The sequence below is a fragment of the Trichosurus vulpecula genome, chromosome 1 (assembly GCF_011100635.1).
Source record: "Trichosurus vulpecula isolate mTriVul1 chromosome 1, mTriVul1.pri, whole genome shotgun sequence".
Lineage (NCBI taxonomy): Eukaryota > Metazoa > Chordata > Mammalia > Diprotodontia > Phalangeridae > Trichosurus > Trichosurus vulpecula.
This window is the reverse complement of record NC_050573.1, coordinates 388334488-388406576: the sequence shown is the minus strand read 5'-3', so window position 1 is coordinate 388406576 and position 72089 is coordinate 388334488. Positions and strand designations below refer to the sequence as shown.

The 72089-nt window shown below is 39.2% G+C and overlaps 1 protein-coding gene across 1 annotated transcript; it reads right to left on the bottom strand.

The window, feature by feature from the left end:
* Positions 1-44528: 44528 nt before the first annotated feature.
* Positions 44529-63069, bottom strand: LOC118843158. Its single transcript, XM_036750609.1, has 9 exons — positions 62986-63069; positions 58242-58472; positions 55293-55499; positions 51481-51714; positions 50320-50473; positions 48838-48947; positions 48362-48475; positions 46257-46403; positions 44529-44663 (listed from the first exon to the last, which is right to left on the bottom strand). The coding sequence occupies exons 1-9, from the start codon at positions 63067-63069 to the stop codon at positions 44529-44531; spliced, it is 1416 nt and encodes a 471-aa protein (XP_036606504.1).
* Positions 63070-72089: the final 9020 nt, after the last annotated feature.

The following is a 72089-nucleotide window of genomic DNA, read 5'->3' as shown; positions in this document are numbered from 1 at the left end:
AATTTAATAACTTCAATAAGGGCCAGAGCCTGAACTAATCAACCACAAGAAAAGCCTGGACCTAACAGCTTCTTTGTTCTCTGAGTAAACTCAGAGAATACCTCTTCTTATGTCAATAAGCCCAGATGGGGCTGACTTAAGAGCATTCTTTCCTCTGTCTACGGATATTAAGGATGAGACCCTTAATCCAAGACACTATTTTGAATAATGGGACTTTTTATTTTAATATTTTATAGACCTATACTATGTTATGGTATGTTAATGATAAAGAAAATACAGATGCCCTGGATCGTAATTTCAACTGACATTTTGTCAACTCTCTTATTGTATTTACAACCTATCCAGTTAAGAAATTCCTTTCTTATACATGATTAAATCATTAGATCATAACTTTTTAGTGAGACAGACATGCCAAGTTGGGAATGTTCTAAAAATATATTTAAGCCTTCTCATTCTTTTGGTCAGACAGTCAGATTTCATCTGGCTCCATACATGTGTGTATGCTGCTAGCTTCAAGGGAATAAACAATATGAATTTACAAATCACCTAGCTTGTTTGCCTCCTTTAACCAAACTTTTAGGTCAACACTATGAATTAAGTTTCCCTCCTCAGTATTAAGTTAGTTATTATTGTTGCTGAGTCATTTTTTCAGTTGTGTCCAACTCTTTATAACCCCATCTGGAGTTTTCCTGGCAAAAATCCTGGAGTGGTTTACATTTAACTTCTCCAGTTCATTTTACAGATAAGGAAACTGAGGCAAACAGAGTTAAGTGACTTGCCCAGGGTGACACAGCTAGGAAGTATCTAAGGCTGGATTTGAACTCAGGAAGATGAGTCTTCCTGACTTCAGGCCCAGCACTACGCACTGTGCCACCTAGCTGTTGTTTGCTTTTTCTATTTTGTCTTGTGGTACTGGAAAAATCAGTTATTGCTAAGGAGAACCCTGCCCCCAGCCCCTAACTAAAACCCCAGCGTTCATAACAAAGAATGGACTCAGACCTTTTTTGGTTTAGCAAATGTCCCTGGGGCTTCGTGACTACTCCAAGGAATGTCAGTAGATAAGATTATCCCACTTAACAATAACCAGTCAGAATCTGTGATCTATCAGGACCTTTGTTCCCGTACCCCCAGACCACCCTTTGACCTGGCATGTAAATTTCAAGAGATAATTAACCACTGCACCCTGTATTTTCTATATAAACTACTTCTTCTTCACCCCAATTTGGGGCCATTTTGATTTGGGTGAAACCCTGAATAATAAATAAATAAATTTTCTAATAAATTCTAATTTATTAATAATAAATTCTCCATTTAAAACTTAATACTCTGTGGCGTGTCTCACTCGCTCTTGGTATAACAGTCTAACTATCCAATTACATACTATTTTATGTGCATTTTCTTATTCATCTGTACTGCTATGACTCTGTGTCATGGATCTAGTACTAAACAAACTGCAATGGCTGAACTGACTTTTTCTTGTTACAGTAAGTACCTGTTCCTCCATGGGGAACATGTACAGGGGTTTTGAATGCCATTCAGTTCCTCTAGTGTGGCAAAGTGCCTGGTACTGGTGCAATTCTATTTTATTCCAGCTGAGATTTATAAGGCATGCGAAAGCTGACTGAAATTTTCTGGCATATATAGCAAGAAGAGGTTATTCCCGAGGAGTTCAAGGATGCCTCCATTGTCCATCTCTATAAAGGTAAAGGAAATAGGTTATCCTGTGACAATCATGGGGGGGGAGGGTTGTCTCTGTCAGTCATTGTTGGCAGCATTCTTGCCAGAGTCCTTCTTAATAGGCTAATCCAAGGATGGGGAACCTTCAGTCTTGAGGCCACATGTCGCCCCCTAGATCTTTCAGTGCGGTCCTTTGACTGAATCCAAACTTCACAGAATAAATTCCCTTAATAAAAGAATTTGTTCTTAGATTCACTCAAAAGGCTGCACCCAAGGACCCAGAAGGCTACATGTGGCCTCAAGGCCGCAGGTTACCCACCCCTGGGCTAATCCTTCACCTGGAAGATAGTCTTCTACCCAAGAATCAGTGTGGCTTCAGAAAGAGCCAAGGAACAGTCAATATGGTATGTGCTGCCCAATAACTCCAGGAGAAGAGCCAGGAGCAGAACAGTGGTTGGTACACAATGTGCATCGATCTGACCACGGCCTTTGATGCTATTAGTCATGAGGGCTTGTGGAAGATCATGACAAAGAGTGGTTGTCTGGAGAAGTTTCATGACATCATGCTTGTCTGAGTTCTGGATAATGGACAATGCTCTCACTCTCTCCCAGTCACCAGTGGAGTGAAGCAAGGCTGTGTGCTTGTTGCCATGCTTTTCAGCATGATGTTTTCAGCAATGTTGGTGGACACTTTAATGAGGACAAAAATGGCTTCAAGGTCAGCTACCATACTGACAGTAGATTATTTAACTCGAAAAGGCTACAAGCCAAGACTAAGGTGGAGGGAGAGTTGGTGCTAGACGTTTTCTTCACAGATGGTTGTGCACTTGCTGCAACCTCTGAGGCTGAGCTGCAACAAAGTATGGATTGATTCTCTGCCGCTTGTGCTTATTTTGGCCTAGCAATTAACACCAAGAAAACACAGGTTCTTTACTAGCCAGCACTACACCCTCCACACATGAAACTATCGGTTACAACAAATAGAGAAATTTTGAATGCTGTGGATAAGTTCACTAACCTTGGCTGTATACTTTCCAGGAATATACACATAGATGATGAGGTTGACACATGCATTACCAGAACTATCTCTATATATGGGACGCTCTGCAGGAAAGTGTGGGAGAGAAGAGGTATTAGATTAACTTTAGACTGACTATCAAACTGGAGGTCTACAGAGCCATTGTACTGTTGTATGCTTGTGAAACCTGGACAGTATATCAGAGACATGGGAGACACTGGCTCAGGACCACTGAGCATGGTGTGCCCCCATCAAAGAAGGCTCTGTGCTGTATGAGCTAAGCAGAATTGCAGTAGCACAAAGGAATGTGAGATGAGCAAATGTAGAGACATCTCCACTCCAAATGTTCAAATGGACTATTTGTGCCTGACCTGTGGGAGAGCCTTCTGACCTCATGTTGGTCAATCAGCCACAGTTGGACACACTCTATCTTTACCCCAAAATAGTGATATCATTTTGGTCCTCTAGGAGAACAAAAAATGACAACCATTCTTCCATGAACATAGAGGTAGAATTGAGAATTGTAAGGGACCTACAATGACGTGTTGCTATGTGTTTCTATAGATAAACTACCTCCTTCATGATTTTTTATGTTTGTTTGTTTTTTACCAGACTTGTGAGTTCATAGGTGTTGGGAACTCCTAAGAAAGAACTGCTTTTACCAAGGCAGATGGGCATTTTCTCTGAGATTTTATGCATAGAGAAACATTCTTTAGTGTAGCCCATGGGCCCTAGAGGTCCGCAAGACTCTTTCACGAGGTCCGTGAGGTCAAAATTATTTTCGCAATAAGACTAAGCATTTTTTGCCTTTTATATTGCTCTTCCCTTTTCTAACCACATATCAATAGGAGATCAGATTTTCTTTATATAGTTCAACCAAAACAACATATTACAATAGATTGAATGCAGTCGCAGGCATAAGAATCCAGCTGTCTTCTATTAAGCCAGACATTAAAGAGATATGCAAAAATGTGTAAAATAATGTCATACTTTTAGCATGTTATAATTATGTTATAGTTAGTTTAGTATTTAGTATTATTGTTTATTGTATTATATATTTGCATTATATATGTTATATAAGAATATAGTATATATAAAATATATTATATATTTACCGTATTATTATTTTAGTATTTAGTGGTTAGTATGTTATAGTTATAGTTATATATGTTATATAGCATGTTAACATGTAATAAATTTATTATTGCTATTTTAAATTAATTAATACTTTAACATATATAAGTTTTAATTTCTTATGTGATAAATGTCGATAGATATAATTCACATAAACAAAAGCTCTTTGAGGTCCTCAGTAATTTTTAAAGAATATAAAGATGTCCTAAGACCAAATAAAGACCCCCAAAATGGAGCACTCAGGCTATCTGTTGTATCTTATTTACAATATATACAGTTCTTCAGTAATATCCCTTGCACTATATCTTGAGCATAGGTAATTATTGGAAACATCCAGTATTCATGCCTTTCTTGAGTAACTTGTTTGCCTATTCGATCCACACAACTTTAATTCTGTGACAACTGTGGTACTCTAAGATCTGCAACTATACGGTATAATTAAAAGGTCTTTTGTATTTTTTAAAAAGTAAATCTTTGCACAAGGCAGCAGTTTAATATTGTTAAAAGCACTGTACAATTTCTCAAATACAAAACTAGTTATAAAAATTATTTTATAAGGCTCTGTGTAGTTCTAAGGGCAGCTAGTTGGAACAGTGGATTGAGCACCCATCCTGAAGTCAGGAAGATTCATCTTCCTAAATTCAAATCTGACCTCAGACACATAATAGCTGTGTGACCCTGGGCAAGTCATTTAACCCTGTTTGCCTCAGTTTCTTCATCTGTAAAATGAGTTGGAGAAGGAAATTGCAAATCACTCCAGTATCTTTGCCAAGAAAACAACAAATGGGATAACAAAAAGTTGAAAATGACTGAACAATAAATTTTTACAGAGGTTATTTCTTTCCTTTGGAAAACCATACAGTCTTCTATGTGAAACTCTTCTCTATTTTATAGAAATATTCCACTTATATTGTTGCCAAAATTTGTTTCTCATAGTTATTGTTTCTAGTAAAAGAGAAATGTTTTCAAGACATATGGTAGTGGAGCAAGACTAACTGTGTGCTTTATTATAGAAAGTCCCTTATCCTAGAATAATTTCTAATCAACTTTTTTGTCATTGTAAAGTTGTGGGGAAAAACCTATGACCATGTTTTTGCATTATTTTGTTTGTTTTTCTAAGTGACATTAACTGTTTAGAAAGGGGAAAACGTTAGTATGATTAAGAACCAAGGAAAGGGATGTAGCAGCTTGAAAAGCTGCAGGGCTTGGAGAGATAGCATGGTGGGATGAGAAGAGTACGCTCTTTATTTGGAGTCAGAGGACTTGGATTCAGATCTTTCCCATACTACTTACTGTATGATCTTGGGTGAGCTCTTACTGAGCACCCACAATCCTAGAGTGAAGAAAGCAGAATGCAAAGTTCGACATGCACAATGACTACAGCTACATAATTAAATACATCGTTAGATAGCAATAGCAACAGTCAACTACAATGAATGATGTTATTTATTAAAGTTAGAGCACCAGCCCTTCTCATTTAGCTCCTGGTAAACTACAGAAGTGTAATATTATCATCATTGTTTTTTATACAGTTTTGCTTAGCTGTACTGTGAATTTAGATTTGTTTGTATCAAAAGTTGGGTTTTTTAAGCTATCCTGTTATACGATTTTATTGCATGTTAAATGACCTATTTAGTTCAAAAGGAAGAGAGAAATACAAGAAAGGAAAGATATGTACTTACATTTGTAAATTAGCCACACAAGAACCCTAGGCTTTTTGGGAAGGAAATCATCATTTCTTAGATGAAATCATGGTCCCCTTAGATATAATGAACCAATATCACTTTGGGTGCTCCTTCCACTAAAGTAGATCTTAACCATCTATCTGTCCCATAGAGTATGGTTTTCATGAGATGCCAGCAGCAAACATTTTCATCACCTAGGATTCTCTTTTTAGAGATGCCATATCAACCACCTCCAAACCCAGCTCTGATAGTACTTAGACAATAGACACAGTCTGTCACTGGGATAAAAAAAAATCTAAAACCTTTATAGTTTTGTTTGATCTGTCCGGACATGAGAAAAAGGCAAGTAAGCATTTTACCTGAAACCGGGTACTTAGAAATTGCAGGAGATGAGAAGAATGACTGGGACTGGACTGATATTCCTAATTCTCACCCTTTTCTTGGAAGCCTGACAGAGTGAAGGCCTAGTACTAGTAGCTGCCCTTTGTCTGCTAGTTGAGATTTTAGAGTATAGTAAGAAGACTGGATTGTAGGGTTATGTAAGGTCAACCTATACTGTAGGTTGATAGCTTAAAAAATAGAAAAAGGCCTATGGGAGGAGGGGAGAGGGCAGGTGAGGGGGGAATGAGTGAAGGGTGTTCTCATCAGATTTGGCCTGAGGGGGAATACCATACATACTCAGTTGGGTATCTCACCCCACAGGAAAGAAGAGGGAGGAAGATAAAAAAAAAATAAAAGGCGGGGGATGATGGAGGGGAGGGCAGATGGGGGTGGAGGTAATCAAAACAAACACTTTGGAAAGGGGACAGGGTCAAGGGAGAAAATTCAATAAAGCGGGATGGGTTGGGAAGGAGCAAAATGTAGTTAGCCTTTCACAACATGAGTATTGTGGAAGGGTTATACATAATGATACATGTGTGGCCTAGGTTGAATTGCTCGACTTCTTAGGGAGGGGGGGTGGGAAGGGAAGAGGAGAGAGAATTTGGAACTCAAAGTTTTAAAATCAGATGTTCAAAAACAAAAAAAGTTTATGCATGCAACTAAAAAATAAGATACACAGGCAATGGGGTGTAGAAATTTATCTTGCCCTACAAGAAAGGAAGGGAAACGGGGATGAGAGGGGAGGGGGGGTGATAGAGGGGAGGGCTGACTGGGGAATAGGGCAACCAGAATATAAGCCATCTTGGAGTGGGGGGGAGGGTAGAAATCGGGAGAAAATTTGTAATTCAAACTGTTGTGAAAATCAATGCTGAAAACCAAATATGTTAAATAAATAAATTTAAGTATAAAAAAAAATAGAAAAAGGCTGTAGCAATCACTCATAACCAGGCATGGCTTCATTAAGACAGGTCATACCAAACTAAACTCATTTCATTTTTAATAGGGTTACTAGATCAGTGGATAGGAGGTATCCTGTAGATATAGCTTATCTAGATTTCAACAAAGCATTTAAAAGTTTCATACTATCCTTGTGGGTGAGATGAAAAGATGTCAGTATAAGATAATACAGTGAACTGGATTAAGAATTGATTGAATGACCAAATACAGTGAGTAGTTATTCACAGCTCAGTCAGTTTAGAAGGAAATCTCTAAGTCAGTGCCTTAGGGATTTGTCCTTGGTCTTAGTCTGTTCAACATTTTTGTCATTAACTTGGATGAAAACATGCTTATGAAACTTTCAGATAACACAAAGTTAGGAGCAATAGCTAATATATTGCATGATAGAATTGGGATCCAAAAATATCTTGAAAGCTAGGAGCATGACTAGAATCTACTGGGATAAATAGAATTAATAGAATTTTTAAAAAGATAAATGTAAAGCCCTACAATTGAATTAAAAGAAAATTTTGACATATACAAAATGGAGGAGAGGGTATAAGTAAACAGTGATTCATATTTTAAAAAACAAAGAAACAAGGGGTTTTAGTGGGCTAAAAACTCAGTATCAGTCAATGGTTCAACATAGCAACCAGAAAAGTTAATAGAATTTTAGGCACAAGGGCAATAATAGTTCAGATATACTATGCCTCTAGTAGGCACTATCTAGAGTAATTTGTTCAAGTCTGTATATGACATTTGAAAAAGACATTGACAGAGAGTGTGACTAAGATGATGAGGGATCTTTAAGCTAGACTATATGAGAACCAGTTAAAGGAACTGGGAATATTTAGCCTGAATAGAAGAAGACAGTAAGGGGTATGATTACTGTCGTCAAGTATTTAAAGGACTGCTGTGCTCTAGAGGCCCAAACTAGGAACAGTGAATGGAAGTAATATAAAGGTAGACCCAGTAAAAGAAAAGGACAATGTAATAATTAGACATCCAAATATGGGACTACCTTGGAACATAATAGTCTTCCCTGAATAAGAGGTCTTCCAGTGAAAACTACATGATTTGTGGATGATGGTATAGAAGAGGGTTCCTGAACACATAAGAGTTAGATAAAATAGCCTTGAGATCCTTTCTACCACTGAGATTCTGTGATTCCATGTTTCATATTCCCATTCTGATCCAATATGACCTTCATTGTTTCTCTGGACCTCAGCTTCCTCATTTAAAAGAATGTGGGGAATTGAATGAGATAGGCTTTGATCTCCTCCAGCTCTGGGTCCTATGGTCCTGTGACTGTACCTTAGTAGTCTTCTGTTTCCTATGGCATAGATACAGCTTTGCACATAATGAATACTCCATAAACATTCAATGAACCCACTTCTTTGCCCTATGACTCAGGTTCAAAATCTCATGTATTTAAATCCAGAGTTTAAAGGTAAACATAATACATTCAGAGACAGAAAAGAGTTTCCTCCCTCTCACTCTGGAAGCTTTGCTGATGCTTTGAAAGTCAAGATAAGATTGTACATCTTATTTGAAAATAGTTCATGATTTGTCTCCACTGACATGAAGGTATTAGTGTACCCAATAATTGTAGTGATGTGCCTTTTAAAAGAACCTCGACAGCTAGGTGGTGCAATGGATAAAGCACTGGGCCTAGAATCAGGAAGATGTGTTCAAAGCCAGCCTCAGACACTTACTAGCTCTGTGACCCTAGGCAAATCACTTAGTTTCTGTCTGCCTCAGTTACCTCAACTGTAAAATGTGGACAATAACCCCTAGCTCCCAGGGTTGTTGTCAAATGAGGTCTTATTTTTAAAGCATCTGGCACATAGTAGGTACTTAACAAGTATTGTTTCCTTCATACTTTATCTTCAGCTTAGGTTACAGAAGTATACCTGGTTCGATCATATAATGTCAGAGCTAGAAGGGCCTTAGAGATCATTTGATTCAACCCTTCCATTTTGTAGATGGGGAGGCTGAGGTTTAGATGGTTTGAGAGGTTACCTGAGGTAACACATGTGCAGATCATGATGTAGGGGGATGGATGAGTGCTGAATTTGGAGTTAAATGACATAGGTTGGAATTGTGGCTCTATTATTTAATAGAGATGCAATTTTGAACAAGTACACTTGCCCTCTCTGAGATTCAAGTTGTCTACTCTATAATATTTCCACTACTCACATCCCGAGGCTTGAGGTAATGTATAAAGTATTCATATGAATGTATATAGTTATTATTGGTGGTATATCTGTGAGTAGAATGCAGTTCTCTGACTATTACTAACTACAGCAACGAGAAGTATTATAACTCCTGTTTGTATAACGTTTTATAAAGTTTCTGTAGCAAATAAGCCTAAATGTGATTCTAAAAAGAACACAAAACCTATTGTGGAGTTGTCCGTGGTACTGAAATAATATTAAACCTGACTTTCTGGATATAAAATTCTGTGTAAAAAGTTCCAGCATGCACATTTGTCTTAAGGAGGGGATGTTAAATTCTTCTATCATATGCACATGGAATAGCTAGATACTGATATAAGTATTTCTCTGAATCGTGGAGAGGCAGCATGACATAGATTGTAAGCTCCTTGACAACAGGGACTCTGCCTCTTTTTGTATCCCCAGATATTAGTACAGTACCTGGCAAGTAGGTGCTTAACAAATGTTTCTTTAGTTCAATTTATGGAATTCAATCTTGGATAACAAGTTGACCTCAGAACAAGAAAGCCCTGGGTTCAGGTCCTGTCTCTGGCGCAGAATGAATGTGTGAACTTGGCCAAGTCACTCAACTCCCCTGGCTTAAGGCAGCTCCCTGAGACCTTAAGTTGCAGAGAAGGTGCTAACCTACTTTGGTAGAGGGAGTTCCTCATCTGGAAACCCCATATACTGAAGAAATCTCAGGTCAAGACCCTATCACTCTCCCTTAGAGTCTTGAGTTCAAGAAGGTTAAATTATAGTTCACAACATGTATTTTTGTTGTTCAATCATTTTCAGTCATGTTGGACTCTTTGTGACTCCATCGGGGGTTTTCTTGGCAAAGATACTGGAGCGGTTTAACATGTTCTTCTCCAGCTCATTTTACAGATAAAGAAACTGAGGCAAATAAGGTTAAGTGACTTGCCCAAGGTCACACAGCTAGTAAGTATCTGAGGCTGTATTTGAACTCAGATCTTCCTGACTCCAGGCCCGGGACTCTATCCAATGCACCACCTAGCTGGAAAACATGTATTACGTTACATCATCTCCTTAATTTTTCTATCATAATAACAGTAGCAGTAAGAACTAACATTTATATAGTATTTTAAAGTATGTAAAGTACATTTTATAAATCATCTTATTTGAGATTAGGCATTAGCCTCATAACTTTTAAAATAGCCTAAAATAACTTTTAAAATATTAGCCCGAATTTAAATTGTGTATTTTAGATTATAGACACTGTGATATCTTAGAAAGCTGATTTAACTTGAAGTCAAGACAATTTCTTCATCTGTAAAATGAGTGGATTGGACTAAATGGCTTCTAACATCCCTTCTATTGCCTTCTTGATGAATGGGGTGGGGAGGGAGGAAGGGAGAGAATTTGAAACTGAAAGTTTTTAAAACAAATGTTAAAAATTGTTTTTGCCTGTAGCTGGGGAAAAACAAAATACTAAATAAAAGAAAAAAATAAAGTCCCTTCTAAGCTCTAAATGTGTAATATTTTTGTGATCCATAACTATTCTCCAAATTTTAAATTCTGTTTTCTGTCACCATGCCTGGAATGCATTCCCACCTCACCCTTAGCTTCTATCACGGTTCAGCTCAGATATGAAGCCTTTCTTGATCCCATTCCCCATCCCTCTCCCGTCCCTCCTCAAATTATCTTGAATTTATTTATCTGCGTACATGTTGTGTCCTCTTCCCTCTGTTACCTCATACCTTTCAAACGTAAGGACTCTTTCATTTTTGTCTTTGTATTTTTGGTGCCTAGCAAAGAACTTTGCATATCCTGGGAGCTTAATGAATATTTATTGAATTGGTCTGTTCATTAAAGCACAAGTCTCATTATAGTCACACTGTATGTATCTGTTTTAATTGGTTACAGAGTGTTCATAAAACTGTGCGTGTGGAAATGTTTCATCTTACCCTCTCTTTCTTCCATCTCTTTAGTCTCTGGTGATCCTGGGAAAACTTGCTAGATTTCTCAGGTTCTGCTGAAGATAGAACATGGAATTCCTGTTAAAGGTGCCACGGACAATAGAATAGGCCACTAGTCCAGTGTTTCTTGCCTCCTGACTCCAATCATATGCTTTTATGCAAAGCTTCCAGTCCTCACTTTAAATGTGGGAGCTCCCTCCAGTGACTTCTTCCAGGTCCAGCCTTAGCCTTGTGTACCACAAAGCCTTATCTATCCAAAAATGTAAACACTAACACACTACTGTCCTTTCTACTGTCACTGGAATAATTTCTATAGGCTGAAAGCATCATGTCTTCAGAAGATCTGTCAAAATGCAGATTTGCTGCATGGACATTACCAAAGTGAAATGCCAATGATGACCAACAGAGTAAGAATCCTGACCAGGCAGACACAATATAAAGGCACTAGGTACTTGAAGACAAGGATTACAAGATGAGGGACTGACTGAGGTGGCATAAAGAAAGGGAAATGTAAAACACTGACCAAAAACAAAACCCTGCCTCTTTCATTCATTATATATCGTCCTAATTCCTAGAACTCTCAGATACTTAGCCATTTAGAAATGGAGCTAGGATTTTCCCAGGATTCTTCCTCAACAAATCTGAGCACACTAAAAATGCAGCACTAACGTTTCTCCCTTCCATATGCATAGTGTTCTGTTAAACGTTGTATAAGCAATTAAAATATGCAGGGTGTGACTATGTGTAGAACACTGCATATACTGTCAGACTCGGTTCTTATGTTGGCTAGCTTTGGTGAAGTGCTTCACATTCCCAATCCCTTTTACACTTTTTATTAAAGAAGTTGGCTCTCAGGGTAGATAGGAGAGAGGAAGACAAGAAATATCCATAAAATATTTTTTTTTAAAAAACCAAAAGCTAAAAAAGAAAATCATAAGGAAGGATGATTGAGATTTCTCTGGCTCCAAGGACACTTACCAAGAACATTGAACTACAGCAACAAGGGCTTCTGTTTGGGAAAGTTAAAGTAGCTACTCTGATGATTCAAGGTACCTTTGGTCTTGGGAGAACCATGATGGCTCTCTAATGAAGAAAAAGAAGAGTGGCTTGATCTCCACTATTGGCCTAGTTCATGCAACAAACTAGGTTTTAAAAAAAAGGAAGTCAGAAAGAAAAATTCAGTGTAGTAGACAGTGTTAGATGTGGAGTCAGGAGAGACCTCCTAGATTTCAGCACTTAGCGCTGTGCCTGACAGATAGTAGGTGCTTAATAAATGTTGACTGATTGATTGGATTCAAATCTATCCTCTACCATTTACTATCTGTGTGATGGATGGTAAGTTACTTATCTCTCTTCAGTCTCACTTACCTCATCTATAAAATGAATATAATACCTATAATGCATATCTCATAGAAAAGAATTGAACTAGGTCTCTAGGAATTCTTCCAGCTCTGAAAGAATCCTTTTTCTTTTAAAAATATTTTTAAAATTTAATTTATTTTTTTGTTACATTTTAAGTTCCAAACTGTCTCCCTCTTTCCCTCCTTCTTTCCCTGCACTAGAGCAGCACTTCTTTTCTGCATTTAGGCAGCCTTTGTTGGCATTGAGGGCATTCACAGTGCTAAGTGTGCATGCTTTGTTTTCAGAACCAAGACTACAAGTGCCAGAAAGACCTAGGATTCATTACTCATTTGATTTTGAATTAATTTTTGGTCATTGCACGTTGGTCATACTTCTACTTATCAATTCTTTCTCTGGAGGTGGATATATCTTCCTTCATAGTCCTTCTGTAGTTGATTTGAATATTTATAAGGCTCAGAGTAACTTGGCTATTCACCATTAGCCTTTGAATAATATTGCTGTTACTGTATATACAATGTTCTCTTGGTTCTGCTCACTTCACTTTTAATTATTTCATGCAAGTCTTTCCATGTTTTTCTAAAATCAAACAGCTCATCATTTCTTACGGCACAGTAGTATTCCATTACAATCATACACCACAACTTGTTTAGCTATTCCCTGATTGATGGGCGTCCCCTCAATTTCAAGTTCTTTGCCACCACAAAGAAAACTGCTGTAAATATTTTAAAACGTACAGGTTCTTTTCCCTTTCCCCTTCTCCCTTCCCCTGATCACCTTGGGAAACAGACCTCATAATGGTATAACTCTTTGGGCATAATTCCAGATTACACTCCAAAATGGTCGGGTCAGTTCATAGTTCCACTAACAACGTATTTTGTCCAATTTTTTCCACATCCCCTCCAACATTTGTCATTTTCCTCTTCTCTTATTTTAGCAAATCTGATAGGTATGATATGATGTCTCAAAGTTGTTTTAATTTGCATTTCTCTAATCAATAATGATTTAGAGCATCTGATATGACTATATATACACTTTTGATTTCTTTTTTTTATAATTAAGATTTTTTATTTTTAGTTTACAACACTCAGTTCTATATAACTGTGAGTTCCAGATTTTCTTTTCCCCCCTCTCCCCCTCCCCAAGACAGCATGGAATCTGATATATCTCCTACATATAACTTCACATTGAACTTATTTACACAATAATCAAGTTGTAAAAAAGAATTATGACCAATGGAATGAATCATGAGAAAGAAGACTCAAAACCAAAAAAAAAAAAAAACAAAGACAAGTACAAAAGAGAAAAAAAAGGAGGAAAAAAGGCAAGCATAAAGTGCGCCTCAATCTACATTCAGACTTCATAGTTCTTTCTCTGGATGTAGATAGCGTTCTCCATCATGAGTCCTTGGAAGTTGTCTTTGCACCTTGTGTTGCTGAGAAGAGCAAAGTCTATCAGGGTTAGTCATCACAGAATCCATATATCTGTGGTTGTGTATTGTGTTCTCCTGGTTCTGCTCCCCTTGCTCAGCATTATATTGTGTAGGCTTTTCCAGGTTATTATAAAGTCCATATCATCCCCATTTCTTATAGCACAATAGTATCCCATTACCTTCATATACCACAACTTGTTCAGCCATTCCCCAATTGATGGGTATCCCCTTTGATTTCCAATTCTTTGCTACTACAAAAAGAGCCGCTATAAATATTTTTGTACATATGGGTCCTTTTCCTGCTTGTGTGATCTCTTTGGGATACAACCCTAGAAGTGGTATTGCTGGGTCAAAGGGTATGAACGTTTTTATAGCCTTTTGGGCATAGTTCCAAATTGCTCTCCAGAATGGCTGGATCAGTTCACAACTCCACCAGCAATGTAACAATGTTCTAATTTTCCCACATCCTCTCCAGCATTTATCATTTTCCTGTTTTGTCATTTTAGCCAGTCTGACAGGAGAGATGTGGTACCAGTTGCTTTGATTTGCATTTCTCTAATCAGTCGTGATTTTGAGCATTTTTTCATATGCCTATAGATATCTTCAATTTCTTCCTCTGAAAACTGCCTGTTCACATCCTTTGACCATTTCTCAATTGGGGAATGACTTGTATTCCTATAAATTTGGCTCGGTTCCCTGTATATTTTAGAGAGGAGGCCTTTATCAGAGACACTGGTTGTAAAGATTTTCTCCCAATTTTCTGCTTCCCTCCTAATCTTTGTTGCACTGGCTTTGTTTATACAAAACATTTCAATTTAACATAATCAAAATTATCCATTTTGCATTTTGTGATGCTCTCTATCTCTTGTTGGGTCATGAATTCTTTTCTTTTCCATAAATCTGATAGGCAAACTGTTCCTTGCTCTCCCAAATTGCTTATAGTATCAGCCTTTATTCCTAAATCATGAACCCATTTTGACTTTAGTTTGGTATATGGTGTAAGATATTGGTCTATGCCCAGTTTCTGCCCTACCATTTTCCAATTTTCCCAGCAGTTTCTGTGAAATAGTGAATTCTTAGCTCAGAAGCTGGACTCTTTGGGTTTATCAAAGAGTAGATTGCTATAGTCGTTGACTTCTCCATCTTGTGTATCTATCCTATTCCACTGATCCACCACTTCTGTTTCTTAGCCAGTACCAGGTAGTTTTCATGACTGCTGCTTTGTAGTACAGTTTAATATCTGGTATGGCTAGGCCACCCTTCCCTAGCATTTCTTTTCATTAATTCCCTAGATTTTCTAAACCTCTTGTCCTTCCAGATGATTTTTTTTATTATTTTATCCAGCTCTGTAAAATAATTTTTTTGGTAGTTTGGTTGGTATGGCACTGAATAGATAAATTAATTTAGGTAAAATTGTCATTTTTATTATATTAGCTCAGCCTAACCATGAGCAACTGATATTTTTCCATTTATTTAAATCTGACTTGATTCGCATGAAAAGTGTTTCATAATTATGTTCATATAGGCCCTGGGTTTGTCTTAGCAGATAGACTCCCAAATATTTTATAGTGTCTACAGTAACTTTGAATGGAATTTCTCTTTCTATCTCTTGCTATTGGGTTTTGTTGGTAATGTATAGGAATGCCAAGGATTTATGTGGGTTTATTTTATATCCTGCAACTTTGCTAAAGTTGTTTATTATTTCAAGTAGTTTTTTACTTGCTTCTCTAGGATTCTCTAAGTAAATTATCATATCATCTGCAAAAAGTGATAATTTAGTTTCTTCTTTTCCTCTTCTAATTCCTTCAATTTCCTTCTCTTATTGCTACAGCTACCATTTCTAGTACCAAATTGAATAGTAGGGGTGATAATGGACATCCTTGTGTCACCCCTGATCTTATTGGGAAGGCTTCTAGCTTATCCCTATTACAAATAATGCTTGCTGATAGTTTTAGGTAGATGCTTCTTATCATTTAAGGGAAAAATCCATTTATTACTATGCTTTCAAGTGTTTATAATAGAATGAGTATGGTATCATATTAAAAACTTTTCTCTGCACTTATTGATATAATCTCATGTGATTTTTGTTACTTTCATTATTAATGTAATCATTTATGTTAATAGTTTTCCTTATATTAAACTATCCCTGCATTCTTGGTATAAATCCCACTAGTTCACCATATATAATCTTCGTAATATATTGTTATAGTCTCCTGGCTATTACTTTATTTATAGTTTTTGCATCCATATGCATTAATGAAATTGGTCTATAAGTTTCTTTCTCTGTTTTTGCTCTTCTTGGCTTAGGTATCAGCACTATATTTGTTTCATAAAAAGAGTTTGGTATGATTCCTTCTTTGCCTATTATTTTAAATAATTTATTTAATATTAGATTAGTTGATTTTTAAATGTTTGGTAGAATTCACTTATAAATCCATCTTTGCCTGATGTTTTTTTTTCCTTAGGAAGTTCATTTATGGCCTGTTCAATTTCTTTTTCTAAAATAAGTTTATTTAGAATGATATTCTATTTTCTCTGCTGTTAATCTAGGAAGTTTATATTTTTGTGAACATTCTTCCATTTAACTTAAACTGTTACATTTATTGGCACATAGTTAGGCAAAATAACTCCTAATAATTGCTTTGATTTCATCTTCATTTGTGATATATTCACCCTTTTCATTTTTGACACTAGTAATTTAGTTTTTTCTCTCTTTTTATCATATTGACAAATGGTTTATATATTTTATTTTTTTTCATAAAACCAACTTTTAGTTTTATTTATTAATTCAATGGTTCTTTTACATTCAATTTTATTAATCTCACCTTTAATTTTTAGGATTTACAATTTGGTAATTGGGGATTTTTAATTTGTTTTTTTTTAAAGTTTTTTTAATTGCATACCCAACTGATTGTTTGCCTCTTTCTTTACATTATTGATGTAAGTATTTAGAGATATAAGTTTTTCTCCAACTACAGCTTTTGCTGCATCCCATAGGTTTTGAGATGTTTCGTCATTATCATTCCCTTCATTCCCTTTATTAAAATTATTTATTGTTTCTATGACTTGTTCTTTAACACTAATTCTTTAAGATTAGGTTATTTTGTATTCAATTAATTTTAATGTTTCCATAGTTCCTTATTAAATATAATTTTTATTTCATTATAATCTAAAAGAATTCATTTAATATTTCTCCTTTTCTGCATTTAATTATAAAGTTTTGATGCTCTAATATATGGTCAGTTTTTGTAAAGGCATCTGAGAAAAAGGTATATTCCTTTCTATTCTCATTCAACTCTCTCCAAACATCTATCATATCTAGTTTATCTAAGAATCTACTCAGCTCCTTGATTTCTTTCTTATTTATTTTTTGGTTAGATTGCCCAGTTGTCAGGGAGACCAACCAGCAATGAGGTATTGAAGACCTGCACCAAGGTGGTGCCAGTTTTAGAGGAGAGAAGGGCGTGCATGTGAGAGATGTTACAAAGGTAAAATTTATAGACCTTGATAGCAGATTGGATATAAAAGGATGGGGAGTTAGGAGTCAAGACTGATACTGAGCTTGTGAGCATGGGTGACCAGGAGGATGGTGGTACTCTCGACATCAAAAGGGAAGAAAGAGTTTGAAGGGGAAGTCAGTGAGTTCAATTTGGGACATGTTTTTAAGATGCCTAAAGGCCATCCTGTTTGAAATGTGCAAAACACAGTTAGAGATCAGCAGAGAGGTTAGGAATGGAGGAGTAGATCTGAGAATCATCAGCATATAAGATAACTAAGAAATACTTTGGAACCATCTCGTAATGCTGGTGTCTGAGGACAAGTCTAGAAATTTATTTGCACTTGCTGTTATTTAATGTGTAACTAGAAGAGGATTTGGAAGCCATGTTGCAAGAACAAAAAATAACAAACAGATGGATAGATGCAGTCACCTTCAAGAAAATAAAACAGGAAAATTTCTAGCACATATAGGCAGAGGATTTACAGAAAAGCATCATGATGGTAGTAGAAACAGGAATGAAAGCTATTCCCCCAATAGATAAATAGTCAAAGGACATAAAGAAGCCATTTCCAAAAGAATTGCAAGCTTAGCTATATGAAAGAATGTTCCAAATCACTAATGATAATAGAAATACAAATCAAAACAACCCTAAGGTTTCGTTTCACACCCAGCAAATTGGAAAAAAAATGAAAAAGGAGAGATTAGTCAATGTTGTAGGGATGATAGGAAGATAGGCATATTGTTGTTATATGTGTTGTCATTAGAGCTGTGAATTAGTACAATTTTGGAAAGCATTCTGGAGTTATACAAATAAAGCAACTAAAATGCCCATACAATTTGACCCAGAGATTTGACTACTAGGCATGTACCACAAGAAGATCACTAACAAAAAGAAATTCCCCATATATACCAAAATACTCAAAGTAGCATTTTTGTAGTAACAAAGATCTGGGGGAAGAATAGATGTACATTATGATACACAAATATAATAGAATATTATTGGGCTGTAAGAAAAGATGATGCTGATGAATGCAGGGAAGCCTGGAAAGATTTGCAGGACTGACACAAAGTGAGATAGCCAAGAAAATAATACACACAATGACTACAACATTGTAAAGGGAAAGAACAATCACAAAACAATTGAAAGTAAATGGTACAAAATTACCAAGAAGGAATAAGCATGGCTTTGAGAAAAGGTGTGAGAGGATACTTCCCCTCTCCTTTGTAGAGGTGAGAAGTCCCCAAATGTGGAACATAGTATACATTTTAAAAATCTTTTCAATGGATCGATTTTTTTCTTTTTTCTCTTCTTGTTTCTTTAAAAAAGTATTTGCTATTTGGATAAGTCTCTCAAGGCAGAAGGAGATAAGGAGTTTGGGGAGAAATCTAGGCAATGTAAAAATAAAACACATCAATTAAAATATTTTTTAAAGATAAATAGATTTGGATTTATGGACCCCTGGTTCTAATCCCTGCTCAGCTACTCACTGTTTATGTGACCTTGAGCGAGCCACTTAGAGCTTCAGTTTCCTCATCTTCAAATTGAAGGGGCTGGGCTACAGGATCCCCAAGGTCCCTGTCAGCTTTAAATGCTATGATCTGGTGAATCACAAGGATACAAGGCATGGAGGAGTTACTTGTTGCTCTGATGGAGGGCATAGTCACAAGGATGATATTAAAAATCAAATACCTCATTAATACAGAAAAAGCAATCTTTTAGATATCACTATTCACAGGGATTAGCTATTGGGACTATGGTACATGTGTTTTATAGTGGGGTTCTGTAGCAATAATGCTCCTTGCCGCTACCGTGGCTGTGTAAGACCAATAACACCAGCACACAGGAGGGTTGCCAGCACAGGTTCTTTGATGTGCTTTTCTAAGGAAAGCAACTTTAAGGGTCTGACAGTCTCACTTTAATCAAACATACATGTATCGTTCACTTAGTTCAGGGGGAAAAGCCAGCACCCTGAACTTCAGAGCAAATACAAACAGAAATTAAAAACAGATAATATAAACAGATCAACATTTCTGTCTAACCAAATCATAATACTTAGTTACCAGAAAAACACCAACATCTGGACTTTCAAAGCCGGGGAGCTCCAGCAGCTACCCAGAGCCTTGTGTGGTCAAATCACAGGACACTCTTCCAGTGAGTGAGAGCCCCAAGCAAAAGGCTAACTTCTGAGTTTATATACCCTGTTCAGGGTCAAAGGGCATCACAACCATGGGAGTCAAACCTACATGAACTAGGCTTTCCCTTGACATAAGTAGTTTATCAAAGACTCCCTATTTAATCAAAGAAACGAAGGCCATACTCATCAAAGGCACTCGATTACCTAGGTGCTCCTAAAGAGAAAACAGTAAAAAAAAAAAGTCCCACCCTAGTTACCAATACAGCTTCCCCTGCATCAACTATGTATATTTGATAAAACTCTCATCAGGGAGAAAGATTTTGAGCAGTTTTCTGGACTCAGATGCAGCATTAGCAAGCAAAGTTACTCCCATACATTTGTGCAGACCTTCGGTGGGTCCTAGGGGTCTCCTGGCTAGGACAAGGGAAGTAGTGGAAGGAGACAATGGAGACCAGTTTGGCAGAGGGAGAGGAAGATGGGGGAAGGGACATAAAGCAAGAGAAAGTGGTGACCTCTGTTTCGGATTCACAAACTAGAAAGCAACCTGGGTTTATTAGGGAGATCAGTTGAAGAATTTTGCAATGTTTAGCTTTGTAGGAGAGTATATTTAGTGAGGACAACACAGCTGTGTTCAGATATTTGAAGGGGTTTCATGTTTATACTTGTTCTGCTTGGACCAGAAGATTATTTAGTCTCAAGGTAAGGAAAAATGTCAACAAGTAAGGCCATTCCAAAATGGGATGGGCTGCCTTGGAAAGTAATGAGTCCTCCATCTATGTAGACTTTCAAACAAAAGCTGGGGTCCTCTTGCCAGGCATACTGTAGAAAGGTTTCCTCTTCAGTTACATTTCAGAGTAGATGGCCTTCCTGGCTCTTTACAATTACACAATTCTGTGGTTTAGGAAGAAAGCAACATCAAAAGTTTGCAAATTGTTTCTAGTGGTGTTTTACCACCACCTGCTGGTCACAAGTAGAATAACATCTGAGGCTGGGCATCCAAAATACAAAATTGTACCATATTTGAGAACAGAATGCCATCCACCCTTCAGTAGCCAGGGGCTAAATGGAAATTGAATGTCGTGATGTCGGGTAGTGATGGGGAGACATCTTCCCCCTTATCTGAATGTCAGGAATGAAAATAGGCCATTTCTTTTTATGGCTTTGGACATATGGGTGTTCATCCGATTGCTAAAGGACTCATTGGAAAATCCTTACTGTTTTGTTTAATGTGAATGTTACCTTATCCTTAGGTCTAGCAAAAGATACAATGTCATAACTATAATAATTCTGAGGACTGGCTATGGATAATGATTGGCTCAAATGAACCTCAGCAGGAGTAATGAAATACCCAGGGAATTGTTCATAGGAACCCCAAATTGTAAAAAGCTCAAAGTAGGAACTGGGATCAGATTGGTCTTTGTGAAGTGCTACAAAAATGTATCATTATCATCATCACTTATGTAGAGGAAGAAGTCTCGCTTGCAAAGCTGTTACTAGTGAAGTCTCACTTTTGATCTGGCTTGGAAAGTTGAGGGTAACGGGAAGGGAGGAACTGATTTGCCAGGCTACTGGTGGCTGAATTCATAGTCTTTGTGACCTTATGATAGATCCGTTGGGCAGCTCAGCTTTGGCAGACATTCAGCACCCTTGAGAGGCTGTTATCTCAGCATGGGCAGCCTGCCCACTGTAGGTTCTCATGGGGAGAATGAATAGGAAGCCACTGTTATCTTAGACTGGATGGGAGTTTTTACAGTATGACTTCTCACAAAAGTTATAAAGGGAAGGTGGGGGAAGCTGCTGAATTTTTAGCTGGAAATCTAAATGGTCACAAGTTATAGTTCAAAGAGAAATATGAACTCTTTACAGCAGGTCAAAAAGCTCAGTCAGTATGTACTACACTTAATGACACTGTTTCTTCTCCCAAGAAAGAAATTCTCTCAAAATGGGAGCTGCACTGGCAGTCTCAGTATACAGTAGGCAATAAATGGAAATAAACCCCATATTAGGGACTTGATCCTTCCTTTAAATTTAGTTCTACAAACAGACACTCTTTCATCATGGGACACTTTAAATCATGAAATGGACTATAGCGATCACATAAAAAGAAGGTCCCCCCTAACACCTATGAACTAAGTTTTGTCAATGCCATAGAGACCTAGGCCATATGCCAAGAGACCATCCCACAAGCTGTGATGAATTAAAAACAACCAAATAATTAATCAGCACATATTTATGAAGCACCTACTGTGTACCAAGCACGGGACAGTTGGTGGTATGATGAACAGAGTGTGGGGCCTGAAGTCAGGAAGACTCATCTTCCTCAGTTCAAATTTGGCCTCAGATACTTACTAGTTGTGTGACCCTGGGTAAGTCACTTAACCCTGTTTGCCTCAATTTCTCATCTATAAAATGAGTTGGAGAAGGAAATGGCAAATCTCTCCAGCATCTTTGCCAAGAAAACCCCAAATTAGGTCATGGATAATCAGACATGACTGAAATGACTGATTAACATTAACAACTTAAGTACGAGGCTCTGGAGATGCAAAGAAAGATATGAAATAGGCCCTAATCTCAAGGAGTTCACATTCTAGTGGGGAAGACAACATAGAAATAACTAGGCTTGGACAAGATATATTCAGAGTAGATAGGAGGCAGTCTCAGAGGGGAAGGTACTAGGAGCTAGGGTACTAGGAAAGGCCTCTGCAAAAGGTGGGACTTGAATGAGGCCTGAAGGAAGCCAGGTGAGCTGAGAACCAAACTGAGAGCATCCCAGGCATGGATGACAACCAATGGAAAGACACCAAGGGAGATATGAAGCCATATGTGTGAGGAAAAGCAAGTCAGCCAGTGTGTGTAGGTGTGAAGTGCACAGAGGGGAGGAACGTGTAAGAAACCTGGAAAGATAGGAAAAAACAAGTTGTGAAAAACTTTAAAAGCTAAACACACAACTTTATATTTGATCCTGGCAGTAATAGGGAGCTGTGATGCCAATCAGTGATTAAAGATCTTTCCCACCCATTCAATAGGCCTCAGGTGGGGCTAAGGGAGGCTTGATTAGAGGCAGGTCGACACCCTTTACTTACTAAATGCTAAGCCCCAGGCCTACACTCTTTCACTGATTGGGCATGAGGCCCTTGGGGCCCTAAGAAGAGTATATATACCCAGAAGTTAGCCATTAAGGTCAGAATTCAGCCTAAGGAGAAGAAGTAAGAACTCCCAGATGACAGAGCTGAGAATCTGCAGACTAGCAAGCTACAGAACTCAGAAAACTTCAGAGGGATGAGAGAGAGCTGCAGAGAGAGTGCAGAGTGGAGAGTGGAGGGGGTGAAGCCAAGATGGTGCTGTGAAAGGAACTACTGGAGCTCTCTCACAAATTCTGTCAGATACATCTAAAAAAGTGAATCTGAGCAGATTTGAGAGAGTTAGAAGCCACTAGTAGACTGACAGGATCAAGAGCGCTGGGCACACATATAGGCACCAGACCAAACCAACCTGGAACAGCAGAGGAATCCAGCCAGCGTGCTGGTCTGGGAGATCACTGGATGAGCAAAACGCCGGAGCAGGAACAGGACCAGGGCAGAAGTACTGGCTATAGCCGTGATCGAGCCCCAGGCCTCGCAGCCCAGGATGGGAGTCTGTCAGAACACAGAGCCTGTAGCTGAGGGAGCAGCTAGTCCAGAGGCCTCTAACCCACAGTCTATAGGTTTGAAACTAGCCCTCTTGAACTTCCAGGAGCCGTGAAGTCCAGGTAAAAAGAGCTCCCATCCCTCCCTTGAATAAACCCAGAGAAGGATACCTCAGGAGAAATGGAGGATCCAGAAGGGGAGCTTCAGTAGCAAAAGAAGTTGGGGAGAGGGCCCTTCCTATGGTGGCGGAAGGAGACTAGTGCAGGAAGAGAGGTGTCCTAGCAGCCCTCACTTCAGCAGAACAATGAGGGGAACTGAGCCCCGGGGGGTGGAGTTAACAAACATCAACACCAGGACCCCAGACATGGCTTTGCACAGCCAGGGGAAGTGGCAGACACCAGCACAGACAACAGCTGAGACCACCCATGCTGTAGAACAGTTCTGGGGAGGAGGAGACTCCCAACAGCCAGACCACCCCTCCCCCACACCTCACAAAACCAGAGGCCATAGAATATAAAGCCAGGGAGCACGCCCACAGATTCCAACACAAGAAACTTAGGACAGAGCCACCTGAGGCCCAGAAACAGAGATCCACTTTAAGAGCCAGGAGGGAAAAAAAAACACCATGAAAAAACACACTAAAAAGCCAAAGACCATTGATTGCTATTATGGAGACAGGGAAGGTCAAAATACCAATTCAGAAGAGGACAGCATGGACATCTGAAACCTCAAAAGGGAAAGTGAACTGGTCTCCAGACCAAAAAGCATTCCTGGATGAACTCAAGGAGGACTTTAAAAACCAAATGAGGGAGGTAAAAGAAAAAATGGAAAAAATGGGGAAAAAAGTTCACTGATGAAAACAAATCTTTAAAAAGTAAAATTGGTGAAATGGTTAAGGAGAATCAGAATATAAATGGAGAAAATGTCTCATTGAAAAGTAAAATCAACCAAATGGAAAAGGAGATAGAGAAGCTAAAAGAAGTAAACAATACATTAAAAATTAGAATTGGGCAAGTAGAAGCTAGTGACTCTATAAGATATCAAGAATCAGTCAAAATCTAAAGAATGAAAAAATAGAAGAAAACATGAAATATCTAATTGGAAAAACAACTGACCTGGAAAATAGATCCAGGAGAGACAATCTAAGAATTATTGGTCTACCTGAAAGCCATGATGAAAAAAAGAGCCTGGACAGTATCTTCCAAGAAATCCTTAAGGAAAATTGCCCCTAGGTCCTACAACCAGAGGGTAAAATCATCATGGAAAGAATCCGCTGATCACCCCCTGAAAGAGATCCCAAATTAAAAACTCCAAGAAATGTTATAGCCAAATTCCAGAGCTACCAGGTCAAGGAGAAAATACTGCAAGCAGCTAGAAAGAAATAATTCAAATATCACAGAACTATAGTCAGGATCACACAGGATCTTTCAACTTCTACATTAAATGACAGGAGAAATTGGAATATGATGCTCCAAAAGGCAAAGGAGCTTGGACTACAACCAAGGATCAACTACCCAACAAAATTGAGCATAATTTTCCAGGCAAGGAGATGGACATTCAATGAAATAAGGGAATTCCAGACCTTCCTGATGAAAAGGCCAGAGCTCAATGGAAAATTTGATCTTCAAATACAAAACTCAAGAAAAACATAAAAAGGTAAATGGGGGGAAAACTCTAGTTAATCAGTAAGACAAATTATTTACATCCTTATATAGGATTGCTTTGTTTTATATATGTTTTTATATATATATATATATATATATATATATATGTCAATCTTGAAAATAGTACAGTTATTATGACAATTGAAAGGGATATTCATAGACTTTGGGTGTCAGTATAAAATAACTGATATAAGGATAAAAATATAATTAAGAGATATAAAGAGATGGTTCTGGGAGAAGAGGTAAGGAGGTAGTAGAAAAGGGTAAATTACATCACATGAAGAGGCATAAAAACATATTATAGTAGAGGGAAAGAGGGAAGGCAGAAGAGCAGTATTTGAGCTTTACTCTCAATGGATTTGGTTCAAGAATGGAATAACATACTCTGATAAGTATAGAAATCAAACTTGTCCTACAGGCAGTAGGAGGGGAAAGGGGAAAGAAAAGGGAGAGGGTAGTCAGAAGGGAGGGAAGAAGTAGCAAGTGGAAAACGGTAAAACAAGGGAGGGGAATCAAGAGGGAGGGTAAATTGAGGAAGGCGGTGGTCCAAAGCAAAACTCTGTTAAGAAGTGGAAGGGAGAAGGGTGAAATAAAAGCATAAATGGAGGGAAATAGGATGGAGAAAAAGACACAGATAGTAATCGTAACTGTGAATGTGGATGGTATGAACTGTCCCATAAAACGGAAGTGGACAGCAGAATGGATTAAAAACCATAATCCTACAATATGCTGTTTACAAGAAACACATTTGACACGGGGGGATACATACAGGGTAAAGGTAAAAGACTGGAGTAGAATATATTCAGCTAAAGTAAAAAAAAAGCAGGGGTAGCACTCCTAATCTCAGATAAAACAAAAGCAAAGATAGTTCTAATTAAAAGAGATAAGGAAGGACACTATATCCTGCTGAAAGGCACCATGAACAATGAAACAATATCATTTCTTAACATATATGCACCAAGTGGTATAGCATGCAAATTCTTAGGGGAGGGGTTAAGGGAGTTACAGGAAGAAATAGACAGCAAAACATTATATAATAACGGGGGACCTCAACCTCCCCCTCTCTGAACTTGATAAATCTAACCTCAAAATAAACAAGAAAGAAGTTAAGGAGGTGAATGGAATTTTTAAAAAGGTAGATATGATAGACCTGTGGAGAAAACTGAATGGGGATAAAAAGGAATATACTTTTTTCTCAGTGGTACATGGCACATACTCAAAAATTGACTATGTACTAGTGCATAAATACCTCACAATCCAGTGCAGAATAGCAGAAGTAGTCAAAGCATCCTTTTCAGATCATGATGCAATAAAAATTATTTGTAATAAAGAACCATGGAAAAATAAACAAAAAATTAATTGGAAACTAAATAATCTAATTCTAAAGAATGAGTGGGCCAAAGAACAAATCATAGAAACAATTAATAACTTCATTCAAGAGAATTACAATAATGAGACAACATACCAAAACTTATGGGATGCAGCAAAAGCAGTTCTTAGGGAAAGTTTTGTATCTTTAAATGCTTATATGAATAAAATAGGAAAAAAAAGGAAATCGATGAATTGGGCATGCAACTGAAAAAGCTAGAAAAAGAACAAATTAAAAATCCTCAGTTAAATACCAAATTAGAAGTACTGAAAATCAAAGGAGGGATTAATAAAATTGAAATCAGAGTGGAGAGTGGAAACCAGGGAGCTGTGGAGACCAGAGAACTGAGTAGGGAGAGAACTCAGGCAAGCAGACATTTGGGATTTGTGAGTGTTTACAGGGAGGTTCCAGCAGCCGGGAAGGTTACAGGATGACTTCGTTCCTTGCTCTAATACTGTGTTGTAATTTCCTTGTTGTTACGTTGAGGTGGACTTATTGGTTTTGGAATACAATTACTGCTGTATCAAATTGGGGTTATTGGTTCTGGGATTTGATCCTCTGGTGTCTAAATAAATGTTATACTTCCTCTGCCTTCTACCTAGAGAATCTCTTGCTATTCTGAACTGCACAAGCATGTTCATGGTCATCTTTGAGGTCATGAATCTTGCCTTGCTGATGTAGGAGCCACTGAAGTCTATTGAGTAAGGAAGTGGCAGAGGCAGATTTGTGCTTTAGAATGATCACTTTGGCAACTAAGGGGAGGATGAATTGCAATAAATAGAGACATGAAGGAGACTCCAATAAAAGAATAAAATGACTCAAAACAAAGATCCATAAATGAGCAAGGGAAATAGCACCTTGTCTTTCCACCAATTAAAATACTGGAATGTCAAAACAGAGATCAGTCTAGAAGCAAAGTTCAGAGAGAGCACCTGAGAAAGGAGTATAAAAGATTCAAGTTGGACAGTTTGACCTGGGCTGTTTCTGTTCTTTTCAGTGGAAAACCACACAAGTCCAGAAGATTTACCTCCTCAGGAACTGAACTGACTCACATGGTGAGGCCAAGGGCAGCCACATCTCACCTTACTAGAACCAGCCAGCTGTGAAGTCTGCGCCTTTGTCTTTTCACTGATTTAGTCCATCCTTCGTTGTGCTGCCAAATGATCTCCCTAAAGCCCAGGCCTGGCTTTGTCCCTCTTTTACTCATTAAATTCCAGTGACTCAATATAAAGTCAATTGTCTTACGTTTAAATCCCTTTGTAACCTGTCCCCTTACTATCTTTCCAGTTTTCTTAGACCTTCCTTCTTTCCACACATTCTGTGATCCAGCAACACAGACCTTCTTGCTGTTCCTCACACATGATATTCCATCTCCTAACTCCATGCTTCTGTGACTGTCCTCCATTCCTGTTCACTCCCTCCTTGCCTCTGCCTCCTGGCTTCCAAGGCTTTCTTCAAGTCTCAGTTCAAAACCCATCTTTGCCTTTTTTGGTCCTCCTTTATGCTAGTGCCTTCCCACTGAGATTGCCTCCCATTTATTCTGACTATATCTTGTATGTGCATGGCATTTCCTCCCCCATTAGAATGTGAAATCTTCAGGAATGGGCACCATGTTTTTACTTTCCATTGTATCCCCATTTCTTGGTGCAGCATCTCACCCATAGTAAGTATTATTGAATGGGTGAGTGACTACATAAAAGTTAATTATTACTGAGGGCCTCTAGGTGGCACAGTGCATAGAGTACAGGGCCAGGAATCAGGAAGACTCATCTTCCTGAGTTCAAATCTGGCCTCAGACACTAGCTGTGTGACCCATGGCAAGTCACTTAACCCTATTTGCTTAAATTTCTCATCTGTAAAATAAATTGGAGAAGAAAACAGCAAACCACTCCAAACCACAACAAGAAAACTCCAAATGGGGTCAAGAGTGGGACATGACTGAAAAATGATTGAATAACAATTATTATTGAATGCCCAGGACAGTCGCCATGCCAACACAAACAAACTCCAACTTCCCACCAAAACCATCACTGAGTGAGTGCTCCAGTCCCTCCATTTATTGATCTTTTTGCTAATGTTTTATTTTATCTCTGCACATAGGTAGAGATAAGCTCCTCCGAACATCAATAGAAATAGTTGCTCTAACTGGCTGAAAACGGAATTGCTGGTGAGAATGTCCTTTAACCCGGATGAGGTTCTTGTTTTTTTAATTCATTTTTATTTTCAGATCTGAAACCTATACCTCCTCCCCCCTCCCCCCAAGAGGGTGATGATGAGGTTGAGAACTAAAGGATATAGGATATTTCAGGATGGTGAGATTTTCCCAATGATGAAAAGTCAGACAAGTCCCAAAGTAATGTAACCAGGTGAGAAGTGAGGAGATGTTCCAAGGTAAGCTCTCTCCTTAAATGGAGATTTCTCAAGGCTATATTCTTAGCTTAGCTTTATTTATAGTTAGAAGACATTCTATACCACAAAACTGATTCTGTATTGTGAGCTGATTGCTAGAGACAGTCTCACCTCAAGAGGAAAACTAACTTTATCAGAAAAATTCGAGTAACACTAACCAGGTTGACATTTGTATTTCCCTTTTGAAGGGAACAGTGGAAATTTTACTACTTTGCAGATGGAAAACAAGATTGTTAACAGGCTCACAATGATAAGGCGTCAATATATAACAATACTATCTTGTTTTTTGCTTTTGGTAGAAGAGAAAGAATGACAGAGCCAGGTGCTGGAAAATAGACATTATTTTTTCCCTTTTCTGTCTCCGTTATTCTTCGGATCATTGCTGCAAAGGGAAAGAAAGGCAAATTTACCAAAACAAGCAGCATCGCTTTTTTGTGGTAGCAACAAACTGGAAAAAAGTCGATGCCCATGGATTGGGAAAGGGCTGAACAAATTGCTGTGTACAGATGTAATAGAATGTTATTATGCAGCAAGAAATGACAAAAGTTTGGAGACAGTGTGGTGTAGTGGCTAGAGAGCCAGCCTCCAACTCAGGAAGACTTAGGTTTGAGTCCTGCCTCTGACATATGCTGGCTGTGTGACTAGGGGCAAACCCAGTGCTCAAGGCACTAAAGGATGGGTGGGATAATTTAAGAAGAAATAGGACGAGTTGGGTGATGATGAAGGCATAATGGACAAACATACACAAGTGGAAAAGTATGAAGTATATATGCAACAAATTTGACTGCAAGAGTAATCCAATGTGAGGATGTAGAGGGGAGGAAGTAGTGTGCGCTAAGGCTGAAAAGGCAGAATGATGGACTGTGGAGATTGTGGACACATTGCTTGAATGCCATGAAGCAGTTTGAATTTTATTTGGTAGTCAGTTGGGAAAAATTAAAAGGTTTTGAGCAGAAGAACGACATGACCAAATTTATATATAGGGAAGATAATCTGGCAGATGTTTGAAGGATGGGAATTACATCCTCCTTTATTGCCTACAACACAACGTAGACTCTGTTCTAGATAGACAAATATCCTCAAGATACACTGCACACATCATGCTCATTCCTACCTTTGTTCATGTTTCCACCTATATTAAATTCCCTATTTACTCTGCCCATGAAGACTCTTATCATCCTTGATGCTGTAGGATAGGTACATCTCCTTTCTTTACTTCAGCTCTGTCTGGACCATTTATTTCAACATTTAATTCCATTCTGTCTCACATTGACCAAAGATCCTGATCCCAAACAGTTGTTTGCTGGAAGACAAGCTGCTGTGTGTGTGTGTGTGTGTGTGTGTGTGTGTGTAACTCTATCTTTCAAATTAGTTTGCACCTGAGTATGACTAGGTGGACTAACTATACCCCAAATTCCTTGCAACCAAATTAAAAAGGTCCTTTCTGGTATTTGTATCAGAGGGAGTAGGTTCAATTCCATGGAACAGGAAGTGGACTGGGTCTGGGGTGAGACACTAATGTATTCTGGCAGAGGAATCTTCCTATAAAGGAAGTATATAGTGTTTGAGAGACTACTTGAACTGGAGTAATCACAGAGAGACTTCAAAACTTTGAGGATTACTGAGTAGGCATGACTAATTTCGTTGAATTGTAACATTTCACTGCCACATTCAGATTTTTAAAGCTTGTTTGGGTTCACCATCTCTTCATGAGGATTTGCATACCCTCAATTTTCTTTGAACCTCTCCAAACCAGCCAGAACAATTTATATAGCAACATAGAAACACCGAAAGACACTTGTTTAAAACAGAATGCAAAGTTTATGACAAGAAATATGAATCAATCAGCAGACATTCTTGCCACCCATTTTCCCAACTGTTGTTGTTCAGTCAGTTCAGTCATGTCAGACTCTTCATGACCCTATTCGGGGTTTTCTTGGCAAAGATACTGGAGTGGTTTGCCATTTCCTTCTCCAGCCCATTTTATATAGATGAGGAACTGAGGCAAACAGGGGTAAGTGACTTGCTCAGGGTTACACAGATAGTAAGTATCTAAGACTGGATTTGAACTCATGAAGATGAGTCTAACTGACTTCAGACCCAGCACTGCATCTACTGTACCAATTAGCTACCGTTTCCCAACTATGACCTCTGAAACTTTCAAGGAATTTGTGCTATTTCTTGACGTCATTTCCTTCAATGGCTTATCCACTTTGCAGGGTACACTAGTGGAACAAGATAAACAAGTTTGAGAGTCCACTTTCTCTGTATTCTTCATATTTCTATGTCAATATGCCCCAACAACTTAGGGAGAGATAAAGGGATGTTAGCAACTTGCCCAGTGATTAAACTCAGGAACCCCAAGATCTAAAGTGCATCTTATATCTCATTCAAAGAAGTACTGACATCTTGTAAGTGTGGAAGGGGATCCACAGTCAGGATGGTGGTTGCAGCCAATGCTGCAGAGTGAGGACAAGGAAAAGCCTCCTGTTAGGAGTGGCAGGATTTAGATGCACTTGTTGGGCAGCTTACTATCCCTATGCCCATTCCCCTCCTCTCATCTCACATTCCACTTGAATCTGCATATATTTCTCTCAATATAGTTTGAACCAGTCTCCCAACAAGTATTCCGCAAACACTCTCTTCCAGCCATAGGCTGTATTGGAGTTGCATCACCACCACCACCATCATCATCATCACCTGCCATACTCCACATAGGCTTGCAGGAAATGTAATTACCAAAGAGAACCTCTCCCCCTACAGCATGTTTTTAAAGTACAACTTGCCATTTATACAAAATTTAAAGTCATCTCGGTATTATAATTTTGTCGTTATTTAATGAAAATTATATATATATATAATATATTATTTATATGTAATATATACATATATATTTCTGTGAGAAGATATTTGTGCCTACTGTGCATAAATGATTCAAACACTTAGTACTTTTTATATTTATGAGGGGAGCCAATTTTACTCCCTGGGAATTATGTTACATGTATTATTGTGAGCACTCATGTGCTCACCATGAAAGGGCTCTCTGGATCTATATGGCCCAGGAAAGATGGGACTGTTCTTGAGAAACTTTTTTCATGCAAACATCACTGTCTTGAACACTAATGGTTCTTGTAGCAATGACAGGAGGGATGTGAGTTATATGTCATTTTAGGTGCTCAACAATTCCTTGGTGATTTGAATTTAACACTTCTACTCAAAGAAAATATGTAGTTCAGGAAGTCTCACTTGGAAAAGGAGAAAGAAATTGTTAATAATAATGCTATAGCCTTTAACCAAGGAATTTTCTCTTTAAACTGAAAGTGTGGTTTCATTGGTATGGAGAAATTTTTATGGGGAAAGTCTCTACCAATACAGATCAGCACCTATCTTGCATTCAACAATTTTAAAGTTTCTGGGACACTGAGAGGTTAGGACTTGCCTAAGGACACATATCCAGTGTGTGTCACAGGAAGGTCTTGACGTTGGTCTTCCTGACTCCGAGGACAGCCTTCTACTATACCGTGCAACCTCTCATAACCAAGTGTACTAGTGTAACCCGTGGGGGTGGTGTATCGATGATCTCTGCCCCTCTCTAGGCTTTCATTTACTGGACTGATGCTGCTTCATTCACCCTAACCTGCACTCACACAGGCAGATGGTCAGGGTGGTTCTCCACAAGAGCAGCCACAACTATAACAGACTGCTTAGTCTCAGAGGCCTATGGGACAAACGTAGTATGAGGAGAGACATAGATCCATGACCAACTGTAGCTTCTGAGGCCCTGTCAATGTGCTTCCAATTGAAACAAATCAGCCAATATTAACTTTTTCTTGGCAAGGCAGTAGAGTTAAATGATTTGCCTAGGGTTACACAGCTAGTAAGTGTCAAGTGTCTGAGTCTGGATTTGAACTCAGGTCCTCCTGATTCCAGGGCCAGTGCTCTATTCACTGTGTCACCTAGCTGCCCCCACCCCCCCACCATTAACTCTTAATCATGAAACCTTTAGTAACGGTAATGATAATTATAATATCATCTACCCAGGAACCTGGGTCGCACTCTCCCATCAACATATATAGTTTTCTTTGGGGGAAGAATGGGTAGAAACTTATAAAAACCTATCAGGGAGACACCTGAGTTTGGAATCCTGTATGCCCAGAGAAACTCAGAATTCTGGACTGTAGGCCAGAGTTAGGGAACAGTTTCTACTACTTGCTGGGAAAAACTACTCTCCCTCTGGGCCTCTCCATGCTCCTGCTGGACAAAGCCACTTCTCTGCTATTTTTTGGCCTCTGAAGCAGTGTTTAAGTTCTTTTGGCAAAGAGCAGCCATAAATCTGGGATCTTCAGAGCTACATAGGTAAGCTTCTAGGTTATGTATTACCCTTAGGTGAAAAGCAGTCCCTTTAAGTCTGATATCTGCAAAACTATTCAGATTCAGGTCAACTCTGTGGCTTTTGAAATGTCCCCCCACTCACCCTAATGCATAGAAGGTTTTAAAGAGCAATTAAAGGCCTCTAAGTGTTTTCTCCTCTATGAAGCTGTAGAAAGCACCCAATAAAAAAGCAGCCTCTCCCTGATCAGCTCTTCAAACAGAAGATTCTTCTCTCTCCAGTCAGTTCCAAGCCTCTGAGCTTCCTCCAATCATATCAGCCTAATACATCAACTTCTGGACTTCTCTGTTTCTAGTAAGCTGGTGCACCTAGGCTTTGCTTCACTCCCCTCCCTGCTTCTAATCCTTGGTCAGCTCCTCAGCTCTGTCATCTTCTGTCTTTTGGCTTCTGACTTTGATACTGTCAATCACCCTCTTGTCCTTGATGCTTTCTCTTCTCTCTCTGTTTCCATGGCTGCTCTCTCTTGGTCCGCCTACTGAATCTGACTGTTCCTTCTCTGCCTTCTCTTTGCCAGATCTTTATCCACCCAGTTAGTCATACTCACTAAGAGTAGGGATCTCCCAAAGCTCTATGCTGGGTCTTCTTCTGTATTATCCTACTTGGGGATCTCATCAGCTCCCATTTAACTCTATGTCCATGGCCCTCAGATCTGCTTGTCTAGCCTTAAACTTACTTTTAGCCTCCTGTCTCTCATCTCCTACTACCTATTGGACATTTTGAAGTGGAGATGTCCCAGATCCATCTTAAACTCAACTGTCCACAAAACCTTCTCCTCTTCCTAACCTTCATTATTAAGGGTACCATTATCCTCTCAGGTACCCAGACTCACAACCTAGGTGTCATCCTCCATTGCTCACTCTCTCACCTCCCCCCACATCCAGTCAATTGCCAAGTCCTGTCATTTCTACCTTCAAAACATCTCTAGTATATGCCCTCTTCTCTCCTCTGACACTGCAACAACCCTAATGCAAGTCCTCTATTGAAATAGACAGTCTATTGCAATAGTTTACAGTTTGGTCTCCCAGCCTCAAGTGTCTCCCCAATCTAGTCCATCCTACGCTCAGCTCTGAAATTGAGCTTCCCATGTCACCCTAACCTACTCAGTGAACTCCCATGGCTCCTATTGTCTCCAGAATCAAATATAAAATCATCCCTTTTTCCATTTAAAGCCCTTTATAACTGTGTCCCTTCCTACTTTTCTATTCTTATTATACTTTATTTCCTTCCACATACTCTGCAATTCAATGACACTGGCCTCCATACTATTCTCTGTACATGATACTCCATGTCCTAGCTCTGAACATTTTATTGGCTGAGCCTCAAGGCTGGAACTTTCTCCCTCAATATGTCGGTCCCCTGGCTTCCTTCAAGTCTTAAAATCTTTCTGCAAGAAGTCTTTCCCAGTCCTCCTCAATTTTAGTGCCTTCCTTCTGAAATTATCTCCACTTTATCCTTTATAAAGCTTGTTTGAAGATAGCTGTTTTCATGTCGTCTCCCTAATTAGACCATGAGCTCCTTGAGAACAAAGACTGTCTTTTGCTTTCTTTTTTAAATCCCGAGTGTTTGGCGCAGTGTCTGTGACATATAGGCACTCCTTGACTTGATGACATATATAGCTTATTCTTTGAATTTCCCAACTTCTCATCTGCCTTCTCAAGTGGCTCTCTTGCCTCAAACCAAGGCCTTCTCAAGACTAGTGACCTGCCTCTGTCTTAGGATGAAAAACCTGAAATACACATTTCTGTCAGATTTGACACAAGTAGTCAATATACAGTTTTCTTATAGTCCCTAAACAATTGTTTGATTCAGAGTTTCCCAGAAATAAACTTCCAACTCATGAAAATAATCATAAAGTTTAGCTTCTAAACTAAACAATGAACTTCATCGATCAGATAGCACTTTTGCTTCAGTGGGGGGCTTCTTTCACTCAGATTCTCTCAGAACTGTCTGTGTCATTTTCTTAGACACTTTTATCTGAGGAACTGTTTTTCTCTCAGATATTCTCAGAACTCAAGCTGTTTTCCCCATAAATGTCTTTTTTCTTTTATTCCTTTTAGGAAATAAAATGTACATATAAGAAAGGCAGTACCTCCAGTAATCTTTAATTTGTGTTATCTCTCTGTCTCTATCTGTCTGTCTCTCTCTGTCTGTCTGTCTGTCTCTCTCTCTCTCTCTCTCTCACACACACACACACAAAATCCTCCCTCTCTGTTAACAATTTCTAACTTTCCGTTTCTCTCTTAATTCTATAGTCATTTTGCTTGTTTAATTCTCTCCTCCTCCTCACCAAACCTTCCTCCACCCTTCCAGACTGGTGAAATCAGTGGGATCTCTATGCTGTGGAATGTATAAAGCCAGCCTTTGTCTTAGCCCACATATCTGTAAAACAGCTGATTTTACAAGATATGGAAAGGCATAACCTGCATACTGAAAAAGACTCTACATCCTGGCAACTAGGAAATTGTCTCTTTTGTACCAGGCAGAATTTTTAATGAATACAAATGAAATCTCCATAGAGGAGAGTCATTTGAGCAATGCTGTTATTGAAGGAAAAGGTTATCTCAGCCACTAAAGACATTTGAAGACCATAGATGAATCATCTGGGACAAGTTTACTCACAATTGTTCTACTTCCATTTTAATTTATTTTGGTCACATCCAACAAAACAAGGTTTCCTAAATGGAGGGAGAAAGGGTCTTTTTTACTTGCTAAATTTTCAGAAGACAAATCAAGACAGAAGAAATGATTACTGATTATTTTGCATACTTTTACATCTTAAATCATGATTTCGCACCATGATTTCACATCTTAAAATGTTTCCATTGACCTGGCAATAAAGCCTTCTCTTTATAGGTGCTAATGAAGCTGCTAGAATCCTGAGAACACAGATGAGCTCAGTGTCTCCTCTCTTCATCAGTGAGAGTTGAGATCTTATGATGATCCATTTTGCCTTGTTTTTGGTTTTGGATTGAGACTGCAATGCTCTGATCCAAGGGAAACTCCTAATAAAATACAATGGGGGCACCAATCTCATAATCATTACAATGGCAGCAGAATGTAATATGTCATCCACAAAACTGAGAAGGAAGATTCATTTGATGGCATGTGAGGTCCTTCATATTCAGGTTCATGCTTAACATCAAGAAGCTCCAGAATCCATGTTCCCTCTTGATTTTTATTCACTTTCCAACATCAAGTATTCAAGTAAAATGATAGAAAAATAAAACCAAAATCATGGATGAAAAAAGGAAACAATATTCAATGAAACTTTGGCTAGATAGAAGTTTTTTTAATTTTTTTATTTAATATATTTAGTTTTCAGCATTGATTTTCACAAGAGTTTGAATTACAAATTTTCTCCCCATATCTACCCTCCCCCCCACTCCAAGATGGCATATATTTTGGTTGCCCTGTTCCCCAGTCAGCCCTCCCTTCTGTCATCCCACTCCCCTCCCATCCCCTTTTCCCTTCCTTTCTTGTAGGGCAAGATAAATTTCTACACCCCATTGCCTGTGTATCTTATTTTCTAGTTGCATGCAAAAACTTTGTTTTTGTTTTTGAACATCTGTTTTTAAAACTTTGAGTTCCAAATTCTCTCTCCTCTTCCCTTCCCACCACCCTCCCTAAGAGGTGAAGCAATTCAACATAGGCCACATGCGTATCATTATGTATAACCCTTCCACAATACTCATGTTGTGAAAGACTAACTATATTTTGCTCCTTCCTAACCTATTCCCCTTTACTGAATTTTCTCCCTTGACCCTGTCCCTTTTCAAAAGTGTTTGTTTTTTATTACCTCCACCCCCATCTGCCCTCCCTTCCATCATTCCCCCTTTTTCTTCCTCCTTCTTTCCTGTGGGGTAAGATGCCCAATTGAGTATGTATGGTATTCCCTCCTCAGGCCAAATCTGATGAGAGCAAGATTCACTCATTCCCCCTCACCTGCCTTCTCTTCTCTTCCTACAGAACTGCTTTTTCTTTCCACTTTTATGCGAGATAATTTACCCCATTCTATCCCTATCTCCCTCTCTCAATATATTCCTCTCTCATCCCTTAATTTGATTTTATTTCTTTTAGATATCTTCCCTTATCTTCAACTCACCCTGTGCCTGCTCGCGCTCTCTCTCTCTCTCTCTCTCTCTCTATATATATATATATATATATATATATATATATAATGTGTATATATATACACATATATACATACATACACACTCACATATACATATATATATACATAAACATATATATATATATATGCATATTCCCTTCAGCTACCCTAATGCTGAGGTCTTATGAATCATACACGTCATCTTTCCATGTAGGAATGTAAACAAAACAGTTCAACGTTAGTAAGTCCCTTGCAATTTCTTTTTCTTGTTCTTTTTCTTGATTACCTTTTCTTGCTTCTCTTGATTCTTGTGTTTGAAAGTTAGATTTTCTATTCAGCTCTGGTCTTTTCTCTGAGAAAGCTTGAAAGTCCTCTATTTTATTGAAAGTCTATATTTTGCCTTGGAGCATGATGTTCAGTTTTGCTGGGTAGGTGATTCTTGGTTTTAATCCTTGCTCCATTGACCTCCGGAATATCGTATTCCAAGCCCTTCGATCTCTTAATGTAGAAGCTGCTAGATCTTGGGTTATTCTGATTGTGTTTCCACAATACTTAGATAGAAGTTTTGGAAGAATTTTGTGATATCAATGATTTTCAGACACTGGAATCAGAGTGTGCCTGAGAGTTGTCATAGACCACTAAGAGATTAAGTGACTTACAATCACATAGCTAACATATACATATACGTTTCTTCATATGTGTATACATTATCATATATTATATAAGCATGTAAACATATAGAAATATACATATTATAATTATAATACATAATGAAGTAATAAAGTGATTATATATCATGTGAATATGATAGTATTTGATATATTATGTGTAATGTTATAATATATGTATAAACTTATCTAAAATAAGTATATATTATAATTCATGTCCCAAAAGTCTTAGTGCAGTCTTCAAGCTATTAAAGCTTATTATATATACATATGTATGATGTATCCATATATTATATATGCATGTATATACACATACTTATACACATACATTTGAAGAGGACCATGGGATCGGGAGGCCTGAGGCCTGAGTTCTTTCCCTAGCTATGTCATTAGCTTGCTGTGTGACTTGGAGCAAGTGAGCCCCTCTGAGTCTCAGTTTCATCACATGTACAGTAACGAGGTTGGACTAGGTGAGGGTTCCTTCCTACTTTAATTTCTGTTGTCCTTTGATGTGAAAGGTGGGCTTTTAACAGATAGAAAAGTTCCATAGTCTGTTTCAGTGAAACCAGTGCTGAGACTGGTTGTCTCCCCTGGTCTTTTAAAACATTGTAGAATCCTGTAGGCTTTGATTTCATTTGATATTGTCATTATAAGAGCATTGTATTTCTTGAAGTTAATTATGACCCTTTTACCCCACCCTATGCCACAGTCAAGAGAAACTAAGTTACAAATTAACTATAAATAACTAGAATAATTTGTAACTTTAACACCTAAAATAATGTTCTTTGATTCTTCAATAAAATCCTTTTGATTATCAACAAGCAAAGGAAAGAGCTAGATTCTGAACAAATAAAATGTTTCATAAGCCCTTTCCCTTATTGGTGAGAAATCAAGAATAATCACAGATTCATTTTCAAAGACTTATAGAAGTGTTCTGTCCTTCATCTGTGAAAATGAAAAATTCCAATCCTTTCATTCACAAATTAATGTTTTCCTGCATTTAGTATATACTGTGAAACATATTGTAATTCATATTGTTTTAATGAACTAAACAGTCTAATCACACAGATTTTGTTTATACACAAAACCATTTTGACTGACTTCAGTTTAAAAACACACACACACACACACATACGTGCGCGCAAACTATTTCCACCAAATGACCTTATCTATCTATAGAGTTATAGACCTGTGAAACTGGAAGATACCTTAGACAGCATATAGTATGGTATGATGAAAACCAGTTAAACAATAGTTTTGTTGTGATAAAATACTGCAGAGGAGGGCAACCCATCAATAAAAGAGATGAGGCTGGCCTGGCAGGACCAGCTTCTGATGAAACAATCATGAAACTACACACTTTATAGTTACAGATTCCTTTTCTATGTTTCTACCTCTTTTTAATGATCTATCCCAGAATTTTCCCAGGAATCAAAGTCAATCCCATTGGCCTATAATTTGCAGATTCTGTTCTCTTTCCTTTTTTTCCAAAATCGGGACAACATTTGCCTTCTCCAGTCTTTTTGGTATCTCTTCTGCTTTCCATGATCTTTCAAATGTCAATGACCAGTGAAATCTACCACTTCTTTCAGTACCTGAAGATGTAATTCATCTGGATCAGATGGTTTGAATTCATTAAGGACAGCTAGATGCCTTCTTATCTTGGGTATCATCTCCCTTTAGTCACTTTTGTTCTGCGATATCCTTTCAAAAGTCAACCTCCTTGGCAGAGAAAATGAAGCAAAAGAAGAATTGAACAACTCTGCCCCCTCTCTTTGGTCAGTTATCATCATACCATCCACCCCAGTTTAAAAGCCCTAACCCTCCCATGAGCTTAAAAAAAACTATTTGTTGTTCTTAGCTTCCCTGTGTAGCTTCACCTTATTCTGAGTTTTAGCATTTCTGATGCTATTTTCAAGACTGTGCCATGCTTATATTCGCCCTTTATTAGCAGGCCTTGTTCCACCTTCTGTACATTGCTTTGTAAAATCTTCAGTTGGTTAGTAAATTCCCCATGTATCCATGTGGGTCTCATCAGAAAAATCTCATTATTCCTCTTTATTAGAATTGTTTCCCTTTGTGCTTTTAGAATTTCATTCTTGAGCTCTCATCCCTCCTGGGCTGACTTCTCCTACAATATAATTTTATTCTACAATATAATTTCTTCTTACTGATTGCTCCAACCTTTGGGATGGTTAAATTATACATAAAGCAAGTCTAGAAGTTATTTTAGAGAGCAGCTAGGTAACACAGCAGATAGAGTACTGGGCATGGAGTCAAGAAGATGTCAGTTCAAATCCAGCCTCAGATACTCTGTGTGACCCTGGGCAAGTCACTTAACCCTTTGCCTCGATTTCCTCATCTGTAAAATGAACTGGAGAAGGAAGTGGCAAACCACTCCAGTATCTTTGCCAAGAAAAACCCGGATGGAGTCATGAAGAATTGGACATGATTGAAATAACTGAACAAGAAGAAGTTATTAGCTACTCTGCATATGAGAGAAAGAGAGCCAGCATATGTCTGGATTATTGAAGTCCTCCTTCATTGCTATGTCATGCTTCTGCATCAGGCTTGTGATCTGTTTCACAAGATACTTATTTCCTCTTTCTGTCCAGGTGGTCTATAGCATACTTCATTAGCAAAATTATTTCTGCTTTCCCTCAATCAACCTTTACCTAAATACTTCTCATCATGTTTCTCAACTGTGGTTCCTGGATTTCCCCACATGAGAATACCTTCCTAATGCATGATACTGCTCTGTGCCATCCCCTTTTACTTATACTATTCTTTTAAAGTATACTCCCCATCCAGACCCATGGCCCCAGTCAAGGGTTTCATCCTACCAAGACTCAGTGATAGCTGGAAGGTTTGATTTACCTTCTTGTGTTGGGACCTCTAGTTCTTGTTTGTTGTCTAGACTTTGGTCATTTATATGTTGACATTTCAGGCAATGAGGTTACCGCTGTTTCCTTTCTTGGATTTTTTTTCTCTTATCGACTTCTGAGTGTCTCAAATACTATTTTTCTACACTTTTTAATAACTGCTCTCCATAGTATAAAGCCTAGGGGTGCACGTAAGCATTCTCATCCTTCCTCTTATCCTGTTCAGTTTAGAACTCTTTTGATAAGATAATCTGACAAAAATATTCTTACTAGCCTTTGCTAGGTATACCCCATCTCTAGACAGTAAGCTATGATCCCTTTACTTTAAGCCATAGTTTAGTAGTCTTCAATCCTTTTTACCACCTTTTTACTTAGCTGTTCACTTTCTAAATTAATTTTTCTCTTCTTCATCCTTTGCCTTCCCTGGACATCAGTAATGAAACCACAACCTCTGCCTTGATGGCCTCCAATTTCTCGTCCAAGACTTCGTGATCTTTTGCAATACTTTTTGTGTTTTTTCAGAACATCCTATGTGCCCACATAAATTACCAGCAGTGGATACCTGTCGTGTGTTTGACAACTCTAGGGAGGTTTTCTGTTATGTCTTAGGTACATTCCCCCAGGAAGCCACCACCTCTCTTTTTGTTGTTACAGATTGACTAAAAGCTTCCTGAGTAGGAATTCTTCTCTTCTTCCTCCAGGCCTTAACAGATGATCTCTCACCTTACAACTTTGGTATCTCTACTATATCCTTCTTTGGAGAACAAGTATCTTCTTCCTTCTCAGAGCATCCAGGTCTGTCCTCTTTAGGAAGAGCCTCAAATCTGGTTTTAAGCACTAGCTGTCCTTGTCCTTCCCTTTCTTCTTTGGTATAACACTCTTCCACTTTCCAGCATCCTTGAAAATGTCAAATTTCCCTGCTCTATCTTAGGTTTTTCCCCATTGAAGCCTTACTTCTGATTCCTTGAGGGATGCATCATTATGCCTGACAAGCCTAGGATGTGCAGAGGCATTCTCAAGTCCCTTCACTTTCTCCTCCAGGAGGAAAATCAGCCTACACTTAGAACACAAATAACAGTCACTGAGCTATGGCGGAATTACAAACATCACAAACTCCATGTGTGTCACTGAACAATTTCCCTTTCTCCTGATCTTGGCGAAGATTTTCAGTCTCGATTTTTAGAATTACTTGTGTGTGTTTACAACCCTACCCTAAGCACCTGGTTAAAATTTTTATAGCCAATTATCATAGCTTACAAACTAGATGCTCAATTTGCTTTTCTTAGTCTCAATAGCACTTCTTTAGCTATAGCCACCTTCTCTTTAACCTTACACCCACCAATCTGCTCCATCAATGAGTTTCACCCTTCAGTTGTTCCATTCAGCTTCCTTTCCCTTTTTCTTCTTTACTCTTCCTCTTCAGGGTCTACTCCCTAATCCTTCTTGACCCTCCTTGATCCTGCTAATACTTTCCTTAATTGTTCTTAATCTTGGTCTTTTTTTCATCTGAGAAGCAGAATATGGATAAGTATCAGATCCTAGATGTGGTTCTCCTTCAAATTTTCCCATTTTTTACCAAATTTCTCCTCCCCAAATTCGATCTCTGACCTACTTCACTAGTAAAAAGGCACCCAAGTCAATTTTGTGTTTACCTTCCTTTTCTAAAGTGCCAATCTTTTCCCTTTTTAGTGTCAAAATGTTTTCTTTTTAAAATGTCTTTTTAAAAAATTAACAATTATATTTCATTAATTGATCCCTCTTTACCTTCCCTATTGAGCCACTTAAAAAAAATAAAGCCCTGAATACATAGTTGAATAGCTTAGCAAAAAATAAAATAAATTCCTACATTAGCCATTTTTGAAATTGAATGTCTCTTTCTGCATTTTGAATTCATCACCTCCCTGTCAGGTGATGAGTCATGTTTCAACGTCTTTCTTTCAGACTCCTTGTTTATCGTTGTGTTGTTTGATCAGAGTTCTAACATCTTTCAAAGTTGTTTTTCTCTTTAATGTCGTTATCACTGTACATATAGATTGTTCACATTTCACTCTGTATCAGTTCATAGAGGTCTTCCAAGTTTCCTCTAAAATTGTTCATTTCATCATTTTTCATTATATAATATTCTACTACATTCATATAGCATAATTTGTTGATCGTTCTCCCAAAAGAAGCTATCTCCTTATTTTCCAACTTCTGGCTACCACAAAAAGAGCTGTTACAAATATTTTCTTTGATGTCTGAGATATAGGCCTCGTAGTAGTATAGTTTTGTTAAACGGTATGCTCAGTTTGGTAACTTTCTGGGCATACTTCCAAATTGCTTTCCAGAATAGCATTCTGTGGCAACTTAGTAAAACATTTTATTTCAGGGGAAGAGAGGGGGCTTAGCCAAGGGAGGAAAGTGGAGTATTTGGAATGCAACTGGCAGGATTTAATTATTTTTTTTAAAATTTCCTGTCCAAAGGCAGGAGATAGTGGAAAGTGACTAAATACTTTTACAATTCTTAAAGAAGTCCTTTTATATAAAACTTCAGGGTCTCTTATCCAAGGACAAGTAGTTACTTCATCAGTGAATGAAACCATCTACTTTACCTTGTGCTGAATGTTTTTTTTTTAATTTTATTTTTCTTTCAATCACATTTGGGAATTTTCTACTATTAGATTACTAGGCGGTTGGGTATTAGTCCATCAAGATGTTGCAAAATGATTGTAGTTCCTATTTTCACACATACATACAATACACAAAAAATATTTCCACTTACTGGTCTGTATCAGTTTATTTTATTTTATTTTTAAACATTCAGAAAGTTAATTTGGACTTATGTAGGTTTTATAGGTAACTCAACTTGCACGTCTATTGTAATTTTTAAAAAGTGAAAGTTCCGAGGCAGTAACATTTTCCTTTAGGTAGTAATATCTTATATTTCAAGTAAACCCAGAAAAAAACACTAAACCTTTATCTTTACTATACAAGTGTAATTAAAAGAATAGATTTCACTCCTGAGCATAATGATGTAGTTATATATAAAATATATATTAAATTTACTATTGGCTTGATTGCTACTGCTAAAAGCTTTTAAAGGTTATGTGACTGTATGTGTCACAAGCACCTAGCCTAAAGCAGTCTCCACCACTATATACATACAACCTCTAAACAAGGTTTTATGGAGCCAGATGCCAATGGTTCACCATATGTATATACACACTGACAATTTCCATACACAAATATGCTCTCTTTCTTATTGTGTGGGTTGAGGGGAACATTAGGACAGCCCAGACATCTGATTTCATCAGTATAGCATACTTTAAGTGTAGAAATTCCTTCTATCAATCTTGACAACTCTTCTATTACTTACAGTCTTAGAGAACCACTTAGGGCACTAAGAGATTGTGAATTCCCCAGTGTCTTCCAGCTAGTGTGTACCAGACAGAATTTGAATCCAGGCCTTCTTGACTCTGAGATTTACCCTGTATCCACTACTGCCTCTTTATAGGAAATTACAGGATATTTAGAAAGAACAAATGCATAGCATTCAATTTTACTGATGCCAGAACCTAGCCCAGCACCTGAAACATAGAGCGCACTTAATAAATGTTTCTTGATTGTTTTATGAAAGGATGGATATAGGAAAATGGGTTCTTAAATTTTGGTGTGATAAAGGCAACATGAAAAATACACAGTTGTATGCATAAATAACATAAGTCTATATAAAAATATTTCTATTTAAAAGATCAGTCTTTTCCCATACACATCTTAATCTTCACAGTTTCCACTGAGATCTTTCTTTGTACATGGACATTAGAGATGCAGCCAAACGGTTTACTTTCTTTTACCTTTGTTTTTAAATTGAAATTCAAATAAATCCACTTTCACTGAGCTAGCTGCGTAGTTGTTGGAAAAGATGAGATGGCTTTGTATTTGAAATACTCTAACTGAAACCAAATGTTTCTTAGGAAAGAAGAGTGGAGAAGGAAAAGTAGATGCCAAGTCATCGGTCAGTCTAAGGCAAATTGATGCCTTGATCCTCAGTGAATGTTGGGATCTTCTTAAACTCACTCTGCTTCTTGAAGAAAAGCTGGGCCAGAATGTGATCAGCTGTTGCATGGATATAGTCATCCAGGTCCAGGGTTTGTAGCTGCCAATGCAAATCAAAGGACACCACATTAGGACTGTCCCAACTCAAATTTCTAAGATGGACTTTAAAATATGTTAGAGCATATATACAGCCAACTGGACAATACATACATACCTGGCTTTACACAGCTGATCTCTTTCTGCCAAGAGATATGTAAAGCACCTCTGTCTTTAAATGTACTAACTTGAGGACCGAGAGGGCCACATGTGGCATCGAGGTCACAGTTCCTCTCCTCCCCACCCCTCCCCCAGTCCCTTATAGAAGCTTAGAGTTGGAAGGGATCTTAGAGGCCATATAGTCTAATTGTAGGAACCCCCTCTATAGCATCCCTGACAGATGGTGGTTTAACCTCTGTTTCATTTCTTCAGTGACAGTGAGCTCACTACCCAGCATGGCAGCCTATTCTCTGGTTGAACAGCCCTAGTTGTGAGAAAGTTCCTTCTTATATTAAGCCAAAATCTGCCTCGCTAGAACTTCTACCCACTGGTCCTAATTCTGCCCTAAGGAATCGTACAGAACAACATTGCTTCTTTTTCTTATTTGAAAGACTCTGAAACATATGAAGAGTGACACTGATTTCCCTAAATCTTGGCATTTCCGAGCTTAATATCTTATGAGGTTTTGAACTATTACTTATATGAGATGCCTTTCAGCACCCATCACAGCTCCCTGCACATAAGAGGCATATTATAAATGTCTGCTGCATTGAACTGAATTCCTTAAAATCTCGGTTGTCTTTACACACTGTCCAGTTTGTCAGTGTCTCTCTAAAAATGCAGCACCCATATCTGAACACTGTACTCCAGATGTGACCTGACCATCATAGGGTACAACAGGACAGATACTTCCTGTGATACTGTGATCGAGACACTATATTTGTATTAATGCAACCTAATAGTGGACTAGTTTTTTTTGAGGAGCTACCATAGAAAACTGTTACCTCTTTTTAAGGTTTTGGTCAGCTAAAACCTCTACATTTGTTGCGTATGTGTGCCTGTGTGTGTGTGTGTGTGTGTACGCAGGCCTGTGATTTCATCAGTGTAGACATATTCCCCTTTATCAATACAGATTAATAGTTGTTCTGTAATCTAGCCTTAAGAGAGTCGTCTGAGGCCTTGAGAGGTTAATTGATTTGCCTTGGATCAGGCAGCCAGTCTGTGTCAGAGATGGGATTTGAACACAGTTCATCCTGCCTGGGAAGCCAACTCCCCAGACACTATATCACATTGCTTGCCAAGCCAGGTCTCGCTTCAGCCCTATATTTTTTAATTTTTAAAAAACTGAAATTCAAGTCTTTGTCTTTATCCCTTATTAACGACATTCTGTTGAGTTGGGATTAATATTTTATCCTGTTTGCCTTCTATTGTAAACATTTTTGCAAAGTAATATACCTATAAAATGAATAATCCTCTCCATCACACACACACAATGTTATGTATGTATGGGTATAGATACAGATCTTTGTGAGCTAGACTTGTTTAAAGTGAAGAACCTATGTATATGGCAGATTAAATTTAGAAAGTGATCTGACGCATTCCATGTTCTTTCTTCCATTCCTTTGAACTGTCTGTAACACTGGAATGTAATTCTTACCTGGTTTCCAGTGGTGAAGGCCAGAATGAAAAGCAGATCCTCATCACACGTGCTCTTGATGTAATGCTGGGTTCCAATAGGGAAAAATACTACATCTCCAATACCAATGTTAAAATCAGTAGTACCTTGGGTACTAATAATTCCCACCTAAGCAAAATAAAATATAAAGGTTTAGTGGAAAAATACAAATATCATCACCAAGAATTATTATAGATGGTGCAGTGGATAGAGTGCTGGGCCTGGAGTCAGGAGGACCTAAGTTCAAATCTGGCCTGAGACACTTACTAGCCGGGTGACCCTGGGCAAGTCACTTAACTGTTTGCCTCAGTTTCCTTGTCTATAAAATGAACTGGAAAAAGAATCAACAGATGACTCCAATATCTTTGCTAAGGGAACCCCAAATGGGATCACAAAGAGTTGAATATGAATGAACAACAACAGCATGCTATTATAACTGAGACACAATAAATAGGAGCTGGTCTCACAGTCAAGAAAAACCCCATCTTTGATCCCCGCTGATGGTGCGCCCAGGCATCTTAGCGCCGTAGGCAATTTTTAATGACCGTAAGTCCAAACACAGGTGTCAAACTGTGAATTACTTAAAAGTTGGGACTATGTTCCACTCTCCTCTGTGTGTCTAGCACTTAGCCTAGTGCCTCGCACACAGTAGGCTCTTACTAAATGGTGATGGAGTGACTGATAATCTGTATTGGTGGAGAGAGTTTTTTCACTGAGAGGTTGCTCTGACAATGAAATCACAGGTCTTCTCTCCTCCCCAAAATGTCTTATAGACTTTTATAAAGCAGTAGTAGTCAAGAAGGGCTAAATAAAAGCATACGGTCACAAGGAACCTCTCTCTAGACGAGGAAGTTGGCCATTCTGCCTTTCACATACAATTACTCAGAGTTCAAAGGGCACAGCAGTCATCACCTCACCGGTTTTTACAAAGTCTTGCTGTGGTTGCTAGGGCCCTATTCTGAAGGGTGTCTAAGTTCAACCCTCCAGAATGGCATCAGCCCAAGATGTCAATACATTTCAATTCGGAAATAGGCACCCAGAGTAAATTTGTAGGGGTATTATGTGGTATCTTTGCTACTAGTCAGCTCCCGCCCTCACCACTTTCTGAGGGCTATCCCTAGCCCCTGCTGGGAGTGTTGGTACATTAACATCCACTGACAGAGTCAAAGACCACCATGTGAACGTACACTGACTGCCAGTCCTCCCTAATTAGGCTCACCGTTACAGAGGAGATCATGTATGAATTTCACTCTGGTATTCAGAGCATCGTAGGTTATAGAATTGGAAGGGAAATGTAATTCCTCCATTTTACTTAATTCAATTCAATAAATATTTATTAAACACCTACTATGTGCCAGACATTTTCCTAAGCACTGGGGATACAAAAAGAGACAAAAGATGGTCCCTGCTCTCAATGAGCTTACAATGTAATGGGGGAGACAACATGCAAATAAATACATACAAAACAAGCTATATATAGGATAAATAGAAGATAATCAAAAGAGGGAAAGCACTGGAAGGCAAGGGGTGGGGAAGGCTTCCCGTAGAAGTTGGGATTTTAGTTGAGACTTAAAGGAAATCAGGGAGGTCAGTAGTTGGAGCCAAGGAGGGAGAGGATTCCAGGTATGGAGGACGGCCAGAGAGAAGGCCTGGAGCCCAGAAATGGAGTGCCTCATTCATGGAACAGCCAGGAGGCCTGCATCACTAGATCAAGGAGTATGTGTTCAAGAGTAAGGTTTAAGAAGACTGAAAAGGAGGGAGGGAGGTTGTGAAAGGCCTCAAATGCCAAACAGAGCATTGAGGTAGGCAGACCCACCCAACAATGCAATAATCAAAGCATGATAAGGGCCTGCACTAGAGTGGTAGCACTGTTCATTTTCCACAAGGACGCTGAGGTCCCCCAAAGCTCAGTGATTTGCCTGAGCTAACACATGTGGTAAGTAGCTAGAACTTTAACCTAGGTCCTCCAACATCAAAGTCAAAGTCTTTTCTACTAGAACAGAGTATCTACAGTTTCTTTTCGCCTTTTTTTGGCATTACAGAAGAAAAATAAGAAATTTGTTTGTACAATAGTTTTAAGAAATCACCTTTCCACATCCACTGATGACATATCCCATTTCATTAGCATTAAAATGAAAATGAGGCTGTCTTAAGCCATTGGTGTAAATTCTGAGAGTTCCCAGAGTAAGGGAATGTTCATGCTGAAAACAGAAAGAAAAACAGTTGTTTAGTTAACACACATTGTTACAACATAATAGTCTCTTCAAAGTCAGAGGGAATGTTACAACATAATAGTCTCTTCCAAGTCAGAAGAAAGGGGATATTAGGGGAGTGTCAGCTCTTCCTGACTACCTGTAGCTACCCCAAGTCAGATTATTCAGACCCCCAAATCCAAGGTGAGCCCTGAATTCCCCATCCACATTGCTCTAATTAATCTGTTATTTGACAAACCTCCTCCTGACTGTTGATTTACAGCTTGAAAATATTTATTTTTAAAAGAGAAATTTGGGTCCTACTCTGTTATAAATGCCAGTGCCCATGCAAATAATTTTCTCCAAATTACCTGATTCAAGGATTCACTGAAAATTTTCTCGTTGTCACTTAGTTCACTTCCATTTTTTCGATACCGAGCCCATTGGATTATTCCTCCCGGAAATCGAAATTCTTTTGAACCTAAATAAGAGGAAGTTTGAAAATCACAAGACAAACCAAAAGACTTCCAGACAGCAATACAACAGATGGGAGCCATCACAGAATGCAATAAGATGTCAGCTTTGCTCTAGGCAGATCAAGTGACCCCTGGAGGGAATGATTTGAAGGATATCACAAGATTTTACTGGGCCCTCAAATGTTGGTCTGTTATAACACTTGTTATCTAGCCTAAAACCCTCATCATCAAAATCCCTGGGAGTGAAATATCAAAGGCAGGGTCATTTGTGGCATTGAGGTATGGTGGGGTGGATGTAGAGTCAGAGGAACTAAATTCAAATCCTGACTTGGGCACTTAGTACCTATGTGATCCTGAACAAGTAATTTCATTTCTGTGGCTTCTTCATTGGACTCACTGACCTGTAAGAAACCTTCCAGCTCAAAATCTATACTTCTGTGATTGTCTCCAGAGATTTCTACTAAAATGTGTGCCATGCCAGTGGTTGGGGTGGGGGAGATTTAGTCCTCTCCCATTAATATCCTGCCAGCAGTTAAAATATTTGTGTGTGTTCGCACAGACCCTTACAAGCCCCAGTGGGGTAAGTAAAACATAGAGCAGACTTTCTCCTACAAAAAAGTGGGAGTTAGGCCTTAATGGCAGGGAGGAGGAGAGGAAGGAGGCAAGTAGGGGAAGGAGGGAGGCAGAGATGAGGGTTGAGATTTGTAGTAGCAGGGCAGTGATTCATGAAAGTGGTGGAGAGTAGAGCGCATTAATAATAATAAAAATAGTAATAGCTAGTATTTATGTAGCATTTTAAGGCTTACAAAGCACTTTAGCAATATTTTCTCATTTTATAGCATCCCAATAGTGTGTTGCCGAAAACTGACCCCTATGGATACTCTATGCTACAAGTCCACATCCTAGGGGACAGTGGTTCTCTTTTTATACATTCCCTTGTCCCAAAGCTCTCCTGTATAGCCTTATTAGAGTTTATTAACTCTGTCTTTGTCTATTCATACAAAAGCACAGGAGAATGCAAGGTAGGAAAAAAAGAAATCACATTATTGAGAAGAAAGCATTTTTAGCTCAAATTAATCACAGAGGCTGTCTACTTGGAATACAAGAAGCCATAAAGCTAAAATTACAATTGTGTACAACTGCGAGTCACTGACATCCCATTTTGCTTGCAAAAAAATATATGAGGTTATTTCATATCTTTCTAAGTCCGAAGAGAAAATCCTACCAGATCTTCATACTGTAAATCTCTTCAATAATATGAGTTTCATAAAATCCTCATTTGGTTCCATGTTTATTGAATATATGAACCATATTATTGCATCCTAGATTAATTGGGTTTGGGCCTCAAGAAAAATATTATATCAGTTCATCCTGTACCTTTAAGATCATAAAAGTATCGCCACACCAAGCTGTCTGGAGACTGTATGTAGCTGGCGTTCATAACCAGCTCAGCCAAATTGGGAGGGAGATTGACAGCCTGATCCTCTTCTTGTTTCTGGAACGTTCTAATGAAATTAACTCCGCCTTCAGGCTAAAATGTACAAACAGCAGAAGCCCCATTAGTTTTTTATTGTACCTCTTTAAGACATCAAAGACATAAACATCCCCATCTAAAGTCAAAATACAATTAAAAGTTTGGGAAGTATCTGACAAGCATTAAAAGACCTATCCTAATTTAATGCCAGCCCTTCCAGTTGAAAGAAGTACTGGGCTCATCAACTGTATGGGACTCTTCTCTTGCCCATGTTTCTATTAGGCCCTCTACTTCTTCCTCATTTCATCAGGCCACTGGTGCTCAGAAATGTCAATCTTGAAACTTGACCTCATTGATCTCCCAGCTGGCTACCACTGCTCAGAGCCCTTACTGGCACACTCTCCAAATCTGACCCTTTCCCTGGATCAGCATCTGTTCTCTCAGTAGTTTGTCACAGGTGATCTTAAGACTTAGAGGATACCAAAAGTCACTATTCACCAGGAAAAGAGTAGGGATCTTTGCATCAGACTAAGAGCATACAAACATCTGTGTCAACTTCACTGTGTCATTGCACACAGTAAGTGCTTAATAAATGTTTAAGTGAATTTCACATTTCTCCCCAATACAAACTGTATTCCATGGAAATCCCCAAGAAAGGAAACAAAAGCAATTCCATTTCTAGCATCAGGCAAGATATGCCACAGGGGCTCAGGAAATACTATCCCCAAGAGGAAAGGCCTGCCTTGAGAGGAAGTGGGTTCCTACCACTGATATTTCTAAGTGGATACTGGAGGATCACTTGGGAGGAAGGTTGTGAAAAGCATGTTCAGGTAGGAGTCATGTTGGAAATCCTTTCGGTCCCTCCTACTCTGAGATCCTGCAGTTCTAGAGCGGATGGCTAGGATAGTGAACTTGAGAAATGTTCATTGAATTAAATGTCCTTACACTCATTCAGGGCTAAATTTCTTCTAGCCCCATCCTGAAGACCCTGGGCTGGCTTTCATGGCCCATCTAAGTTAACCCAACGCTTCATGGTAGCATACACTTCAAGACATGGTACAAACCTTGAGGGACCTGGATGCAATGTCCTCTGGTGTAGAGAAAAACACATCATCCACATCCAGGGTCTGAAGCTCATCATGAGTTGTGAAGAAGAGCAAGAAAAGGCAGTCCTCAGTCCCCACATTCTTTATCCAGTGCAGGATATTTTTAGGAAAGAAGATCACCTGACCAGCAGTAACATTGTATGTGGTGACCACACTGCCTCCATCATCAACTACACCAATCCAGGCAGTCCCCTACGGTACAAAGGGAAAAACACCATTTGTGTGTGCACAGGTTGATAACTGTTTTCCAAATGGTAAACTGTCTGGGTGCTGTATATCATAATAACTTGGGCTTGCATAGCACTCTCTATTTTTGAACTGTGTTTGTGTGCATCGCCATTCTTTCGCTTGGTTCTCACAACACCTCAGTGATGGACAGGGTAAGTAGTAGTAGTAGTACTAGTACTAGTAGTAATAGTTGTAGTAGTAGTAATAGTGATAATAGTACCATTTTATAGATGAGGAAATTGAAACAGAGAAGTCCAAGATCACAGTACTGAGTTCGGTGAAAGATGAAATTTCATAACCAGCTCAAAAGCTCACCAGGAAGGAATTTATATTTGCTCTCTTATATTTAATAAAACCCATGAAGTGCCAGACAAAAAGGAGCCTGATAATGCAAAGGGAAGATAATGAAATTTTCAGTAGATTCTGCTCCAATGAGGGTGAAACTCAACCACAGTATAATTAAAGGCAGGTTTCAGCAAAAGTTCAAGTGAGACCTGAAAGGGGTCTCAGACACCCAGGAGATATATACATACATACATACATACATACATACATACATACATACACACACACACGTACATACATATATACCTATATATACTCGTATGTATGCATTATATGTGTAATATGTGTGTATGTGTGTACAAAGTGTTAGCTCTAGGAGGCAGCTAGGTGGCTCAACAGATAGAGCGGTGGGCTTGGAGATGGGAAGACCTGAGTTCAAATGTGGCTCCAGACACTCACTAGCTGTGTTATACTGGGCAAGCTACTTAACCTCTTTTTGCCTTAATCTACTTAATGGAAAACTGCTCTAGTAACTTGGCCAAGAAAACCCTATGGATAGTATTGGTGTGATATGGTCCATGGAGTCACGAAGAGTCAGACAAACCCTAAAGTGCTCAACCATTGAGTGAGTTTTCCCACTGCCTTGTACCTAATACACATTTGGTGAATTGAATATAATTCAGACGCATCACTCATCTCATCCCTGGCTAACTCCCCTGCTTGCCTCAGACAGACAAGGTGTGCCGCATTTTGGTGGCCAAGGGAGCACAAGCATTGACAGACATCCCCTGGGAGTCTTCTTGAACTGAAGGGAGGCAGCCCCAGAACTACTGTGACTGTCTGGTCAATGAGTCGGAGATCCCTGTCAGATCGCATGGGAACTTTTGCTGAAGCTTTCCTTTAATTATCCTGTGATTAATTTCCATCCCCCTGGAGCAGGATCCTGAGGATTCACTGCCTTTTCTCTGTTTTATCAGTCTCCTTCCTACCTGGGGCTTCGCCAGTTTTACTGGATGTATGCATGCATGTGTGTATATACATGTACATATGTGTTGTATAGCTCTGCATGTATGCGTAGGTATGTCAGTGTACATGTACACACACAAAAGGCACAGAAATAGTAGATGAAGTCACGTTTCTGAGGAACAGCAAGCAGGGGGATTTCATTAGGCCCTAGCATGCGTACAGAGGAGTAACGTGTAACGTGGCTGGCGAGTTAAGATGGGGCTGGGCTGTGAAAAGCTTTAAATGCTTTTGAATGAACAAAAGTATGTCTATCGTAGGATACGTATGCAGAGAAGGCAGTTTGACATAATGGAAAGAGCACTGGTCCAAGGTCAAATCCTGGCTCTGATTAACTAGGTGACATTTAATATATTTAAGACTCAGTTTCCTCATCTGTAAAATGAAAATAGTGATACACTTGACCTACCTCGCAGAGTTGTTATAAAAAATCATTTTGTAAGCTTTAAAATTATGTATCTTTATATGCCACCTATTTAGAACTAGGTGGCACGGTGGATGGAGCACTGGGCTTGGAGTCAGGAAGACTCATCTTCCTGAGTTCAAATCTGGCCTCAGGTACTTACTAGTTGTGTGACCCTGGGCGAGTCACTTAACCCTGTTTGCCTCAGTTTCCCCATCTGTAAAATGAGCTGGAATGACAAACCACTCCAGTATCTTTGCCAAGAAAACCCCAAATGGGGTCATGAAGAGTCACACATGAATGAAAATGACTAAACAACAACAAAATTACTATGAATAACACTGAACTAAGATTCAGGAAACCCTAGGTTCTGGTCCCATCTCTTCGAAGAAGATTTTGAATAAAGCCTTGGCTCTGGAGCCAGGACCTAGGTTCAAATCCTTTCTCTGCCACTTAATGATTATGAGACCTTGGACTTTCTAAAAGTCATTTAACCTCCCTCAGTCTCAGTTTCATCATCACCATCATCATCATCATATGAAGGAGGTGACTAGATGGTCTCAGAGGTCTCTTTATCTCCAAACCCATGATTCTCTGTTTCCTTTTTGTGTCTCCATTTCCTTATTTGTAGAACAAAGGGGTAAGAGCAGAAGCTCTCTGAGGCATCTTTCAGTCTTAAAGATTCTGATTTAAGGTAAATAACTAGACAGTGACACTAGATATGGTTATAATCATAGTCACATAGAGGTTGGCTGCATATCCCTTAACCAAACCATCTAGACCTAGTCAAGTAAGTCTGTTGTCTTCTCTGTGTGCTTCCCTGTGTTCCATCTGGACCAGAAGAAAATTCTCTGGGCCTCACTCACAACAGATGGGAATCCCATAGCCTTGATCCCAGGGGCTCTGGGTTTCACCTTGGAAAACTGATCTTTCAGTTACTGCTTTTCCTAGAGAGAAATGACAGTTTCTTTGGCGGTGGATCAGAATGGGCATTCACTGCTGGCAGTGTTGAAGTCTGCATAATCCTTTCCTATGTCCTAGAAAGAGACAGCATGGAACAGGGAATAATAACGGGACTTCTATGGCACTTTAAGGCTTGCAGCGTTCTCTAAAAATATTATCTTGTTTTATCTTCCAGACAACTATAAGAGATAAGTGCTTTGTTGTCTCCATTTTGTAGATGAGGAAACAGAGGTTAAGGGATTTACCTGTGGTCCTACAGCTGTTAAGGATCTGAAGCTAGATTTGAATTCAGATCCTTCTGATTTTATTTGTAGTGCTCTATCTACTAAGTCCCTTAGATAAAATGTTAGACTTTGTAATAAACTTTGGATTTTACTGAGGCCTTAGGTACTCTCAAAATGATCATGGCCAAGTCAGTTAGCTTCTAAGATACTTAATATCTTCATCTTTTAAATGGAGATAAAATTACTTGCACTACCTACCAAATGTACTACCTACCTACCACTTTCCCTCTGTTAAAGAGGGGAAGGGAAGGGAATAAGCATTTATATAGAGCCTACTATGTGTCAGGTACTGTGCTAAGCTCTTTACAAATATTATCTCATTTAATCTCCTTTAATTTATGAATTGTTCCTGTGAAGTATTCTTCATGTGTGGTATGTGGTAAATTATTTAGCACTTTGGACAAAAGTTCCAATTGATGTCAGAAATAATTTAAGCCAGGGAGCTAATGTTAAAGCTCTTAGAATACATGGCCCAAGTCAGAAGGCTGGCCTTCTTTCTCAGGCTACAGGCATCTCAACAATGAAAACAATACTTAGACACAATATAAATACTTGCCTCGAGAAGGAGAGCAACCCAGACCTACCTGTGCAAGGTAGCCATGTTCATTGGCATTGAAGTGCCAATGTGGGGCACGGAGGCCATTACTTTTTATTCTCAAGGTTCCAAAAGTCATGTGTGACTGCTGCCTGTTCAGGCTGGTGCCAAAGGCCTCTTCTTCAATACTGAGATAGTCCTTGAGATTATTCCGGTATCGTGCCCATTGGATAGCACCACCCGGGTACTCAAATACCTAGAAAACCATGGACAAAGGGAACTGTCAGTAGGGAGAATATCATGTTTGAGGTTTAGAGCCACTGTGGACCTGTTTGTTTGGAAGGGTAGTGAAAGATAAGAGATCAAGTCAATCAAAAAAATTCCTAAATGCTTACTCTGTTCAAGGTGCTAAGCATTAAGGATAGTCTTACCCTCTACTAGGTCTGTGGGCTCACTGAGGAGAGTATTCTTTCCCACGATGCAGCTCACTACCCAACCATGCCTGCCAATCTTATGCCATTCTGCTCCACGTCCTCCCATAAATTCGCTACAGGAGAGTCACCCAATGTGCCCTCAGTTTTTCTGATATTGCAAAGATACCAGTGGAAAAAACAATACAGCATCTGCCTTCAAGAAACTTATCATCTAATTCAATGATAAGTTGTTGTTCCATTGTGTCTGACTCTTCATGACCTTAGGGACCCATAGCACATCAGGCCCTTCTATCCTCTACTGTCCTAAAGTCTGTCCAAGCTCATGTTTGTTACTTCCATGACACCCTCTATCCATCTCATCCTCTGCTGTCCCCTTCTCCTTTTGACTTCAATCTTTCCCAACACTGGGGTCTTTTCCAATGAGTCCTATCTTTTCATTATGTGGCCAAAGCATTTAAGCTTCAGCTCCAGTAGGAAACCTTCCACTGAATAGTCTAAGTATTGACTGATTTGATCTTCTTGCTGTCCAAGGGACTCTCAGAAGTCTTCTTCAGCACCACAATCTGAGAGCATTGATTCTGTGGCACTCACAATATTGATGAGTCATATCCCCTATATGGGATTTTCTTAGGAAAGATACTGGAATGATTTGCCATTTCCTTCTCCAGTGGATTAAGGCAAACAGAGGTTAAGACTTGTCCAGTGTCACACAGCTAGTAAAGCTAGATTTGAACTCAGGTCTTCCTGACTCCAAGGCCCATGCTATATCCACTGAGTCACCCTCGGGGGGAAAAAACCAAAACATAACTTTGACTTATATAGACCTTTGCTGGCAAGATGATATCTCTGCTATTTAGTATGCTCTCCAGATGTGTGGCAGCTTTCCCTCCAAGGAGTGTCTTTTATTGTCATCCACAGTGATCTTTGAGCCTGAGAATATTAAATCTAACACTGCTTCCATTTCTTCTCTCTCTATTTGCCCAGAAGTAACAGGACCACTTGCCAAGATCTTAAATCTTTTGATGTTAAGCTTCAAACCAACTTTTATACTCTCATGCACCAAAAAAAAAAAACCAAACAAAACCCAAAAATCAAATCATGGGTTAAGACAGAATACAATGAGAGCAGTGGAGAGAACCAAAATGCGATAAGAACTTGGAGCAGGAAGTTAGGGTGGATGAGTTATGGTTCATAGAAGGGGCAGCACCTGGTCCTTACCTTAACTATAGAGAGGGACAAGCAAAGATAAAGAGGGAGTTCATTCCAGCTAGGGGGTAGGGCTTGTAAGAATGCACAGAGGCTGGGAGGGGCAGGATGTGAATAAAGAACAACTAGGAAACCAGTTTAGTTGAAACCTAAGAGTAAATAAAGGGGAGTAGTGTGTAATAAGGCAGGCAAGGTTGCAGCCAGTTTTATCCTGTAGGTAATAGGAAGCAATTCAAAGTTTTTAAGCAATGGTCAGACTTATGTATTTGAAGCTTATTTTGACAGCTATGGGAAGGGTGGATTGGAGAAGGGAGAGGCTGAAGGCAAGGAAACAAGTTAAAATCTTTTACAATAATTTAGATAACCCAGGATAGAGGTAACAAGGGATGAACTAGGGTAATGGCTATGTAATTGGAGAGAGCAGATGTGGGAGCAGCAGTAGAAAGATGGTTAACTTCAAAAGAAAAATTGGGGTGGGGTGGATAGGTAAGGAAAACCACCAGGAACAGAGCCAAAGTGTTTCTCAAACTCAGTTGTGTTCTCAGAAAGAGGGAAACTGAGGATTAGCAGGAGTCATTGGAGCTCACCAGGCACAGCTCTGCTGTAAGCATTTCTTTCAGCACAAATGGTCTTATCAAACCCCAGAAAGGAAGTCTAGCCATGTCAGCTGCCACTCAATCCTGCAGGCCAGTCCCTGTGCTTTTTTCTTTTGCTAGCTTTCCCTGGCACATCTCGAAGCCGGGCTGGCCATCTGATTCATCCCTTAGATTTAATTGCTTATGCTGATTGCTAAGGAAATGAGGCCTATTTTTTTTTGGGGTGGGGGGTGGAATTCGGCTTTGATCTGTCCTCAAACCACAGCCCCAGACACCCTGCTCCCTGTTTTCTTCCTGGTGTTAGTCCTGGTTGACAACAGAGTAGAATATGGCTGGCCCCAGAATTGGGGTAAATATGCTTCTCTGGCCAGTCAGCTTGCAACCTGGAGGAGATAATGTAACAACAACCACCTTTAAGGTTGACTACAAGTGTCTCATTTTATCCTCATAACGACCCTGGGAGGAAGGGGCTATTGTTATCCCCATTTTATAGATGAAGACCCTAAGGAACAGAGAGGCTAGGACCGACTGGGATTTGCCCAGGGTCACACAGCTAGTATCTTAAGGCTGGATTTGAACTCAGGTCTTTCTACTTCCAGGGTCATTGCTCTATCTACTGTACCACCGAATCTAGGGCATATGACCCTTCTGTTTAGGTAAGGCCCCAGCTATTACCTCCTTTTACCCAGAGACTCATTTATTGAAATGTTTAATAAGAACCCAAGTTGTTTGACTGTTTGTTTTATAGAGAATGTTGCTTACCTTGGATTTATGCAAATGATTGAGAAATTGGAATTTAAAGTCAACAGGATTTTCACCCTTTGGGTCAGTGGTAGTCTCTGGTGCTTTTGGCTGGAAGTAAATATCTGCATGCGGCCGGAAGGTGGAAACATAAACCAAGGAGAGTATCAGCACACCTATGAATGTGGTAATAATGCAGGCCAGGAGACAAACCAGGAAGATTCTCATTAAAGACCACTGGCTCTTCTTTTCCTACAAGAAATTATGAAACCATTATTTTTTTACTTGTAAGGAATGTGAAAAATCCTTCTTTTTAAATGAAGCTTTCTCTTGTCCTTTACCCAGAAGAGCTTTCATCTTATTTCTATTGAAAAAACACTCTTCCCAACAAATAGAGATGGATAGATAGATAAATGAATGGATAGATGCATAAGTGAATAAATACATGAATAAATGGGTGAATAAACAAATGAATGAATAACTAGAGAGACAAATAGATAACTAGATAGATAAATTAATAAATAAGTAAATAACTGGAAATTCAAAAAGACAACTATTGGCATCTTTGTAGTATTAATGTGATTAAAGATCTTCCTGGCACATTCAATAGGCCTCAGGTGGGGCTAGGTGGGAAAGCTTGATTATATCTTTGTTTGTAAGTAGGCCTAAAGCCTCTACTTACCAGGCACTAAGCTGATGTGGGCGTGAAGCCCTCAGGACCCTAAGAGGAGTTCCTATGAATTCAGCCAACCAGAGACCTGAGTTCTAGCCAATCAGATGCTGGCTAGGACTGTATATAAAGAGAGCCCAGAATTGAGAGCAGCAGATTCTGCAGAGCGCCACAAAAGTCCAAGGAGAAGGGGCAGGAACTCGGAGTTAACAAGAGCGTGAGGGGAGAGTGGAAACCAGGGAACTTTGGAGACCAGAGAACTGAGGGGGGAGACAGTTAGGATTCATGAGTGTTTACAGGAAGGCCCTAGCAAGGAGGAAGATTATAGGATGACTTAGTTCCTCACTATAATACTGTGTTATAATTTTCTTGTTGCTATATTGAGGTGGGCTTACTGGTTTTGGAATATAATTACTGCTATGTCAAATTGGAGTCATTGGTCTTGGGATTGGATTCTCTGGTGTCTAAATAAATATTATACTTCCTCTGCCTTCTACCTAGAGGGTTTTTCATACTTGGGATTCATGGTCATCCTCAAGGTCATGAATCTTGCCTTACTGATATAATCCTCTGGGACTATTGGGAAATTAACCCAATCAATGTATGACTGTCCTTTAATCTCCCTTTGTGTCAGTTCCCATAGCTGTTGTTAGGTTAGGTGTTAGGTTAGGTGATAGCTAAGCTCCTTTCCAACTCTAAAATTACATGTATGTCTATATGTAAGTATGTGCATGTGTATACATGAAGGGAAAAAGCAAGTATGTATCAGCTCCAGGGAGGAAGGAACAATTTTTTTCTTTGTATTCTCTAGTACTTTGCATAGTGCATGGCATGAAGGGAGGAAAGAAAGAAGGGAGGAAAGGAGGAAGGAAAAGAAGGAGGGAAGGAAAGGAGAGGAGGGAAGAATGGAGGAAGGGAAGGAGGAAGGAAGGGAGGAAGGAACAAGAGGAGGGAGGAATGGAAGAAGAGAGGAAGGGAGAGGGGAAGAAAGAAGGAATGAAGGAAAGAAGGAAGGAAGAAAACAAGTATTTATTAAGTGCACAACCCTGGAAAGTAGGTCCTCTTATTTTGTTCATTTTACAGTTGAGGAAACTTGAGCAAACAGAACTTAAATGCCTTGCCAAGAGTCACCACACTAGCAGGCATCTAAGGACAAAGTTCGACTCACGTCCTCTTGACTCCAGGCTCGTTGCTCTATCTTTAGGCCACTTAGATGCTTCACAGCTATCACTGAGGAGAAGCTTAAAAATCCTGTTGACTAAACTTGATATTATTATCCCTTACTAAGCTTCATAGAGGTTGATATGCTCATGGTCACGAAATTAGTGTCAAAAGCAGTGTTTGAAACCTCTTCCTAACTTTTTCAAGTCTGCATTACCTTGGGCAGCTAGGTGGTGCCGTAGATAGATTGCCAAACCTGGAGTTAGGAGGTCCTGAGTTCAAATTTGACCTCCAACACTTACTAGCTGTGTTTGCCTCAGTTTCCTCACCTGTAAAATGAGCTAGAAAAAGAAATGACCAACCACTCTGGAATCTCTGCCAAGAAAACCCCAAATGGGGTCATGGAGAGTTGGACATGACTGAAATGACTCAACAGCACTAATTGCCCTATAGTTAAAATATTATGTAAATTAATCATATTAGCTTTTTTTTAAACGAAGGGCTGTTTTGTTTTGTTTTATTTTAGGCTAGGAAGAGGAAGGAAAGTCAGTTGCTTAACATTGAGTGCTTAAAAGATATGTGGGAGGGGTATTTCCAAGCTTGGGGCACTGAAAAGAAACCATATGTTTCCCAATTTTGCCAACGGCTAGTCCCATTGAGATACCTTGCTTACTGGTTTATCCCCAGGGTAAGAACCAAAGTGGGGACAGATTATTTTAAGGACTTGCCCAGAAAGGAAACTGGACAATCATGAAAGAAAACAAAGTCGCTTGACTCCCTGATGACTTCCTTCCACTTTCCTCAACAGTCCAGAATCCAGACTCTATTTGTTAAGAGATAAAAGATCACTTAGTATGAACAAGGGTGGTAATGACATAACAGTTTTGAAAGGAGAGAAGGAAATTATCTGACTGGGCTGCTGGAGGTGCAAATTTTCCTGAAAGGAGAAGGATGAACCTTGGGTTCCTTCCTGAATGTCTCCCCAACCCCATGATCCTCTACATTAATTAATTAAGGCATTTGTTCATACCTGTCTTATATAACATCTGTTATGGAATTCTTTTCATTCATGAAGAATGTAAATCCATCCATAATATAGCATCTTAGGGAGTTATCTGAGGCACAAAGAGATTAACTTAACAGCTAACATGTGTCAGGAGTGGGATTTGAACCTATAGCTTCCTAACTCCATATTCCTAAATCCTTCTATGGGATTCTGTCAGATTGTATACACCTCATAAAATATGTGCTCAGCATGCTAGACTGGATAATTCAGTTGATCACTTATGGGTGGATCTGGCAACAGGCTAGGCTCTCTCAATGTTAAGATTCTAGGCTTTTTATTTTTTTCTTGCTCAATAATATATTAATCAACTTCCATTAAAACCAACTTCAGAAAATATGATTGCATTAGAGAATGTCTTCTGGAAAAAGGTATATCCTAAATTATTGCTTTAAAGGCAGTATGTTTTAACTCGTCACACTATTATCCTACATATAAATTGTCAGAGATGGAATCCCTTATTCTGCAGATGAGGAAACTCAGGGGGAGAGACATAAATGACTTGCCCAACCAATGTCATTGTATTAAAGAGTATGTGGCCTCCACCATAAGGAGGAAGAAGACTGGAAAAGTAGGAGGGGACTAGGTTGTGAAGGCAGGTTATGTGGCAGGAAGGTGGTGATGTTAGAGGAGAGAAGAGGGCATATATGTGAGATGGTATCACAGGGTGGAGAACCTGTGGCCTCAAGGCCATATGTGGCCCACCCTTGGATAGGGAATTCCCCATGATGGAACTAACTACCTCTATCAATGCAGATTGGCACTTATCCTACAAAGTGGCCTAGTGAGGATAATGATAACTGGCAGATACCAATTTAAGGTTTGTAAAGGCTTTGCATATATTGTTTATTTAATTCTCATAAACCTGTGAGGTGGGTAGCCCAGGTGTTGTTATCCCCAGTTTACAGATGAGGAAGCTGAGCATGAAAGGTTAAATGACTTTGCCATGGTCCCACGGCTAGAAAATACTGGAGAATGAATTTTAACCAAGGTCACTTTGGTCTCCAAGTCCAGACCTCTATCCACTACACAATGTTGCTGGTGTCAGAAAGGCCAATATAACGTTTTTATGATCCACTGTTTCATATTTTTCTTGGCCTGACAGCTAGGATCAGGGGCAAAGCAAAAGTCATCTTAAAATAAATTTATTCTAATTTGTTCATAGGCCTAAATTTTTAAAGAATTATGTGGCTCTTTTTTTTGAGGTAAAAGGGGAAAAAGAAAATGTTTTTGTTTCTGACTATATAATAGTAACTCATAACTGCCTTATTACTTTTAAAAATAATTACTTCTTTACATTCTGTTGGATACACAAAACTTATATATCTCATAAATCTGTAAGCATCCCATTCTATATGTTGATAATTTGGCCCTGAGTATTTTGGTCCTGCAGCTAGGTAGCACAGTGGACAGAGTACCAGGCCTGGAATCAGGAAGACTCATTTTCCTGAGTTCAAATCTGGCCTCAGACACTTACTAGCTGAGTGACCCTGGGCAAGTCACTTAACCCTGTTTGCCTCAGTTTCTTCATCTGCAAAATGAGAGGGGAAAGAAAGTGGCAAACTACTCCAGTATCTTTGCCAAGAAAACCCTATATGGCATCATGAAGAGCCATACGTGAATAAAAAATGAAACAACATCAACACCATTTTGGATCCGATCATGTTATATATCATCCAATTTCAGCCCTACTCAATGTTCTATGGTAAAATCATAAAATCTGAGCTTTCATCAAGAGATTTTGCCTTTTTAGACTCCCATTTCCTCATTGGTTAAATAAGGACGTTAAATTAATGTGATCTCCATCCCTAAAAGCTCTAACATTCATTAAGTTCATACTGGAAGGAAAAAAAAAAAGATAAGTAGCTTACCAGCCCAGAAGAAGTGTTCATCTTCCCCCTGGACGGGGAAGAGGGGAGGACGTTTTCATGCATTTCAAATGCTGAATTATCCATTGACCAAAAGATGTGGACTGGGTGCACCACTAGAAAACAAAACTACCTGGGTTTGTAGGTGGACTGAAAGGATATCTGAGAGGAGAATGTCAGCATTCAAGTGAAGCAGCCTTATATAGCTGAAAGACAAGGAAATGCAAAGAGCTCCTCATTTCTAGCTCTGAGGTAAAACCCTTTGAAACAGCCAGCAAATGAGAGAGCAATAAAAACACTTCCTTTACCCACCTAATTTTGGTAACTTATGGGAAGTTTCTCAACTTGGCCTTGAAGTAAACAACCTCTGTCCACTCCTCCGTCTGTCCTCTCTCTCTCTCTCTCTGTCTGTCTGTCTGTCTGTCTGTCTCTCTCTCTCTCTCTCACACACACACACACACACACACACACACACACACACACAGCAATACATTTAGAAGGAGAAACACAAAGAAGTCATCAAAAGACCGTTAATGGACAGCAGATCAGTCCAACTTAGCACCATCGTTATCATACAGTGTGAAGTCATAGCCTGTTTGAGGTGTGATTGTAAATGAGATGTCTGTGTGAGTTTCAGGGAAATGTGGTCTATTACTTCCTTCTTCTTTTTGAAATTACATTTTATTGATATCTTTTGTCTTCACATTGCTTAAGTTTCTTCCAGTATCCCTCCCCCTTCTAGGAAGCCTTCCCATATAACAAGGAATATTTTAAAGAAAAAAAAAGATAAATATCAGCAAAACCAATCAATATAGCAAAAAAAAAAAAAGGTGGAAAAATAGATGCAATATACCATACCCATATTCCTTTCACCTCTTCATGGGATGGGAGGAGGTATCTTTTTGGTATTTTGTGGTTATTGTGCATATTTCCATTCGCATTGTTGTAGTCATCATGTATATTGTTTTCTTGGTTCTATTTATGTCACCCTGCATCAGTTCATGTAAGTTCCTACTTCTCCAGATGCATAATATTCATCATTTTTTGTAGCACAGGAATAGTCCATTGTATTCGTTCCCCACAATTTGTTTAGCCATTTTCTAATCAATAGGCATCTACTTTATTTCCTCTTTTTCCTACCACAAAAGGTGTTATTATAAATATTATGGTATCTATGGGGAATTTATCCTTATCAATATCCGTCTTGGAGTATATACCTAATAATGATAACTCTGGGTCAAAGGGTATAGGCATGTTAGTCACCATTTGCATAATTCCAAGTTGTTTTCCCAAATGGTTGAACTAATTCACAGCTCTGCCAACAATTGTATTAGTGCACCCAACATTCATTTATTCCTATCTTTCATGATCTTTACTCATTTGCTGCATATAAAATGAAAACGAAGGGTTGTTTCTATTTGCATTTCTCTTATTATTTTGGAGCATTCTTCCATATGGTTATTAAGTGTTTGGGATTCTTCTCTTGAGAACTCTTTGTTCATTTTATTGCTTTTCAATTGTTTTTTTTTTCATTATACTTCTATGCTTTTAGTTAATTTGGAACTATTTCTGCTGATGAAAGGAGAAACAACAGACAATACAGAAAACACAACACGTATGACGCGTTGTTCAGTGATTATTGTTGCTCAGCTGTTTCTCAGTCTTACTCTTTGTGACCCTATTTGGGGTTTTCTTGGCAAAGATCCTGGAGTGGTTTGCCATTTCCTTCTTCAGCTCATTTTACAGATGAGGAAACTGAGGCAAACAGGGTTAAGCGACTTGCCCAGGGTCACACAGTTAGTGTCTGAGGCCAAAGTCTTCCTGAATTCAGACCTGGCATTCTATCCACTGGGCCACCTAACAGCCTGTATGCTGTATACACACCACGTAATTTACAGATTTTGTAAGGCTCAGTTTCCTCATAGGTTAAATGAGGGGAGAAGTTAAACTAACCCATCCAATCTCTGTTAATTACTGGTTTCAAGATATCAGGCAAGTGATTTTCACTTTGGTTTCTTCATCTTTAAAAAGACAGCATTGGACTAAATGACATCTACGGTCATTTCTAACTCTAAGTCTACAAACTTGTGATCTACAATCCTGCCATATCTATCTGTTTGTTGATTCTCTGATTTCCCTCTTTGGACCAGCCTGAATTTCTTCCCTGGTGTTAGTTCACTTTTAGCTGCTCTGAAGTAGAATGAGCGGCAGAGATGCTGGCTGGGAGAATAGTGGGTAAAGGCAAAGGGAACAAGGCCTGATTAAACAGCATGGCAATCTCTACACAATCAGGAAATTAAAATAGTGAGTTGCACTTTGCCCATAGTACACTTCTTTCGTCATAGTACGTTGTTAATTCAGTTGTTTCCGTTTATCTGACTCTCCTTGACCCCATTTGGGGTTTTCTTGGTGAAGATATTGGAGTGGTTTGTCATTTCCTTCTCCAGCTCATTTTACCGATGAGGAACCTGAGGCAAACAGGGTAAAGCAACTTATCCAGTGTCACAAAGCTAATAAGTATCTGAGGCCAGATTTGAACTCAGGAACATGAGTCTTCCTGACTCCAGGCCTGGCACTCTCTCTACTGCACCAAAACTGTAAAGCTGGCTCCTTTTTATGGGGGTTTTCATATTTTCTTCCTGACTCCAGGCCTGGGACTCTATCCACTGCACCACCTAGCTTCCCCCAAAAGAAGGTTTACTTTGCTTATAAGAATACAGTTGTCACACAAAGGTCAAAGATACATTTGGGTCATTTTGGTTCTGACTCTGGTTCATTTGAGTACCAAGGCTTTCCCTGGTTTCTTTTTTTCTCTATGGAGACAACTCCTAAATCATGGCAAATATAGCCACCATGGAGTAGAGAACCTCCCAGGTTTGAGAAGACAGAAAGATGCTTCAGTATTTTGTTTTCTCTTTGGTTTGGGGAATGTTAAGGAATATATTATCAGTACAAAGCCATCTGTTACACAGGAAATGATTATGGGTGCCTGTGTGGCAGGGCTATTGTCCATCCTAATTCCCAGGGGTTTGTAATTCTATCTGTGCTACAGCCTAGGGACAACCCCCTTAAAATTATTCTATCCCCACTGGACTTTTGTCTTGAAAATCTGTCTGTTCCCCAGGGTCTACTCCCTCCATGGCAATGTAAATGGGCCTTGTTATGGTGTGACACAACTATATACACCCACCAACTCACATATCCATAGCAATGTACAATGCCATATTAATAATAAATACCTAGCATTTATATAGTACCTACTATGCGCCAGGCACTGTGCTAAGAGATTTACAAATATTATTTCATTTGATCTTCACAACAATCCTGGGAAGTAAGTGATCTTATTATCTTCATTTTAAAATCGAGGAAACTAAATCTGAATTACTTTTCCAAAGTCCACACAGCAAGTAAGTATCTGAGGCCAGATTTGACCTGCTCTTCCTGACTCCAGGCCTACTGCTCTAAGCCACCGCATCACCTAGCTGCCTCTATTAGGGCTGGTTGAAAGAATTCGGGACATGTGGCTTAGAGAAGACTTAGAGTGGACATCCTAACATCTTCAAACATTTCTACAGCTATCATATGGAAAAGGAATTAGGCTTATTCTGCTTGGCCTCAAAGGGAAGGACTGGGAGTTACAGATGTAAGTTGTAGAGGCATATTTTGATTCCATGTAAGGAAAACGTATCTAACAATTGGAGCGTCAAAAGTGGAATGGTCTACCGCTGACACGAGGGGCTTTCGCTCCACTAGAAGTCTTGATGCAGAAGCTTTGAACCATTTGTTGGCAATATTGTAAGAGGTGATTTTTGCTGAGGTGTGGGCTAGACAAGATGACCAGCTTTCTAGTTCTGAGATTTTGTACACATGTTATTATACCCTTTCTGATGATGGGGAAACAGGCCCAGAAAGGTGAAATAACTCACTCATGATTATGCTACTAGGAAGTTATCAGAGCTGGGATTTGAAGCCAGGTCTCCTGACTGCAAATCCAGTATTCTTTCCACATGTGCGAGGAAGTGTTCCTAAAGTCAGACTTCTCATAGGAAGACCTATATGAACTGATGCAAAATGAAGTGAACAGAACCAGAAGGACAATATACCGAACAACTACGATGATGTAAATAGAAAGAACGACCACAAAACCTGAAGGCCGTATGATTATAACGAACAAGCTTGGCCCCAAAAAAGAGATGAGAAAATGTACCTCCCTCCATCCTGTGAAGAGGGAGGGACTATGGGTGTGGAACACTGAATATATTGTCAGATTCTATTAATATGTTTTTAGTAGCTGAACTACTTCCCCCACCCCCCTCTTATTCTTAGCTGGTACTAGGATTAGGGAGGGAGGAAGGCAAGACACTTCATCCATTATGCCACAATGCCTCTCTACTCCCACTTGGTCCCAGAAAATAGAGTACTTCTCCACTGGTATCTCCCTGCCTGGGGATAGTCCCAGAACACAGCCCTCAGAAAGGACATAACTAGGACATGCTGGGGGCTAGGCCACTAGCTTATATGAACTCCCCAGATCCTTGGACCCCAACCTCCCAATCCCATACCGGAGCTACAAGCCCAAAGATGTCAACAAATTTATAAAGTGACTTATGAGTAAGTTTAACCTTTATTCAACAGCAAAGGAAATTTAAGCCAGAATAGAAATCAAATAAGTATGAATACTGTTCTATCACCACATAGCTACTCCCAAGGAAATAAATTTGTTGCCTACTTAACTTTGATCTATGACACTCATTTCCACTGCCAAAATGTCACAGGAACAAGCCCCTGAAATATTGATACTCAATGATTATCACATTCAACTACCTGAGACTCCTGTGAAAAGAACCTTTCCCAAAGTAATTAAACTGTCACAGTCAAGAATGATGGGTTTCCTTTAAATTGGGGATATTGAATTGGGCCCAGACACAAATGAGTCACTTTAACATAATATCTACAAGAGGCATGTAGCACCACTAAGGAGAAGCTAGGCCAGGAGCAGTATGCGTGGTCTGGTGGCTGAAGGGTTAGTTTGGAGCCAGGAAGCCCTGAGTTCAAGTCTTGACTCTGACATATGTCAAATATATGACTGAAAAGTTACTTAATTGCTTAGTACCACTATGTTAATAAACTCACAGATCTGCCTACAAAATAAATTTAAGGTCAAAGAGAAAATTCGTCATGATATTTGTATACATATTCAAGAATGGAAAACTAGGAATCAGATTTAGAGCTGGAAGGAATCTTAGAGGCTGTTGAATGAAACAACCTCATTTTACCAGTGAGGAAACTGAGGCACAAAGACAGACTTATCCAGGGCCACACAGGGAGGTAGTAACTGAGGCAGAACTTGGACCTGAGGCCTAGCCATATTCCAGATTGTCTCTAAAAGCACCATCCCTTCATTTTCAGGGAATTATGTTTTGCATTTCAAATTAAATCCTTTTTAAACTTCTCCCCAATTCCTAAGGTATTACTTTGCTGGGGAATATGCTCCTTTGGGGATTGTTCTAGAGGGTAGTTAGAGGGCCCTTGTATAAGAGGAGGGTATGGACCCTAGGGGATAAATGCAGGGAAAAAATGAGGGATGGGGAATGGGAAGGAGGAAAGGAAATAAGCATTTATTTATATAGCAACTACTGTGCGCCCATCACTGTGTTGAGGGGTTTAAAATATCATCCCATTTGATTCTCACATAACTGCGCAAGGTAGATGCTGTTATTAACCCTTTTTATAGGTTGGGAAAACCGAGGCAAACAGAGATTAGGTTAAGTGACTTTGCCCAGGGTCACACAGCTAGTAAATGTTTGAAGTGGGAGAGGCTATCTAGTCTAAGTACCTGATCTTACAGATGAGGAAACTGAGGCCCACTATTATTACCACTCTCTTTTCTCTTCAGACTCTCCCTATCCACTGAATGCTTTCACGCTGCCTACAAACATGCTCATATCTACTTGATCCTCAAAAAAACCAAACCCCAAACCCTCACTTGCTACCATCCCTGCTATCAACCCATATTTCTTTCTCTCCCTCTCTAAACTCCTTGAGAAATCATCTGCATTAGTTGCCCTGAATTTCACTCCTTTCACAGTCTTCCAAATCCTCTATAATCTTGCTTCTGATCTCGGTTCATTTAAAACTGTTCTTTCTAAACTTACCAAAGATGTCTTAATTGCCCAATTTAATGGCCTATTCTTAATCCTCATCATTCTTGACTTCTTTGCAGCATTTAACACTGCGGATCACTTTTTCCCCTGGATACTGTCTCCTCTCTATGTTTTCATGACATGTTCTCCTGGTTCTCCTCCCACCTATTTAACTACTCTTCAGTTTCTTTTGCTAGGTCATCATCCATGTCACACCCACTATACATGGGTGTCCCCTGAGGTCCTGTCCTGCGTCCTATTCCTTTTTCCATCTATACTATTTTACTTAGTGACAACAGTTCCCAGGGTTCCTTTGTCATCTCCTTGCAGAACGAAGGCCAGATCTATATGCCCAGCCTTCATCCCTCTCTTGTATAGTCATGTGTCTCCAACTGTCTTTTGGACATTTGGAACTGGATGACTGATAGACATCTAAAATTCCACATGTCAAAAATGGAATTCATTATATTTCTCTCCCAACCGTCCATGTTTCTGAACTTCCCTACTACTTTTGAGGTTCTGTTTCTAAAGTAGAAAAAGTAATAGTCCCGTTATACAGACAGAACCTGATGTATTGGGTTCATTTCTGAGTGCCAAAGTGTGTGAGGCAGCATGATGTGGTTATATAAGGCACTTGACTTGGAGTCAGGAGGACCTAAGTTCAAATCCCACCTCAGACACTTACTTTGTGACCCTGAGCAACTCTGTTCCTTAGTTTATTCATCTTTAAGATGGGATTGGACCCAGTTACTTCTAAGGTCCCTTTCAACTCCAAATCGATGATCAGAGAAAGCTAACCACAGTGCTGAGAAAACTCAAAACCATGCTGAGCTAGGATGTTTTGAGAGAACTAAGAATGGAGAAGACCTAGAGGGAATACAAGAGTAGTCTTCAAGTATCTGAAGGGTTACCACCTGGAAAAGACTTAGATTTCCTGTGCTCACTGCATTGGTAACTAAGATGGGACTTTCTTACTGTTTTAGAATGATAAATTAATTAAGTCTCTTTGATTGAACCTTACTAGGTACAAAGCCTCAGGCTCAAACCCCTAATTACTAGGTGCTAAGCCTATGTGGGCATGAAGCCCTCAGGGTCTTAAGGGGAGTTGCTAAGACCAGAGTCAATAGTAGGAGCCTAAGTTCTAGTCTCTCAGATGATGTTTGATGATGGTTAAAGAGTGTATAAAAAGAGAGAGCAGAGATATTTGTGGTGGGCTCTCACTCTTGGAGGAGTGTTGATGTGGAGACTCTGGGCAGCTGTAGTTAAGAGCCCTCCAGCTTGTGAACCCAGATGTTGATGCCTTCTTGGTAACTATGAATTGTATTTGTCTATATCTTTGTAATTTGTTTGTATTTGCTCTGAAGTTCAGGGTGCTGGCTTTTTCCCCTGAACTAAGTGAATGATATTTCTATGTTGGATTGAAATAAGATTGTTAACCTCTTAATGTTGCTTTCCTTAGTAAAGCAGATCAAAAGAACCTGTGCTGGCAGCATTCTTGTTGTTGGGCTTGTGTTAGTCTTTCACCCTCATAGCAGCTGCTAGCCAAATTGTTGCCACACTCACCCCTAGAAAGAAGGACTGGAGGAACAGAAGATATAGCAAAACATATTTAAGCTTGAATTTCTTCCCTATCACTGGAGATGTTTGGGTTGGATGGTCACTCATTAAAGATGTTTTAGAATTAATTCACTTCTTCAATAGGGAAAGGGTTAGATCAGGGTGGGGAATTTGCTGTCTTGAGGCCACATGAGGCCCTCTAAGTCCCCAAGTTTGGCCTTTTGACTGAGTCCATGTTTTACAGAACAAATTATTTTATTAAGGGGATTTGTTCTGTGAAGTTTGGATTCAGTCAAAGGGCTGCACTTGAGGACCTAGAGGGCCACATGTGGTCTTAAGGCTGCAGGTTCCCCACCCCAGGGTTAGATGAACTTTGAGCCTTTATGATTCTATGACTCAGTTCCTTAGTTATAAACAGGTAACATAAATGACCTGTTACATATCACAACTATTCTATTCTCCCTAACATGAGGCCACTCCTTATTGGCCAGGGACAAATCTGAAGAGTGACTAATCTGCCTGGAATGGGGTACTGTCTACCTGGTCTGTCCTGCTACTTTTCTTCCTCCTTTCAAGGAGCTTGCCCTTTCTTTTCCAACCCCACTCAGCTGTTCTCTTTTCTTCACTGCCTTCAGTGAAATTAATTTTACTTCAGGCAATATCTTCCTCAAATACACACCTTCTCTTAATAAGATAGTCCCCAAATTTAGGGATGAACAGTTTCCCAAAAGTTTTCTTTTTAAGCCAGCTGTTTGGAACAGTATTATAAATGATGCCAAGCTGGCACACAAAGACTCAATTAACCCATAATATTTCTGGAGTATCAAACCATTTATATATAGCATTGTTTCTATGGGAAAAGGAATTCTGAGTTTCAACTTAGAATACCTGGAATAAAATTCCACAAAGTCAGTGGCTGCAGCTTCCCTGCCTATGGTATCCATTACTTTCCCAAATTGCTAGGGAAATAGGTAGGGTGGAGTGTTTATAAGAAGGGAGCAGAGAGAGGTGGCACCAAGATGGCAGAGAAAAGCAAGGAAGTTGCCTGAGCTCTCCCCAATTTCCCTTAGAAACAACCTTAAATCAAGCCTCTAAATGAATTCTGTAGCAACGGAACCCAGAAAAAGACGAAGTGAAACAATTTTCCAGCCCAAGATAACTTAGAAGGACTTCCAGAAAGGTCTGTCTCACTTGGGTAAAAGGGGAGTGCAGCCCAGCACAGGCAGTGTCCAGGGAAGTTTGTGGTGTCTAAGCAAGTCAGCGGGAGGCTCTGAGCCACAGCACAAATCAGAAACCAAGGTCCCGCGATCCTGGATCAGCAGGCCAGTGGCACGGCAGGCCAGCTGTGAGGCCAACAGCCCTAGTGCAGTAGGCAAACTTCCAGCCATGAAACCCAGGGTACAACAG

Bases quoted from the DNA above. Each gene is read 5' to 3' on its own strand.
- LOC118843158 (XM_036750609.1), bottom strand. From the start codon at position 63,069: ATGGATAATTCAGCATTTGAAATGCATGAAAACGTCCTCCCCTCTTCC. The intron at 50,474-51,480 runs GTTTGTACCATG...TGTACATTTTAG, and splicing joins TTGCATCCAGGTCCCTCAAG to CCTGAAGGCGGAGTTAATTT. The intron at 48,476-48,837 runs GTAATTTGGAGA...TTCTGTTTTCAG, and splicing joins TCAGTGAATCCTTGAATCAG to CATGAACATTCCCTTACTCT.